The 69,616-nt window shown below is 59.4% G+C and overlaps 1 protein-coding gene across 1 annotated transcript; it reads right to left on the reverse strand.

The window, feature by feature from the left end:
• Positions 1-30,544: 30,544 nt before the first annotated feature.
• On the reverse strand, positions 30,545-34,732 carry HMX1 (H6 family homeobox 1). Its single transcript, XM_012744793.2, has 2 exons — positions 34,339-34,732; positions 30,545-31,603 (listed from the first exon to the last, which is right to left on the reverse strand). Exons 1-2 carry the CDS (start codon positions 34,730-34,732, stop codon positions 30,951-30,953), a joined length of 1,047 nt encoding a protein of 348 aa, XP_012600247.2. The 3' UTR covers positions 30,545-30,950.
• Positions 34,733-69,616: the final 34,884 nt, after the last annotated feature.

The following is a 69,616-nucleotide window of genomic DNA, read 5'->3' on the forward strand; positions in this document are numbered from 1 at the left end:
CCCTAGTTCTCGTCTCGGCGTCTGCATCTGGGCCCAAACCAAGACCCCAGTGTCTGACACTCGGACACTCAAGGACACCCTGGGAGGCCCTGGACAGTCCGACTCCAAACCCTTGGGAGACATTTTTGTTTGCTTGTTTTTGTCTCATCTGTGCTTTGACACTCTGAAAACACTTGGGGGTCTTCCTCGACTTCTAGAATTGCAAAGAAACTACCAGAAAGTCTGGGGTGGAGGTGGTGGAGATTTAGCTGGACACGGCTGGGTCCAGGACATCTCAGGTGGCATCAAAACAACAATGGAGCAGCAGCGGCAGCAACCGATCCAGGCGTGGGTGCCTGTGGCTTGACGTGCCTGCAAAACGCAAGTCCAGCGTGTGCCCGGCTCCGGGCGTGGGCTCTTCCCCTCTGCTGGGACTAGTGGGTTGGGGGAAGGCCCAGGACAGGGCCCTGCTCCGAGAGGCTCCGGGACCCAACATGGGGGCACACGGGTGGAGTTGTGAGTGCTGGGCGGGGGAGTGGGGAGTCCAAACTCAGGCAGACCCGGTTCCAGGCCCGCTCAGCCCCCCAAGCCTCAGTTGCTAGGAGGCAGCGACGCCAGCCATGACGGCATCTGGCAGCTAGCGTGTGCTCAGTGGTCAGCGGTGGCCATCCGGGGGTGGGCAGAGAAGTGGACCAAGACCAGGAGCCAAATGAGGAGGTCTTTGGAGATGAACCAGGAAGTCCCAGCTCAGGAAAAGTGGCCAAGGCACTCCAGAGTGAACGGGAAGGCGCCAAGCCCCGGTGGGACCTGGGGTCAAGTCTGTCTGAACGTAGCCTCAGTCTCCACCGTGGGGTGGTGGGTTCACGCAGAGAGTGGCTGGAACCGATCCAGGAAAGCCACTCTGCACACACCTGCTCGGTGACTGCCCTCCTGCTCGGCAGGGCTGTTGGGCCAAAGGCTGCCGACTCCCAATGCCATCCCTTCACTCATTCGGCTACAATAAAGCGCCTACTACGCGCCTACTACGCGCAGGCTCCGTGCCCACGAGGGCCCAGCCAGCGCCCTGCCTTGTCCTCTCAGCTGACACTTCCCCAGGGGCATCTGCCATGAAGGATTAAGAAGTTGCCTTGGGAAGCCCTGGCTTTGTTTGGGAACTTTCCCCCGGCTGAGAAGGAGAGGCCAAAGGAGGGAAGAATGACCAATTATACGCTGTGCTGTCTCCAGATGAAAGGCCCTTTTTGTGGTCCTCTCCATGTCCTGTTTGGGCTGTCAACAGCAATTTGACGAGGAATGTTGCTCGGCCTGACCTGTTTTTTCAAGATGGTAACCTATATTGTGTATCATCTCAGCCCAGGAGATAGGGCCGGCACCCTCCTCCGCACAGCCCCCGGTTGAACTTCACCTTTAAAACCAGGAAAATTGATTGGCAAGAAATTCAGGGAAATCTTCCACTAATGATATTTTGAGTTCAGGAACGGGGGTGGGGGAATTAAAGTGGCTTTAATCTGATCCTCGACATGGATTGCAGTGGTGAATGGTCAATTGTTACTAAATTCTAATTGGTTCTGGGTCACTCCCTTTGCAATAGTGGCTGCCTTCTGTTCATTTTTTCAATTAAATCTTAACAATTCACATCTGACAAAACTCAAAAATCTTGTCAAAAATGGTTCAGATTTGTATAGTAAGAATGTGCAAGAAGCAAGACGGAGCTTGGGCTGGGGGCTTTGCACAGAGGAGCAGTTTAAGAGCTAATTACGAGAACGCCGGCTTTATTGTCTCCAGACTCGCCCCTTTGCGCTGCTGCGCGCAGAGCGGACCTTCCGCGTTTTGGAGGAAATCGTAAGAGACCACAAAAGCCTTTGCCTAAGTGGTGATTGTTCTCTGGATCTAGAAATTCAAACCCTTTTCACGTCTCATCTCTCACTGTGAGGAAGTTTTATTTTATTCCCCAAGGGGCAATGGGAGGCGGCGCGATGCAGGGCAAGCAGGGGCTGTGCCGCCAGCGGACCGGGGCTTGAAGCTGGCAGGAAATCATCTAGCCTCAGTCTTGGCGTTTGTGAAATGGGGACAATGTCCTCTAGATTTATGGTCACAAAATGCATGCTGCCTGACACCTCAAAGTGCCCCAACAAGATTTGTCATTTAAATCATAGAATTTTCATGGCTTTGTCCCAGAATTTTTAAAGCTTCCTTCGTTTTATATATGAAGAAACTGTAGACCAGAGAGGGTCATGACTTTCCCAAAGTCACACAGCCAGTGAGCTCTGGAGCCAGAAAGAGGAGTTGTGGCCCAGTTCCCCTCCACCAGGGCTACGTCTCTTTGCCTGCAGGGGTGCCAAGGGCATCCCCACGCCCTCCCAGCAGCCCTCAGCAGTGGCTGGTGTGTGGCCACCCCAGCACCCAGCCCCTCCAAGGGATAACCCGGGACGTGTGCCTGGTAGATGGGTTGTCCCCAGGGAGAAACCGGCTGGCCTCACACCCTTCCTTGCTTATGGGCGCTGCACTCCCAACATCAATTGTTTGCATTTGGCTCCTGTCTCCATCTCTGCTTCTGGGGCAGGAGCAGGTCAGGTAGGTCCTTGTGACCCCCGAGGAGTAAGGGGAGAGGACACCCGGGCCAGGTCAGGGCCTCACCGGCAGATCCGTGGGGGCTCTGCAGCGGGGGTCTCGCTGGCTGCTGTGTGGAGGCCTGGAGGGAGGGGCAGGCATGGAGGATGAGGCAGCAGGCAGGCAGGCAGGGCAGGGGGGTGACTGTGCACCCCAGAAAAGTGTTGGGGCTGGAACTGGCAGGACCTGGGAATTGGAGTGTGGGCGCAGGGGGTGCATGCGCCAGTCCACTCCACGGGATTTATCCAGGCGCCCCCGCTGCTCGGCCAGTTTCAGGCCAGGTTTTCATCTGGCCTCCTCCAGAGATTCCTCTCTGACTGCTGCCGCCTGCCCCCGAGAGCATCACGATTCTGTTCTCGCAGGGTGACAGCTCCCCCTGCACCCAGGGCCTGCCTGACCTCAGCACAGCCCGCCGCTGCTCCAGTGGGGTGCAGGGACTGGTCGCCCAGCTCCGGAGAGCATCACAGTGCCATGAGCCCAAGCTCAGAGGCTCGGGGCCCAAGCGGGGCCTCCCTGGCCTGGGTGCCTTCACACCCCGCACGGGGCCCGGGGCTCCTCTCCCAGGGACTCGGGATATGTGTGCCAGGTTCTCAGGACAGCACCTGGCCAACGAGGCCACCTTGGCCCAGACCCGGGATCCCACTGCTGGGTCCTGAGCGGAGGCTCCGGCAGAGGCAGCCTCGGGAGGAGGTGGAAGGCAGCTGCTGCTCCAAGTCCCGCGCGCGGACATCCACATGCAAAAGCCCAAGTCTGGACCCGGGCCTTGCACCATCCGCAAAAGATTTCCTCAAAATGGGTCATAGGCAACGGTAAACCCCCCAGAAAGTCACAGGAGGGAAATCTAAGTATTGGATTTGGCAATGACTTTTGATACAGCAAAAGCATAATCCATGAAAGAAAAAATTGGTAAATTGAAGTTCGTTAGTTCATGAAAATTAAAAACTGCTCTGCAGTAGACACTGTGAAGAGAGTGAGTACAAAGAACACTTAGAACTCAAACAACCCAACCGAAAGAAAATGGGCCAAAGATCTTACCAGACACCAGAGCAGGTACAGAGAAAGCAAACAGGCCCATGAAATCGTCATATGCTGTCACGGAATTGCAAATTAAAACAAGGAGACACCTGTCACAATGGCCAAAATGCACAGCACGGAGTGCCAGCGAGGAGCAGGAGCCCTCGCTCACCTCCGGGGGGAATGCCGCTGCCTGGGAATGCAGTTTGGCAGTTTGTTTCTTGAAAAACTAAGCGCAATCTTACTGTACAATCCATTGATTGCACTCCTTGGTATTTACTTAAATGAGTTAAAAACTTACATCCACACAAAAACCTACAAATGGTATTTATAGCAGCTTCATTCACAGTCAGCAAAAACTGGACACAACCAAGTGTCCTTCTGCAGGCGAGTGGGTAAGCAAACTGCGCCACCCGTACAGCGGAGTATCATTCAGCGCTGAAAAGACACAAGCTGTCTCACCATGCAAAGACGCGAAGGAAACCTAAGTGCATGTTGCCGCGTGGAAGACGCCAGTCTGAGAAGGCTACAGAATGTGATTCCAACTACATGACACTCTGGAAAAAAGCAAAACCATGGGGACAGTGAAAAGACTGGTGGTTGCCAGGGGACGGGGGCAGGGAGGGATGAGGTCGAGCACAGAGGACCTTGAGGTCAGTGCCACTGCTCTGTGAGGCTGCAGTGGTGGATGCGTGTCACTGTACATTGTCAAAGCCCGCGGAGTGTGCAACCCCAGGAGGAAAGCCCACGCAGCCACGGCCGCCGGTCAGCCACGGTCAGCCGGCCGGCAGCGTGAGGGAGGCTGGGGGCGGCGAGTGGGAAGGCTCCGTACTTCTGCTCAACTTTTCTGTAGACCCAAAACTGCTCTAGAAGTAAAGCCCATTAATTAAATTGAAAGAAAACAAAAGCTCGGCAGCCAGAGCTGCTGCGTGGGGGGTGGGACCCGGCCGGGGCGCACCGCAGGATGGCAGGCCCTGCCAGGTATGCCTGGGCACCTGCCCTGCGCCGCCGAGGGAGGCTCATGGAGGGTCCAGCCTGCTGGGGGGGGGGGGAAGGGGGAGGGAACACCAAGCCTGTGGCCCATAGCAGGACACGGGCTCAGTGACAGAGAAGTGAGGTCCCAGGGGCAGAGCAGGAAGACTTCTTGGAGGAGGGAGCCTACAGCTGAAACTTGAGGGTAGTGAAGAGATTCCCTTCCCTCAGGCCAGTCCCAGGGCCTCACGTTACTGTCCCCTAAGGTGTAGCACACCTGTGCCTGCCCCCTACCCCCGCCTGGCTCAGGACATGCCCTCCCATCCTGCACGTGGCGCCTGCTTAGAGCCCTTCGCTGCTCCCCCTTGCCCTCAGGAGAAAGCCCAGCACCTGGCCCAGCCTCCTGGCCCCGTCTTCCCTCTAGACCCCAACAGGCGAGCGAGGGCTGGATGACAGGGGCCATTCCAGGTGGGTTGGGACTGGGCTGTCAGGTTCCACTAACGGGGCTGAGCAGCCCCAGGAGGCAGGTCCTGCATGGACCTTTCAGGAACACGGGCCCCTCCCATCCCCCATGGGCATGCAGGGTGGGCAGTGATGCCATCTACAGAGGAGGGGACCAAGGTGCAGGGAGGGGTGTCCTCGACGCGGGTCCTGCCTGACCTAGTGCTTCCTGGAGAGAGGGAGCTTAAACCCGCAGAGCTCAGCCCATGTGTGAGGAGAGGGGTCTTGGCAGTGGGAGAGGCCCCCCAGGACCTGACTGAGGGTCCTCAGGACACTTGTAACCACAGCACTTGCCCACCTGGGTTGTGGCAACGTGGGCCCAGGACCAGCTGTTCTCATTCCTGGGGAGAGGGCAGTGGGGGGCTGTCGCACAGCTGCTGGGCTGGGCTGCGCCCAGGAGAGGAGGCATCCCGGAGCACTTGGCCTTGACCCCGGGAGGCGAAGGCCACCTCTGCTGTGGCCACAGCCCTCAGCTAATCCATTATTGACCACCTCTGCTGGCCACCAGGCAATTAGCGCCTGGGCCTCCATCCTGACGCCTAATTACACTAATTGATAGGGTCGGCCACCATCCCCAACCCCTGCCCTCCTGCAGAATGGCTTCACGCCTGGAAGCCCAGCCCCAGCCTCCCTCTCCAGGGCTCTCTGGATCATCTCTTCCTGGAGGCCACAGTCTGGGGACACTTGGCCAGCCCTCAGCTTTGGCCAGGATTTTGCTCTAGTACCCCCTTCCCTCAGTCCCTGACACCAGTCCTCCACTTGCATATCTGTAAGATGGGTGGGCAGTGCTTGGCTAAGAACAAGGATCAGGTTCATCGGGTACTATGGGGGTGTCAGGTGTGGGGCAAATGACTGCTCCTTGGTGAACCTGGGCAGCTGGGATGTTTGAACTAGTGACAGTTGTGAAGCATAGAGCTCCAGGCTGGGCCCAAGTGAGGGGCTCAGTAGACCTCAGTGCCACCACAATGATGATGATGATGGTGGTGACAATAATGGGTAATAATGTTGGTGATGGTGGTGATGGTGGTGATGGTGATGATGGTGATAGTGGTGATGGTGATAAGGGTAATGGTGGGTGAGAATGTTGGTGATGGTGGTGGTGATGATGGTGGTGATGGCGGTGATGGTGATGGTGATGGTGGCGATGGTGGTGGTGATGGTGATGGTGGTGGTGATGGTGATGGTGGTGATGGTGGTGATAGTGGTGGTGATGGTAATGGTGGTGATGGTGGTGATGGTGATCATGGTGATAGTGGTGATGGTGATAAGGGTAATGGTGGGTGAGAATGTTGGTGATGGTGGTGGTGATGGTGATGGTGGTGATGATGGTGATGGGTGGTGATGGTAATGGTGATAATGGTGATGGTGATGGTGATGGTGATGATGGCGGTGATGGTGGTGATGGTGATGGTGATGGTGGTGGTGATGGTAATGGTGGTGATGGTGATGGTGGTGATGGTGGTGGTGATGGTGATGGTGGTGATGGTGATGGTGGTGATGGAGGTGATGGTGGTGATGGCAATGGTGGTGATGGTGATGGTGGTGATGGTGATGGTGGTGATGGTGATGGTGGTGATGGTGGTGGTGATGGTAATGGTGGTGATGGTGATGGTGGTGATGGTGGTGGTGATGGTAATGGTGGTGATGGTGATGGTGGTGATGGCAGTGATGGTGGTGATGGTAATGTTGGTGATGGTGATGGTGGTGGTGATGGTAATGGTGGTGATGGTGATGGTGGTGATGGCGGTGATGGTGGTGATGGTAATGGTGGTGATGGTGATGGTGGTGGTAATGGTGATGGTGGTGATGGTGGTGGTAATGGTGATGGTGGTGATGGTGGTGGTGATGGTGATGGTGGTAATGGTGGTGATAGTGATGGTAGTGATGGTGGTGATGGTAATGGTGGTGATGGTGATGGTGGTGATGGTAATGGTGGTAATGGTGATGGTGGTAATGGTGGTGATGGTGATGGTGGTGATGGTGGTGATGGTAATAGTGGTGATGGTGGTGGTGATGGTGATGGCGGTGATGGTGGTGGTGGTGATGGTGGTGGTAATGGTGGTGGTGATGGTGCTGATGGCGGTGATGGTGGTGATGGTGATGGTGGTGATGGTGGTGGTGATAGTGATGGTGGTGGTGATGGTGATGGTGGTGATGGCAGTGATGATGATTATGGCAGTGATGGTGCTAATGGTGATAAGGGTAATGGTGGATGATAATGCTGGTGATGGAGGTTATGGTGATGGTGATGGGTGGTGGTGGTGGTGATGATAATGCTGGTGATGGAGGTTATGGTGATGGTGGTGATGGTGGTGATGGTGATGGGTGGTGGTGGTGGTGATGATAATGCTGGTGATGGAGGTTATGGTGATGGTGGTGATGGTGGTGATGGTGATGGGTGGTGGTGGTGGTGATGATAATGCTGGTGATGGAGGTTATGGTGATGGTGGTGATGGTGGTGATGGTGATGAGTGGTGGTGGTGGTGATGATAATGCTGGTGATGGTGGTGATGGTGATGGGTGGTGGTGGTGGTGATGGTGATGGGTGGTGGTGGTGGTGATGATAATGCTGGTGATGGAGGTTATGGTGATGGTGGTGGTGGTGGTGATGGTGATGGTGGCGGTGGTGGTGATGGTGATGGTGATCATGGTGATGAGGATGGCGTTGGGGAAAATGGGCTCTTTAGTGAGGGAATGAGAGACTGGCATGAGCAGCCAAGATGTGGTGAGGCCCGCAGCATCACTGCCTGCTGGGAGCCTGGGAGCCTACGTTCTGATGCCCCACTTCTGAAAGGGCACTCTCCCTCCCATGAAGACCCATGGTTTGTAAGAGCCAACCATGCCTCTTGGCACAACTCCCAGCCACCTGTCTCTCCGCCGAATGGTAAAGGCGGGCCCCACAATGTGCTGGTTAAGAGCAGAGCTGTGGAGCCGGCAGATGAGTTCCAATCCTGCCTGCATCAGCTACTGGCCTTGTTCCTGAGGCTCTTATGTGACCGTCTACCACTCCATTTTCACAACTATAACCTAGGAACATGGTAATCCTGGCTTCTCGGGTTGGAATGAGGTTTAAATGGAGCAATATATACACGGCTCTGGCATGTGATAGACACCATTGTCACTTATTATCTGACGTTTAGGGTTCCCCCAATAATTTCATCAATGTTTAAAGCTTGTGGTTCAAAGAACTACATCAAGAAAGTAAAAAGACATCACAAATAATGGGAGAACACATTTGCAACACACATATCTGATACAGGACCTGCATCCAAAATATATAAAGACCTCTGACAACTCAGTAGTAAAAAGACAAATAACTCAATTTAAAAACAGTCAAAGGGGCCAGTTGTGGTGCCTCATGCCTGTAATCCTAGCACTTCGAGAGGCTGAGGCAGGAGGATTGCTTGAGTCCAGGAGTTCAAGACCAGCCTGGGCAAGATAATGAGCCCTCATCTCTACAAAAATTAGAAAATTTACCTGGGCATGCCTGTAGTCCCAGCTACTCAAGAGGCTGAGGCAGGAGGATTGCTTGAGCCCAGGAGTTTGAGGTTACAGTGAGCTATGATGATGCCTCTGCACTCTAGCTGGGGCAACAGAGCAAGACTCTGTCGAAAAGGGAAGGGAAGGGGAGGGGAGGGAAGGGGAGGGAAAAAATAGTCAAAGGATTCAAGTAGACCTCAAACATATATTTCTCCAAAAAGTATATACAAATGGCAGATAAACAGAGGGAAAGATATTCAGTATCATTAATCATCAGGGAAATGCAAATCAAAACCACAGTTAGATACCACTTTACACCCACTAGGATGGCTGGAAGCAAAACATCAGGTCATAACAATATTGCTGAAGATGTGGAGGAACTGAAACCCTCAGACCCTGCTGGAAGTCACATAGTGCAGCCATCGTGGGTGCAGTCTGGCAGTTCCTCAGAAACAGAGTTATTACGGGACTCAGCAATTCCACTTCTAGGTGCATACCCAAGAGCATTGAAAACATACACCCACATAGAAAATTGTACATTAATGTACATGAATGTACATAGCAGCATTATTCATAATAGCCAAAAAATGAAAATAACCCAAATGTCCATCAATTGATAAATAGACAATGAGTTGTATCTATACAGTGGAATATTATTTTGCCATGAAAAAGGAGTAAAGCATTGATACACACCTGGAAAAGATGATGCCAAGTGACAGAAGTCAGACACGGAAGACCTCCTACTGTCTGATTCCATTTACATAAATGTCCACAGAGATGAGTAGACGCGTGGGCGTGGGTCGGGGGAGGGCAGACAGGGAGGGACTGTGAAAGGGTACCGGGGTTTCTTTTGGGCGTAATGAAAATGTTTTAAAATTGAGTAGTGTCGATGGTTACACAATTCTGAAAATGAACTGTAAGCCATTGAATCGTACATTTTGAAGGTGAATTTTACGACATATGCATTATATCTCAATACAGCTGTCATTGAAAAAGGAACCCCCCAGGGCTGCCAGCTCTGCAGCGCCCTCCCGCTGCCCCCGGCCTGGCTGACACTTGCTGCAGCCTTTCCACCACGGTTGTGGCGGTTGTGGCGCCAGGGACAGAGAGAGGGGCACAGAAGCGGAGGTGGAGGGAGAGGAGTTTCTGCCAAGACCCAGACTCTGCAGTTTGCAGTTGTCCCTCCTCTGAATCCGGAAGCAACGACCTCTCTGCAGCAGCAAAGGCAGCTTGGCGCCTCTTAGCCAAGAGTCCAGAAGGTTCCGGTGTACGCTATCTTCACTATTCTCCCAGCCCCCACCTCACCCTTCCGGCTACCTGCCGGAGCACCCACCTATGGAAAACTGCCTCTCCCAGAGTTCTCTGCCCACCCCATCCTGCTCAGGAGCTTCCCTCACTGCCCCCACAGCCCTGTGCCTCCCCTGGGCAGAGCCTCCCTCAGAGCCCCTCCCCCATTGCTGACGGAGTGGGCCATTCTACATCCTGTCTACTGTCTGCAGTGTGAGGTCCGTGAGGGCACACAGAGCATTATATGCTCTCTGAGTCTGCAGAGCCCAGCTCAGCCCCTGGCGCTTAGTCTATGCTCAGTTTGGGGGTGGATGAATGGCTGAGTCCGCCTGTACTGTTGTGTAGGTTGTGCACTGTTCAAAAGTGCCTGGCCAAGGTGGTGGGTCAAGGCCAAAACTCAGGTCACTCGCTGCTCACTGCTCCTCAAGCTGAGCAGCCCAAGACTGCATCTGCCCAGACAGCAAGCCTTTTCCAGCGTCCACAAAGATGGCACATAGTCTAGCTGCCTCCCTGGGGGGAGGGAGAGGCAAGGGGAGAAAGAGAAAGAAGAAGGGGAAAGTGAACTATTTTAAATACTCAAAATCAGTGTTCACGTGCATTTTGAAACATGCCCCTGGATTAAACTGCCTGTTTGAAAGGGAACGGGGTGCGTCAGTCACAGCAGGTGAAGTTGCACAGAACTGACAAAGGAGTCTCAGGTGGGTCATGGCACTAATGTTTATTGCTTGCTCACGCCGCGTGTCCCACGTGGGAATGCTGCTCCACCCGGCCACTCGGGGACATGCCACTGGCACCTGCGGCCTCCCCGGCTGCCTCCCCGGCTCTCCAGACTGTGCCAGGAGAGCGGCACAGTCCAGAGGTCTCCATGGTCCTGCTCGTTCCTTGGCCACCAGCACCTGCCCCTCTCCGTGCCGCACAGGAGGAGGCGCCACCATCGCATGCCTGTGGGGGAAACACCAGGCACTGGGGCGCTGGGCGTGTCTGCACAGGAGTCAGCTGGTCCTGGCGGCTCCCCTGCGCGGCCACCGTGGCACAACGCCCAGCCTGGCTCGCAGAGCAGTCTTCAGACTGCAGGGCCTGGGAGTCCCCTGGAGCAAGGGCTCCCACCCCTGGAGATTGGGAGGGTAGGACTGGCCGGGGAGCCCAGGTTTCACGTGCTCCTATGGGGTTCCAAGCCGCAGGTCCTGGGGGTCACCTGCCGTCCACACCTGCAGTGCCTGTGTCCTCAGCAGGCTCCTCCTTCTTCTGCCTCTCGCGCTCCCCTGCTCCTGCCCCACCCCAATACCGCACAGCCCACCACGCCTAAACCATGCGCAGAGCCCCCCAGGCCTGTGAACTCCCCTATCACGTGCCCAGAATCCCTGCCCTAGACTCCAGGCCCATCCTGCAGGCTCTGTTCAGTTGTCTCCTCCCACAGGCAGCCCTCCCTGATGCTCCGATCGAAAATAACCAACCCCTCCTCTGAGTTCCAGCACATTGTTGTTTTAGTTCTTCTCTTTAGCCCAAGCTTAAATCAGTGGTGACTCTCAGGCAGCCCCCCAACACCAAGGGCAGGGTGCTAGCAGACTGCAGGGCCTGGGAGTCCCCTGGAGCAAGGGCTCCCACCCCTGGAGATTGGGGCAGTAGGACCAGCCGGGGAGCCCAGGTTTCACGTGCTCCTCTGGGGTTCCAAGCTGGAGGTCCTGGGGGTCACCTGCCGTCCACACCTGCAGTGACTGTGTCCTCAGCAGGCCCCTCCTTCTGCCTCTCATGCTCTCCCCTGTGTGCAAAAGTGACACCACGGGCCACAAGGATGAGTATGACTCCGTTCATATCTGGAAGTACCAAGTTCATATCTGGAAGTACCAAGTTCATATCTGAGAGTACCAAGTTCATATCTGAAAGCCCAGGGCCAGGCTGTGCTGTCAAAGTGGGGATTCCTGCCCAACTGGCAGCACCACACCAAAGGCTCTGAGAAGTTCTGCAGTTAAAAAAAGGAAGAAAAAAGCTACTGACCCGTAGTCCCGGTTACTGAGGAGCCTGAGACGGGAGGATCCATTGAGCCCAGGAGTTTGAGTCCAGCCTGGGCAACATAGTGAGACTCCACCTCTAAAAATAAAATACAATAAAAATTTAAAAGCCATCGAACTTCATTTGATCCGATGTCTCCCAAGAACATCTGAGTGCAGAATCTCCGCCTTGAGAGTCACCTGCTCACACCACGAGGAGCAAGACATTTTGGGGACGAGCTTTGAGACACGCTGTTGGGGCGAAGCCACATCTTCAGACAGCCGCTTCTGCGCAGGACGCCGCCAAGCCCTGCTCCTCCTCGGCAGGGGCAGGGGCTGCGCCCTCACACTCCCGCCCTAAGAGCCAGCACAGGACTGAAAGAGCATGGGCCACACCCCGCCCCTGCTGTCACACAGCGCTGCTGCTGGGGCTGGGGCTCCCGGGCCAGACCTGTGGAAAGCGGCTCCGAGGAGCTGACAGCGTCCAGACCCGCGCCAGAGCCGGCACTGTGGTCTCTGCAGCATGCGGGACCGGCCCTCCCTCACTACCTCCTGCGTATATACACTCAGTGCTCTGTAATCGCTTTCTGGACTCAAGAATTAAGAACTAGGATTCAAAAGCAGGAGACATGGGTGTGGGGGTGGGAAGGGCCTCAGGGGAGGGTGGGCCCCTGTGCTCCAGGATTTACGGTAATGGAGCAGGCTCTGGCTCCCCAGAGCGCCAGGTCGGTTGACTTCTGAGCAAACGGATTTAGGATCACAGACCCAACAGTGCATTCTGCCAGTGGACAGCAGTGAAGTCTGTTTGGAGCCACCTGGGTATGGGAATCTGCTTTTTTTTTACCTGTAAATGTTGTGGTATCTGAATTCCGATCAAGTATTTCCAACTAAAATTCAGCATCCGAATTGAGACGTGCTGTAAGTTCAAAACACACACCGTATGTCAAAGACTCAGTATAAAAATATAAAATGTTTCAATATTTGTATATGGATTACATACTGAAATAGTAATAATCTTCAACACATTGGGTGAAATTATTATTTAATTATTTGCACATGTTTCTTTTTACTTTTTTAACGTAGCTACTAGAAAATTTAAATCACGTATGTGGCTCACATTATATTTCCTATTAGGCAATGTAACCTTAAAGCCTATGATATTTTGGTAAAATGGAAAAAAAGAGTTTGTAAAAAATTCATGATTGTTTTTGACTTATCTGGGTGGAGGACTTGCAATGCCTTAGTTCAATGCCCTTGTTTTACAAACAGCCCCAGAGAAAGCAAGTAAGTTGCATGGGGCCACACAGCCTGTTGTGAATGGAGCTGGGGACCTGGCCCTTGCTCCAGGCAGGCTTGGAGGTGCCAAATGCTCTATGACGAACCTAGAGGGTTCTTCACTCCCCCCACAATTTCAGATCTGCCCAGGTCTGCCCTGTGGGGAAACAGATTTGCAGGCAGCAAAAACCAAGCAAGATGCCACCAAGCCTGACATCTGAGCCAGGTCAGGAGCTCACCCAGGCCATGAATGAGGCAGTGAGGAGACACCGCCAGGGCTTTTCCCAGCTGGTGAGGACCAAAGCCTGCTGCCCAAGCAAGGGCCTGGGGCCCCAACCCTCGCCATCTGGGCACATGGCCCAAAGCCACGCCTTCCTGGTGAGCAGCAGGAAACGTCAGCTACAAAGATAAAAATGTTCCCTCTGTTACAAGGTGGGCCTGGATCCGCAGAGGGTCACCTGCCCCTTGCATCACAGCACGAGAAATTCCTTTTCCCTGAGCAGAGTGCAGCCGACGGCTTGGGGGGTGGAGGCACACCAAGCAGGGTCCCTCTCCCTCTGCCCTCAGAGCCTCAGTTTTCCCGTCTGTGAAGTGGGGCTGTGAACCCCATGTGAAGCACTTCCCACTCCTCAGGAAGGGCGTGACAGTGGAGCTTGATGGGCCCATCGTGTCCCCGGAATGTGCATGTTGCAGTCCTAGCCCCAGGCCCAGCACGACACCCAACCTGGAAGTAGCGTCTTTGCAGAGGGAAGCAAGCTGATGCGAAGTCACACTGCAGCCGACTGGTGTCCTCGTGGAAAGGGGAACTGTGGGCACGGACCCACTTGAGGGGGATGACATGAAGCCGCAAGGAGAAGCCGGAACGAGACTAGATGCGGCCCAGCGTGCTGGCCACCACCGACCGAGGACGAGGCAGGAAGCAACCTCCGTTGGAGCTTTGCAGAGAGCGCTGTCCTGCCGCCACCCCAGCCTCACACTTGTGGCCTCCAGAACTGAAATGCAACAGATTCCGTTGTTTTCAGCCCCCCAGTTCGTGGCAATTTGTGACGGCAGCCACAGGCCGCAGGGCGGCACCCGTGCGCCCAGAGCCCTGACCCGGTGGGCTTCAGCCGTCACCGCGCCCACTCCCGGTCCAGGCCCGGGCTTCCCCCAAATCCCCCACCCCTCTCCCGCCAGGCCCTGCCCTTGTGGTGGGGTGGGAGGAAGTGGGGCCCGTAAAATGGGGCTCTGAACTTGTGTGTGCTCTGGGGTTTGTCACTTAGCCCCACCCTCAGTGCAGAGTCCTCGTTGAGGGTCCTCTGCCCTTACTTCCTGCCCTGGGGCCCAATGGCAGGGACACAGGTGACACAGGCAGTGGCCCGTGGGTGTGTCCCAGCTGCTGGGGACCCTGATCTCTCTGGGCTCCTCCTCCCACAGCCCACAGCCTCCCTGCCACTCGTGTGCCAGCGACAACACCCAGCGAGTCCCCCACGTGGCAGGCACACAGTGGGAGCGTGCTGAATGACTACCTCAGTGAGTGAGTGTAGACAGGTGCTGGCTGGATGAGGGGTGGGAGGACGGCCCAGTGAGCACGGCCACTCAGAGCACCTGCCCCTGCTGCTGGGAGGCAGGTGGCACTTCAGAACTTCAGAGGAGCCCCCAGGGAGCTGGCTGCTGCCCACCCACTTCTGCCCACAGTGCCCGCACGGCAGTCCTGGGGCCCCCTTGGGGGTGGTCGGCTCTGCCCTTTACACCTCCCCATGTGGTGTTGAGCCACGGTGGTGCTTGCCCAGGCCTGGCCCGGCCGGACTCCAGCTGCTGGGGTCCCACTGCACCCCTTCCACCTCCCACCTTGCTCGCACCAGCCCCTCGATCCAGAATAGTCTCTCAGCCACCTGCTCCCCAAATCTGGCAACTCCATTCGCCCTTTCAGACTCAGCGTTGCCCCCCCCCCGCCCCTGCAGAGCCAGCGCCGCACTCACCCAGCCGTAGTGCGGGGTCTCCTCTCCCTGGTCTCTCTGCGTCTCCGGCTGCAGCCAGGCGGGTGTGCTGCCACCCGTCTGCTCTCCAGGACAGCGCCCTCCTCCAGGCACAGCTGCCTCCTCCTCTGCAGGTCTGGGCTCCCCCAGGGTGGGGACCCTGGGGTCCATGTCTGGGGCCCGGCCTAGTGCAGGGAAGTGGAATCACATGCTCATCTGCAAAGGCGAGACCCAGGCTTGGGGCAGCCGAGGCAGCTGCCAGGGCGCGTGGCTGCTGCAGGGAGCGCCGTGCGCCCTCGGCTGTGGGACCCCAACAGCGCCGGAAGGACTCGGGATCTGCAGAGGGTTTGGGTCTTCACGGTGGGCTTCTCTCTGCAGCTGCACTCGGGGACAGCCCTGAGTCACCCCCCAGCAGGTGCAGAGCCCAGCAGGGCCACCTTCAGACAGAATTCTGTCACCTTCGGGTCCCTGTGGACCGGTTGGTTCCGATTCCTGGGAATCCATACCTGGGCTACAGCCCCTGGGCCGGTCTGTGGGAGGCAGGGGCAGGCCGCCCGCTTTCCACACGGCAGAGCCAGGGACCCCCAGCCCAGCCCTCGATGGGTGCAGAGGCTGCTCGCTGCTCCCGCAGGTAGAGCCCGACAGACGGCAGCCGTCAGCACACCGCTCCAAGAGCCACCGCTGTACTCGACCTTCGGGGCACCTTGGGAGCATGTGACGCAGTCCAGGGACCCTCCCTTGAATACAGGCGCAGACACCCCCGTCTGGCACAAGACCCCCTGAAGCCCATTCATCATCACAGGCCCCGTGGGCCTCAGGCCAGGACCCCCGGAGGGCGAGAGGAGGCCTGGGACTTGCGGTCGAGGCCGCTGGTCTGCCGCGAGTCCTTGGGTGAGGCTCTGGGCTTCTCTGGGCCTCCACCGTAGAACAAGGAGGCTGAACGCCGCCCCTAAGGGGAAGGAGTTTGAACCTGCGCTTCGCAGTGAGGTGGCCGCACTGACATTCCGGGCTGACAAGCCTCCACGCCGCAGGGCTGGCCCGGGCACATGGGGACACAAGCCCCGCCACTGGTTCCCCGAGGCCAGGCAGTGGGGTGTTCCTGAGCTGGGGGCACAGCCGCAGGCCCCCAAGCCCCGGCCCTGTCTCCCGGAGGCAGCGACAGCGGCCTGCTCCTCTGAACTGGTTGGAGAGGGCCGGGATCTTCAAGGAAGCTGGTCCTCAGGCAAGGAGCCCCTCCCCAGACACCGAGAGGCGGCGACCGGTTACCTGCCTCCCTCCACGGGCCCTCCCGGCCACTCCCTCCCCAAGCCCTGCTGCCCAGCCGCTGTGAGGGCTGCAGGCAGGAAGGTGAGTCCTGAGCCTGCCTTCACTGCGCGGTCACTCACAGTATTTTGGGTAACAGGCTTTGGGTTGAGCCAACTGAGGGGCAGTTCGTGATGAAAATAACAGACGGGCTCGCCCTGCAAGGCACACGTCCCCTGAACATGGCTTCAGGGGAACCGCCTGGAACCACCTGAGCCGCCAGGGCCGTGTCTGCGAGTTTGCACACAGCAGCTACGACAGCAGCTACGACACTGACTCGCTCTCTGAGCACCCACCGTGCAGTTGACAGGAGGACGCTGCAGCTCAGGGAGCCAAGAGTATCCCCAAAGTCACGCAGCCGGAGAGTGGGGTGCCGGGCGTCCCTGCAGGCCTGCCTGGAGCCGCTCCCCGGGCTCCCTGCCCTGCCCCACCCTGCCTCACAGGAGGCGACGCTTGCTGGACCGAGGCATGGGGACCGGCTGGGCTCAGTGGAGTCACTGGCTGACCCTCGGGGAGGCAGCAGCAGGGGTGTGGTGCCAACTGAAGGTCTTTTAAAAGTCCTAGTTTTGGTACTGATCTGTGGCCATGGCTCACAGCCTTCGCGTATGTGACTTCTCCCCTCTGGTACCTCCAAGTCACCTCCTAAGACCTATCTCCCCCTCTGCTGAGTAACAAAACTCTTCAAAGAGAGGAGTAGCTGAAGAGACGAAAGCAGAAGTCAACAAAAGGGGCCTTTGGGCCATCTCTCAAAGCAGAGAGGCCCAACTTTGCCTCTTGCCCTTCCCCTTATTCCTGAATAAGACATGAATGTGAAGGCTGGTGCTTCAGCAGCCATTTTGTGACCTGGAGGAGGAAACCCATCCACTGAGGATGGCAGAAAAGCAAGGAGAAGGGGTCCCTGGGCCCTTGGCCACAGCAGCGCTGGGCTGGCACCTGCAGACTTGTCTTACAAATGCTGTGGTCAACGCTTGGTCAGCACCCAAACACAGATCCTGACTGGCCCAAGTTAGAAAGGCCTCCTGTATTCGTTAGGATGTTGACTCTGTTCTAAATAGAAACAAGCCACAGCAGCTTACACAGGACAGGACATAATGATGTAAGCCGGCAAACAGTCCGGGGTACGGGGTAGGGCGGCTCTCCCAGTCGGCAGGGACCCGCGCCTTCCGGCTGAGGCTCGGCTTTGCTCTGAGTGACTGTCCCATGTGACAGTGACGGCTCACTCCAGGCAGCCAGGAGGGACGGGAAAGGTGTGAGGGTCCCCAACTTCCTGATAAGAGAAGGATCCGACCTCGCTGCCCTTCTCATGCCCCAGCTGAAATCCCAAAGGGTTCAATTAGCAAAAGGCAGAAGGGAGAGGGGACCCACCTCCTCACTCCCTGAGATCAGACAAAAACATACCAGTGTTTTTAAGCCTTTTTATAAAGCTTTTTGATGTTTCATTTACATCTTCATTAGCCTGAGAGGAAGTGTGTGCTGTGACCCTGCCTCCTGCTCCCCTCACCCACTCGGTGTGGGAGAAACAGCGCCCACCCGCCTGCCCTCGCCCACCGCCTCCCCGCCCGCCCGCCCACCGCCTCCCCTGCACCGGCCTGGCCGTGGGGCACTGGGGACCTGGACGTGAAGGACACGCGTCCCTGCCCCCTACTAGCCCAGTCTGGCAGGGAGGGCAGATCCCATGGCAGCCCTGGAGAAGTGCTGCAGGGCTGTGGCCTTGCCCTGAGTGTGACAGCTGCTCCCAGGTGGGGCTGCACGGGGGCACCTCGAGTGGGAGGAAGAGCCAGGCCCACGCCTCGGCTCAAGCCAATGCACACGGTCACCATGGCGCCAGTGAAAGCATCGCTGCCGGATGTTCTTGGGTGTTTTTGTCTCAAGGGAAGATGTTAAAACTCGTTTGCAGGCCTGACCCCTGACCTGTGAAGGTCAATGTTACCTGTCAGCTTGACCAGGCTGTGGTGCTCAGTTGTTTGTTCAAACCCCAGCACAGATGTCGCTATGAAAGTATGTTTTAGATTAGTGTCAGTGGACTTTGAGAAGAGCAGGTGTGGTGGGCCTCACCCAATCAGGCGAAGGCCTTAAGAGCAAAGGCTGAGGTCCCCGAAGCAGGAGGGTTCTCCTCCAGACTGCAACACACACCCTGCCTGGTGTCCAGCCAGCTCCCTGGAGAGTCTGCACTCAACGTGGCATCAGCTCTTGCCTGAATTCCCAGCCTGGGCACCTGCCCTCCAGATTTCAAGCTTGCCACGCCCCTGAGCCAACTGCTTACCATCGCTTGTGCACTCCTTCCACCTGCCCACTCTACCTCTCCATCCTACCCATGCTCTGTCTGCGGAGACCCCTCGGTAATACCTAACAACAATATGAAGAAAAATGTTTAAAAACATGGAGTAGAAGGTACCAATAGCAATTCCAACACGACCCAGCAACTGTCAAACTGTTTTTGTAGCCATAATTGATACAAAAAGGATTTTACATTTTATATCCTGAAATAAATCTACAAATAGAGAAGTGTGACGGTCGATGTCAATAAACAGGGCTAATCTTCAAAGGAGAAGCACCGAGTTTCTTTCCGTAGTAGAGTCATCACACAGTGGCCACCGGCAACCTCCCTCGCCAAGAACCAGAGCGCCCTGCATGAGCGGCTTGTCCGGCAGGAGCTCCCCACCGGCTCCTTCAACTTGCCAGGCGCTTGCTTCAAACCTGAAGGGCCCACATTGCTCGCCTGGCGTTGTGCGAGGAGGCTGAGGCTGCAGGGAGGGCCGAGCGCTTTCTCCCTCAAAACCCAGTGACTGAGCACCCGCCACAGGCAGCCCCAAGCTGCTTGCCGGGCTCACGAGCCTGACCCCCACTCCCAGGGAGCCCTCGGTCTGACAAAGGAGTCAGACAGAAGAAAGCAGTGACCACACAGAATGTCAAGTGATGCAATGACAGGTGACAGGAGGACAGGCGAGGGGTCAACCAGTGGAGCCAGGGGTGGGGCGCAGGTGCCAGGGGAACCTCCAGGTAGCGGAGTCCTGGTGGAGACAAGGAAGGTTCGCTTGCCCTGGTAGCTGAGATCAGGGCTCCTTCAGTGAGGGGATCCCAGGGAGGCTAGCGCAGGATCCGCCGCCAGGGACTCCTCCACCCGGAATGTGGCCAGGACGCTTCCAGATTCAGTCTGTGCTTGGCAAGCACCTCTGCCTCCCGCAGGTGTGAACTGGGAGTGAAATGTGACACAGCAGTAGCAAGAGGAAGGCTCAAAAGTCTTTGGGAATGTCACCCACAGCATCCAGCCCCTCCCCAAACACTGCCCTGTGGGGGTCGGGAGAATGTGGGGGTGGGGCGCAAAGGGAAGCTGAAGCTCTAGAATAGCCTCTGGAAGTGGGACGGGGGACTGGAAACAGGAGGGGCTTGTAGAAGCGCCCGGGCTGGCCCCCCAACCTCCCCACTGAGGTGGTGGGGTCCCTGGGGTTCACTCCAGAAGGGAGTTTCAGGACAGATGAATGATAGGAACATATAAACCAACAAGGAAACTAGCACTAGAGAAAAACATTCACTCCCAGCTGTGAGGGGTGTTTATGGGATGGAGGCTGCTGAACACAGTCCAGGACAGGACAGCATTTAGAGGAGGGGGGAGGGAAGCGTCCTCAGGGCTCTTCAGTGGCATGTGAGCAAGGGAACATTGCATTTTCCATGGGGGCAGTAGGCAATTGATAGATACTTAAAAAAAAACCAGAAGAAAATGAAATTATTAAATAGCAGCATAACATACTGCTTAGAAACATGCAGGCAGGTAGGAGCAGACAGCTGTAGGGCTCACAATCCTGTCCCCTGGTGGGGGCGTGGGGGGAATCTTTTCTGGCAGTTTTTATACTCTTTGTAGCAGTGGAGGACTTTTAAACTGTGTGCAGTAATTTACATCTGGGCATCTATGTAAACATTTTTCCTTCTAAAAAAGAGGGGAATTCGGATGGTGGGGACATAGGTGTGAACGTTCAACAAAATTGAATCTAGTTGCATTCAAGATTTGCGCTTTTCTCTGGACATAAATTCACCTCCCATTTCTAAGGAGGGGTGAAAGCCTTCGCACTGTATACCTGGTTACACCTGCGAGTTTCGTGCCATGATAATGTATTGCCTATTTTAAAAATAAATAATGGGAAAAAAATTTGAAAATTCTGGCTATCTCCACGTAGTCCGATTTGGGAGTGCCTTTTTTCATTGCTTATTATTTTCTGAATTTTCTGCAACGAACACCGTTTCTTTGTGAAATTAAAGGCAGTCCAGACCAGAGGCGTGGGTGGCAGATCGCGTTGGGTGCGGTCACCCACCTCCTCGGAGCCTCCCAGTGGCATTCCCGTTCTTTCTGCCTAGGGCCCTCCTCCGCGGGACGTGGGGTCCAGGGCTGCCCCCCTTCCTCCTTCCCCTGAGGTTTCCGGCTCGAAAAGCCTCAGAGGTCCCACCCCGGGTCTCCGCACCTGGTGGGGCGCGGGTTTCAGCCTGGCTCCTCCCGGAAGTGAGTGCTGTCCCTGGGCCCGGCCTCCCGGACCGAGCCCTTCCTCGAGGACGCAGGGGCGCCCAGCTTCCAGACAGGTTGGGATTCTGCTAACGTGGGAGGTTCAAGGATCTGACTTCAGACGGGTCTGGTTAGATCTGGTCTAGACTGTGAATTTTAGTCGCAGCGGGGTGGGGGGGCCCCATGAGGTCCCCTGAAGATACCAAACAGCTGCACCCCCTCCCCCGACGCTGCCCAGGGGAGCGCGCTCTAGCCTAGAGGCGTCTACACGGGCAGGGCTGCGCTCTCGGCCCCAGTTGCAGGAGCCACCTCTCGATTGGCCCACGGGTCCTGAAAGTGCGCGGCTTCCGGGGCGCCGCAGAGGGGCCGGCGTGGCCGGGAGAGGAGGAGGCAGAGGAGGGGTGAGGACCGAGGGGCTGCTTTTAACGAAAAAAAAGTTGAATCATCAGCTAAACCATTAGGGCTAATGCGATGTACTGTAAGATGCGGGATCAATGCCGGGCCTGGGGCGGGCGGGGCCGGGGCAGCAGGCCGGCCCCATCGCCAGCAAGGCCTCCGCCCACTGGGGGGAAATGGATTTTCGCGATTTAAGAAACCAACCCAAACCCCAGCGAGCGAAGCCCGGATGTGCTGACGCTGCGGTTACGCGGCGCTGGAGCCCCAGAGCCGCTCGGGGAAGGGGAGCGGGGACCGCGGGAGGGGAGAAGTAGAGGGAACGCGGAGACAGAGAAGGGGCGAGACAGACAAGACAGACACGCCGAGGGCGGGAGGGGGCCAGAGAGCGGCACTTAGGGAAGGAAGAGAAAGAAAACGCTCGCGGGGCGTCGGCAGCGCTTCCGAGCTGAGCAGTGCGCGCTCCCTGGCCCAGGACCCGGCCGCCTCCAGCCCTGTGAGCCGGGGGGGCGACCTACGACCTACACCCGCGGGTGGAGAGCCCCCACGCGCACCCTGGGCCGCGCGAGGGAGGGCGGCGGGAAGCTCGGCCTGAGCGCAGGACCTCGGGCGCCAGGAAGAGGTCGACACTGTGTGTGCGTCGCTCGTCCCGTAAGGACACTGAGCCACGTCAACGAAAAGCGAAGGTCCTGGAGTCGATCCTCCGTGCTGGGCCCTGCGGGAGAATCAGATTCTCAGAGGAGAGTCGCGGGGCGTCCTGAGAGACACGGGTGGGCCATCCCATCGGGGAGGCACCTATCCGAGTGCGCCGAGCTTCTTCACAGACCCGGTTCCCACTGGGGCCTCCCATTCCCTCCTTCCACTCTGGGGCCGGGGCAGACAATAGCCCCTCGGGTCCCTGGGGCAACGCTCCTGGCAGGCGTGTCCTCCTGAGCCTGCCGAACCCGGTTCTGGAGCAGAGAGAGGAAGGAGGTGGCCGTGCCTTCCACTTCGGAGTAGCCCATCTCCGCTTTCCTGGGACCACATTGGATCCATCTGTACAATGGGCCCAGGCCCCTTTTGGCAGGCTGGGGTTTGCCGGGAAGGTGGGATCGCTCAGAGGCTGGCACCCCTCTACCCCACACCTCTTGACAGGGCCACCGGTAGGATGTAAGGAACCTAGGGCAAATATTTTGAGGGGTTCTTATCTGTATAAACAGTTTCAGTCACCCCAAATCAGCATGTCAGCATCATTCTGTTGACAGTCTCTCCAAACCTGCAGCTGGACAGGCTGCCTCCCAGAACCAGGTCTGAGCGGGCCTGAGGCTCCCATCCCTGTCCCCGATTGCGCAGGGGTGGGTCCCACCCACCGTGGGGGCCCTAGAAAATTCCTAAGAAGGTGCTCCACTGTATGGGCCCTCTGAGATGCAGCCTGGGTGTATAGAGGTACAGAGTTCCTGGGAAACTCAAGTATGCAAAGGGAGCCCAGCTGGGAGCGGGAGAGGAGGCTTGAGGAAGGGAGGAGGGGTGCGGAGGAGCCAGACCTTCTGAGCTGACAACCGCCCCTTAGCGACAGGGATGGGCCAGGGGCTGAGCTCCCCCCACTCCCTTGCCCTGCCTTTGGAAGGAGATCCGGACTCAGCCCCCGCCTTCCCCATACGCTCATGGTCTGCGGGATACCAAGTCGGACCGGGACCTGGATCCTCATCCATGAAATGTGGACGTCACCGCACCCCTTCGCTGCTGTGGGGACGCAGTGTGCGGGCTAGGCGCTTGGGCAGCTGGCTCCCAGCCAAAGCCAGCCTCCACGAGAGGCATACGTGCCGTTCGCCATTCTCCAGCAGGAGGAGCGGCTCCGGCCCCAGGCTCTGGGCCAGGGCCTGTGCACACCTCTGGTTATCGATTCCCGCGTGGTAGGGAGTGAGGGGGCGCAACTGAGCGTGGTGGGAGTGAAGGGCACAGGAGTGTTCCCCTGGAACAAAGCAAAGGGCAGAGGATTTACGTGGGTAGGATGGGAGCTTGGACCCTAGCAGGGCCAGCTGCAGTGGTGCTAGCAGGCGGCGGTAAGGGTGCAGTGGCATTCGTGGGGGGCCGTTGCGCTTGTGTATGCTGGCCTGCCCAGACCCAGTGCCTTGGCACCCGCAGATGTGCGCACCGGGGCTGTCGCGGTGCCCAGTGAGAGCCTGACTGCGCGCCTGAACGGGGGTGGGGCAGCGACGTGACCCTCCCTGTACCCTGACAAAGACGGCTGGCCCCATAGGCAGCAGGGGCCCAGACACAGGCCAGGGGACGGGGCCTGTGCGTTGAGCGTCTAGGCGGTGCTGGGGTCGCAGTGGGTGCTGCGCGGGGCGCCGAAGGCTGTGTACACGGCAGCCAGCCCCAGCCCAGCTCTTGCCGTTACATCGCGCCACCCTCACCACGGCAACTTCACGCACTCCGCAGATGAGCTCGGGGCGCTCGGAGAGGTGAAGTGCCTTTTCCAAAGCCACACAGAAAGCCAGTGAAGACAGTACACGGTGCAGGAATCTAACCCTTCTGGGGTTGGGGGCGAGGGGAGGTGGGAAGGCAGGGCTCCGTCCCGAAGGAATGAGGTATTACAGTCCGCTTCCCCAGCAGAGGGCCAAGACGCCAGGCGGCCCGCCACTCTCCACCTGCCTGCCACGAGCTGCACTCCTCTCTAGTTTTAGGGTTAACACCGCCTCCTTCCAGAAGCCTTTGGGACCAGGCGGGGCAGGTGCCTCCCTTCTCTCCAGCCCCAGGCCCTGCCCGCGGCCCGAGCTCCGCGCACTGCTCTGGGCAGCGACGCGGAGACCCAAGAGACCCGCCCTGCAGAGCACGAGAGGGAGGAGGACCGGCGGGCGAGAGGGGAGCGGGAAGGGCGAGGTGAGAACCGAGGGGCGGGGCCTAAGGCCGAGCCAGACTTGGCGACGCCAGAGAGACGCCAGGTGAGCCGGGCGGGGGACTGGGAGGGGGCCCGGGCGCCCGCGGGAAGAGGGGGCGGGGCCGGAAGGACTGCGGGGCGGGGGCGGGGCCCCCCGGAGGGCCGAGAGCTCGGAAGGCCCCGAGCTGCCTGGGCGCTGCGCGGGGAAGAGGAGGGGCCGCCGCGCGTCCGCGGGGTCCCGGGCACAGCGGAGCTGGCGCCACTGCCGGAGCTTCGCTCCATCTAGCGCGGGCAGCCCCGCGGGCCGGGCGCCGTTCCCCCACCTACCTGCTGGGAAACGCTGGCCAGGAGCAGACACTCGCCGGGCTCGAGGGCCCCAGCGGGGCAGACGGGGCCCCGACGAGAAGCCGCGGCGCCGACTCCCCACTGCCCGACCGGGCGGTTCGGGGCCGAGGCGGGTCGGGCCGGTCGGGATCAGAGCGCCGCTGCGCTCCGGAGTCTGCGCTTCCAGCGGCCTAAGCCGAGGAGCGTTTCCGCCTAGACATAATAGGGCTCCGGCCTCTCGGACGCCGAGCGACCCCGAAGGGGAGGAACCCTGCCCCGAGAGGGGGAAGTGGAACTAAAGGGACCGCCGCCAGCCGGGCAGACGGGAGCGCGGGCGCGATCTCCGAGCGCCGCGAGGAGAGAAGAGAGCAGAGAAGAATCGAGAGCAAAAGCGAAGAAGCAGACCGACTACAGAGACATCGAGGAGGGAGCCTCGGAGCTGGCGGCGGGGCCCCGGGCTCGGTCGAGGCGTGCGGGTCAGCAGACTCCGCCAGGCGCGCGTCCAGGGCGGGGCGAGACCCGGGGAAGACTCGCAGTTCTGGGCCGGGACGGCTGGGGCGCCGGCCCTCCAGAGGCTTCTGCGCGCACCTTGCCGCTCCCTCGCTGCTTCTGGGGCCTCCCGCCTGGACCGTAACACCCGGGGATCCGGGCGCTCGTCCTGTGGCCGGGCGGGGCGCAGCTTTCGGGTGGGTCTGTCTCCCCGACACGGCTCCAAGCACGCGACACCCTCCCTCTCTGCCCTCCAGGAGTCTCCCCAGCCCACCCAGCCCGGCTCCTGCCAGCCTCGGCGCTGTGGACCCACGAAACCAAAGACGCAAACCCGGGCCCGGGAAGGCGCCGCTGGGCCCCATCCCCCACGGCCAAGCCGAAGCGGGGTCGCAGATCGAGGCCGCGTCGGTGGCTCGGCCCGGAGAGCCGGGAGGCGGCGCCAGCGATCCTCAGCCCTGGTCCTCCCCACCCGGCCCGGACTTAGCCTCAGAGGCCTCCCCGGCGGAGGTGGCGCCCAGAGGGGGCACCGAGACCCGAGGCGGAGGGATGGAAGCCGGGAAAGCTGCGTGGAAAAAGTGGAAGGTTTGAGGCTGAAATAGTTCTGTAGAGACGAAATTAATGGGTTCAAATGCAAACATTCCGGCTGAGACAAATTAAAAAGCAGGGCGTAAGCTGGACCAAGGTGAGGCCCTGATTAGGTGAAAGTAAACCTGCAACAAAAGCAGCCGGCGGGCAGAGAAGCAGCCGCTAACGCACATCCCCTCCGGTTTCTCGGTAGTCTTTTTAAAACATTTTTTATTACGGAAGTTGTCAAATAAAATACAAAGTTAAGGAAGCCTTGACATGACCCCCCATTTGCCCCCCCATTCAACGAGTATTAACTGCTGATCAATCTAGTTCCATGTATTTTCTCTTTTACTTTTACTAATTTATTTTTGTTGCTGTATTTTAAATCAAAGGAAGACATTGCATCATTTTCACCGTAAATACATAAATGCATTTTAACTAAGAACTTTTAAAAAATAACAATAGAGCAATAAATCACGACTCACAATAAACCCACAGCCTGGCCTAATATTCCAAAGCAGTTGGTCTCTGACGTTGGAAACACGGACAAATCGAAGTCCTGACTTTGCTGCAATGTCCAGATAATAACACACACTTGCATGATAAAAACAAACTGAGGCGCAGCAGAGGCCGAGGGCTAGGGCAGCGGTCGGTCGGTGAGGGGGTGAAGCGGTAGACCACCTCTCTCACTGTCCCCGCTTTCCTCTGTGCCCCTGTGTGCCATCTGAGCACTCTGAGGACAGGTCAGCCCTCTCCAGCACGGCTGTGAGAAGGAGCCCACTGCTCCTGTTCCCACAGGCAGCCAGCTGTCCGGTGAGCTGCCTTGGAGATCTGGTGGATCCAGGGGTCCTGAGATACTCCTGGCCAACGAATAGCCTGTCTAGAAGGTGGGACCCCACTTCCCAGCGGACCCCGACAGGCGGGCAGCTTTGTCAATGCCCACTCTGGCCACCTGAGGGGCAGGGAGGCAAAAGGGACTAATCCGCATGATCAGACAGGCAGGAAGGGCACCGAGGGAGTGTGGGACTTGCCCGGAGCAGCAACACCAGTGCAGGGGAGATTCCAGCCCAGGGAGGGCTGGCATCCCTAGTGACTAGTCAGGCAGGGGCGTTGGGGCGCCTTGGTGGCTTCCCTGCCCCTCTCAGGACCTCAGTTTCCCAGTCTAACAAGGTGCCAGGTGGAGATCAGTAAAGCCACAAAAGATACTTGGGAGAAAGACACCCACAGAGAGAAAGAGAGAAGGAAGCCAGCCAGCTCCTTCTTGGTGCTTGAAAGGGGCCAGCACCCAGCTTCTCCATCCTCAGCTGGCTGGGCTGCCTTCAGGATGGGCTCAGAGCCCAGGCTCTGGGAAACCTCCCCCCTGAGCAGCTAGGTGGGGGGGGTCCTAAGGAGGAGGCCCTGGGTGCTCAGCGAGTGCAAAGGCCAGGCCAGTGGAGGACAGGGTGACCGCTGGAGGATGGGGAGTCAGCAGCTGGAGGGCAGTCCTGGTGGCGTCAGCCCTGCACTGTGGCTTTAGATGGGGTGGGAGGGAGGGAGCCCTGGGTACTGTCTGCTCTGCTGGCCCAGGCCTGGAGTGGCCATGGGTCAGGTGGGGTGAGGTGAGGTGGGGTGGAGTAACCACATTGGGAAACGGGGCTGGCTGGTCTGAGTCTCCAGGATTCCTGCAGCTCTGGGCCCTGGAATGAGCTGGGCTGGAAATGTTTGCCAGATCACCAACTGTATATTTGTCATTTTCACAAGGACGGGGGCCCTTGAAGCCCAGACTGCACGCGTCCTCCTAGCCTGCACACTGCCTTAGTGGCCCTATCTGGTACCCTAGCTGTGGTTCCCACCTTCAGAAGTCCCACGTGCTCAGCTCTGGAAGGGGAACTGATCTCCCACCATCCTCACAAGCCAGCACCAGTGAGGATTCCGCTGTTAGTACCCAGAGGACTAGAGGCCCAGTGGAGGTGGTCCCTGGGAGCTGGGGAGAGGTGTCTGCATCCGCTGGCCCAGGGGTACCCTGTTGGCCTCAAATCAAAGAAGGCTGAGTGCTTACAGTTTACAGACTCCTGTCCTTACTATGGGCAGGTGATGGGGAAACAGGCCTGGAGAAGAGGAAAGGTCTTGCCCAATGTCACTGCAGTAGCAGGACTGGGTCCAGGCAAAGGGCATGTGACGGGTCTCCAAAGCCTATGTGCCCCAGCTGGGCTCAGAGGCTCTGCACGTGGAGGCCCTGAGCAGCTCAGGGTGGCTGGAATTAGGGCTCACTTAAGAAGAGGATGAGGCTGGTGGGTGGAACCGCGAGGGGCGGGGGCGCGTGTGGTGGAGACAGATCGAAGCCATTCATCTTCTGCCAGCATCGGAGCCAACGCGCCGAGGTGCGCCCGCGATCGATGGCGCCGAGCTCAAGGCTCAGAAGGGCCGGGGCACCCCAGCGTGGCCCCGCGCGCCCTCTAGGGCATCGTGTGTTGCACGCTGCGCGCCAGTTCGCTCTCATTTGTGCTGTCTTTGGTGCGACCCCCAAGACAAACCTCGGAGATAATTATAGGGTGGGGTTAGGCTCCCGGAGCGGATCCAGTATTACATCTGCACAGTTACAATGTTACCGTCCTAGCTTGAGGGGCAGCGCTCTGGCCTTTCCCCCAACTCTGGGAACATCCTCTCTTCCCACCTCCTAGCTCGTCCATCCGACCTGGGCTGAGCCCTCAGCCTGGAGGCCGGGAAGCCGCTCTCCAGCCCATCTTTTAACCAATTCCGTTTAAAGACACGCCTCTCCGAATCCACCCCGCACTGGAGCCACGCAGGCTGTGCTGGCTCTGACGCCCCGGTGGCCAGGCCTCGGCTGGGTGACTTGGTTCTCCGCTTTCCCGGGCAGGCAGGCGGAATGGAGGTTCTAGATCCGGCGCCCGCAGGGCCTTCACCCTTTCCGCGTCCCTCCCGGGCATCGGGCATCAAGTGGCTCCTGGGAGTCGGTAAGGCCACCTGTGCCGGGCTCTGGCGCGGAATGATCTGCTGCTAAAGGAACCGCCCGCGGACCTTGGCCCGACCGAGCTCAGAGGCACCCTGCAGTCACCACGCGACCTCGAGACACAGGCAAAAGTTGAATAAAACGGTTGTATCGCATTGGTAAGCCTTTCAGCTTAGGTTTTAGTTACCCCGTTCTAAAAGGGCCAAGGAGGATGTTCTCCTCGGTTGGAGAGGAGTGTCCAGGCGACCTTGGCAGTCCCAAACTGCATCGCGGAGGCGAAGCACCCAGGCGGGCGGCAGGAAGTGCCGCAGGGCCCCGCTGGGGCGAGCGCGGTGCCTGGACCGCGGGAGCCAGAGATGCGATCGGCTGCAGCACAGGACCCGCGCTGGGCTTGGCGGCCTCCGCGGGGCCTCTGGTTGTTCCCAGGTCCTTGTGAGGACTGGCAGTGATGTGTCTCCTGACTGGGTGAGGCCAGCACAAAGTTGACAGAGGCCCAGAGAGTGAGGGTTCCAGGAAGAGCCTGAGTGGGGGGCACCGAGGCCTGGGGAGAGGAGTGGAAGGGAGGATGGGGGGCTCCGCTTTGCCTGAGGGACACTTCCCCTTGTGGCCGCTGACGAGCAAGGCCTTTGGAAGTGAGTTTCATTGCTTCCTACTGAAGCCTGTCTAAATCCGTCCCAGACAAAGCTGAGTGAAAACTAGTTTCGGGGTTTGGCAGTGGGAAGAGCTGGGGCAGTCCCCAGGCAAGGAGGTCACCTCGACCCAGCCCTGGAGACGTGGGAGGTAGGCAGTGGGGGCAGCTGGGTTGGAGGTGGTGCTGCTGCCCCCTCCACGGGAGTCTTTCGAAATGCCCACCCCATGATGCCACAGAGCAGGACCCGGCAGGGCAAGGGCAGCTGAAGGACCTGGGCAGACCTTCCCGACAGTGCCTTGGCCTCAGAGAGCCACTGGGAACCAGCCACCGGCCAAGTGCGGGAAATGACTCTGGGTCAGGACTGGATGTTGGGGCATGAAGACAGATGGGCGACCCCCTACCCCAGCCACGTTGCTCTGCTCCTTCTCCAAGGTTGTCTGGTGCTACCTCAGGTGCCCCAGGCCCAGCGTGCGTGCGGGCTGGTCACTGCACCTCAGCCAGGGAGTGTCCATTCCCAAGTAAAGCAGGGGAGACCCTGGGCTTTCTAGAGGACTCAATTCTGCCACCGGAGCACCCTTTCAGACCCTGATGAGGTCTTGCCCCTAGGCTCAAAGCACACCAAATAGCATCCCTCCCCTGACAGGGCAGATCCACCCCCCATCGTCACCCCAAAGCAGTGGGCCGACCCCCAGTGATCCAGGCCTCTGGAACAAGCACAGGCCCTGAGCTGGGTATGTTGCTCAAGGGCGGTCCCCCAGCTTGCTGGGGACTGCGGACTAGGGCTGGGACAGGAACACAGCACTCCCCACCTAACCTTGAGTGCAGCGTTTTGTTTTGGCCCAAAGAAAAATTCCATATGGTTGGCCAGGGCTCTCAACCTCAGGCACAGGAGAAAGGGCAGTGAACACAGCCACCACACAGCTGGCAGCGCCTGCCGACACAGCCCGGTGCTCAGCGGTCGGTGGGTTCTGCCCACACCCGCCTCCCCGCGTGGGTTTCAGTAAAGGCCCTGGAACTTCAGGACACTCTCACCTCTTCCTCCCTCCCCTCCCCCTTTGCACCCAAGACCTTCTTCGAGGTCCAGCTGGGCCTCCTGTGTGGCGGAAGAGGGGCTTTGGGACCAGGGTCAACCTCCAACCTCTGGCGCTGTCTGCCCTGCCCACCCGCACCAGACCCAGCGCTGGGCTCCCAGTCTCTGCCCGTTGGAAGGGCGGGCACCCCAGGAGGGCGGGCACCCACCACAGCCTGCGCCAGAAGAGCAGTCCCTGCAGCAGTGATCACAAAGCAGTGAAAGGTCCAGAAAATGTCCCTTTTTATTCCATATGCAAATAAGTAGATTCATTTAAAAAAAAAAAACAATAGAGGCCACAGCCCAAGAGAGAAGGAGAGAAGCCGAGGTCTGACCCTCTCTTCAGAACGAACAGTCGGATCCCACAGGTCCCGGGTTCTCTCTCCACCAGGGCCCGCTGGAAGGGGACAGTCATAGCCCTCCTGGAGGCCTACTGTGGGGTCCCAGGAAAGGGACATTTTATGTTGGGGGTTAGCATGTGGAGGGCAGTCCCCTCATGGGCCCTGGACAGCCCGTTTGTAGTTTTCCTGTGCGCTGCTGGGCTTGGCCCGAGGGCCGCGGCGGAACTCGCTCCCCGGCTGAGGCCTGCGTGCCTGGCGCTGGGGCTGCCGCGGCAGATGGTCTTTTTCCGTGGGGATCCGGCCTTGTAACTGATGGGGGTCACGGTCACAGGCGCCCGTTACATTCTAGAGGAGCTCCGACGAGGGCTGGTGCCCGTGGCGCAGCCCTACCCTACCGCGGCCCCGCGCCCCGGCGACAACGCGTCCACAGAGGTCCACAGTGGCCGCAGAGAGCGGGCCAGCGGGTGCGACTCACACCAGGCCCGGCATCTGCGCCCGCAGAAAGGGCACGGAGGCTGCGGCCGGGAAGGCGGCCAGCGGGTAGGCAAGGGCCCCGGAGAAGCCGAGCAGTGGCGGGGGCGGCGCGGGCGCGGCGGGCGCCAGCGGGAAGGGCAACGCGGCCGGGGGCCCGGCGGCGGCCGCGGCCGGGGGGCTTTCGTGGTAGAGCACCGGCACGCGGACGAGGCGCTGCGCTCCCGGCGGGGACAGGCTGGCCGCCTCCAGCTCAGCCGCCAGCTGCCGCTTCCACTTGTTGCGGCGGTTCTGGAACCAGATCTTGACCTGCGTCTCGGTGAGCTGCAGGGAGGCGGCGAGGCCGGCGCGCTCGGCGCTGCTCAGGTAGCGCTTCAGGTCGAAGGTAGACTCGAGTTGGAAGACTTGGCTGCGGGAGAAGACTGTGCGCGTCTTCTTCTTTCGACCGCCACCAACGCCAACACCACCGCGCGCCTCCCCCGCCGCCACAGGGGCCTCGGCCAGCTCCGCTGCTTCCTCCGCGCTGGCCGCCGGGCCCCGCGCCGCCAGCTCGGCCGCCTCCCGCTGCACCGCTCCCGGCCCGGGGCCCCGCGGCCAGGCGCCCTCCGCACGGCCCATCTCCTCGGCCGTCTCCGGTGAGTCCCGGTCGCTGGCTGCAGGGGAGAAAGGGGCACCATGGTTGGTTCTAGGGTTCTGATCCCCAGACGCGATCACCGAGTCTGGCTGTTCCCCACCTTGAGGTCGCCCACAGACACAGCAGGGCAACGTTAAACGCACAGGGCTCCGCATCCAGCACCACTGGGGACCAAGAAAGGCCGAGCCATGAGGACAGGACACAGACTCTGAGACGGGAGAGCCGCTCCAAAGCCACACACGCAGCAGGCTCACACAGAAATGCACACCCACACTCAGAGGACAACGAAGAAAAGGGGAAGAAACACCAAAACAGACCCAAAAAGCAGGCTGACCCCCGACCACTCCCCACCCCCAGCTTCAGCACCCGCCTCCTGGAAAAACAAACAAAAGACCCTGCAGAAATGCCAGGACAAGAGGAAAGACGACCTTCCGAGAAAAGTGCACACTGGAAAACAAGCACAGGACGCTCCCTCCCACCCAGCACCCAGCCTCACTTCCAGTGTCCTCACGGAGGAATAAAGACTTGTGGTGACATCTCCCTCTTCACGCACAGGAGCAAAGGAAATGCCTGCCCGCTTGCATGGAAACATTCCCATGGAAGGACGAACACATGCAAATGATCCCCAAAAGATGCCAGTCAGGTGACACTGGTACACCCACACCCCACGCTCCTGTATCCCTGACCCAGATGCCCACGGAGGCATGTCCACTCGAGCCACAGGCATGCCTACAGAGAACATGGATGAATGCTGCTCCAAAGAACACGCAGGAACCTGCCCCAAACATCTTCTGGACTGGCTGTTCGGCTTCTAGGTTTGCCATTACAGAAGGTCACAGGGGGTCTCTGAGTTTGTGTTCCAAGTACCAAGCTCCACCTCATCTTCCAGAGGTAATAAGAGGCCCACAGGGCTGGCAAGGGGGATGACCGGGGGTTAAAGAGGCCTGCCAGGCCCCAGGAGTGCTTGTCCAGAGAAAAGGGAGCAGCCACCTCAGACTGCAGGGCTCAGGAGGCCAACTGGACTAGCGTGCCTTTCTGCCTTGACCTGGATCCTCTTGTGCAAAGGGCAGGCCCTGGCTGGCTAACAGGTCAGGGGTCACGGAGGAGTTTGGCCCGGCCCTTGGAAGGCTGCAGACTCAGGCAGGGATGTGCCTGCGGTGTATCTGCAGCATTGCACGCCCATGCAAGGTGTGCAAACACTGGTGAGGCTTGTGTGTGTGGCTCCGGCTAGGCTCCGGGCGGGGTGTCCATGGAACATGCAGATCCTGCCCATGCCCCTGCCCACCCCCATGGCATGTGCCCTCATGGCACCCACAGAGGAGTCAGGTAGCAGGCTGTTTTGCATGTTACCAGATTTGGGGAGTCCCTGCTTCCCCACAATATCCCAATGCACCCCCTCCAACTCCTAGAGACCCATACACTGCCACAGGAGCAAAGCTGTCAACCCTAACCCGCATGGCACGAAATAAAAAGGCGTTGCCTCCGCAGGGGCTGCTGACTGGGCTGCAGGAGGGGATGGAGCCCAGGGACAAGGGTAGAGCAATTTCACCCTTCAAAACCCGTTTCAGAATCACGCCCAGAAGAGCACCAAATTAAATCACTTGATGTCAGGGAAACCACAGAGGCCCTGTTCAAGTTTACAAGAAGGGGATGAAGGGCCTGGACTTTCTGGGTGTGTGCTCTGAGATGTGGGTCCTTTTGGAGGGGCTCAGTCCCACGCCAGGGAGGGGGTTATGGACCGTTGACTGCCCCAGCACACACTGACATGCACACAGAGCCTGGATGAGGAAGACAGACCTGAGGTGGCCTCACAGTCTGCAGGCTGTTGGGGGGGGGGGCTGGCAGAACGAGGGGGGCTGAAGTGGCTCCTGGTCTTCCTCCCAGGGCTCTCCCTTCAAAGGAAAGGTCTGAAAGGCGGCATTGAACCTGGGGAGGGAGGCAGCCCTCAGGAAGCAGATGCCCAGGCTAGAGGGGTGAGAAGCCCCCACCCCCAGTCCCCCAGGCCTCAGCAGGGAACAAAGGAGGGGAGGAGGAGGGGCAGAGAAAGAAGGGATGGGGCTGGACGGGGCTTCAGAAGAGACCCCTTCCTGCATGGCACAGCCCTTGCCAAGGAGGACCAAGGGGGAGCCCCAGGCCCCTGCCCCAGACTGTCTGTCTGGGGTGGCACAGAGGGAATGGGGCCGGGGGCACAGCTGCCCTGGAAGAAGGCTGCCCTCCCCCGCCAGCCCACCCCCACAACAGCAGCACCCTCTGCTCAATGCCCCCCTTGATTTTCGGAGTCTGGCTCACGTGTCCTCCTTCCCCTATTTTCCTCCTTTCTCTCCGTTACTCCGGGTTTCTCTCTCCTGCACCCCATTCTCTCACCCCTCCCCACACTGCTCTTTCTCCCTCCATCCTTCCATCTGCTTTTCTCCCGCCCTGTCTCCAGGTCTCCCATGTCTTTCTCTGTCCTATTTCACTCTCCTTTCGTTTCTCTCTTCTTCGGCTGCCTGTTATCCCCTTCCCAGCGCCCTCTCCGCGGACTTCCCGCCTCCCCGGGACCGCAGAGCTCGGCGCTTGTGAGCCCTTCTTTATCGTGGAGGCCCTGTCCCGGAACGCAGGGCTCCGCGGAGGCCCTACACACCCCAGACTCTACTCCCCCAGGGAGAGGATGGCCCAGAATGGGCGGCGACGAGCTTGAAGTCACCAAGCGAATGCGCGGGGAGGAAGTCGGGCCCAGCCGCCGGCCCACCCCTCCCCGCTCCCCTCACTCACTGTCAGGACTGAGGCCACCTCCGTAGCCGCCGTGCGCCCGTGGATACCAGCGCGTCGCGCCTCCGCAGCTCAGAGCGTAGGGCGGCCCGGGACCGGGGGGCGGCCGGGGACCGAGGCACAGCGCGCCCGGCCCGAGCAGCGTCCGGGCCCGCTCCTCCCCGCCGGGTCCGGTGCCCGCGCGCAACTGTCTCCGCCGCTGCAGCCGTCGCCGCCGCGCCTGCTCAGCATCCTCGTCCTCTGGGTCGTCGTCGTCCTCCTCCTCGTCCTCACGGCCACCGTCACCCTGGGCCGCGCGCCCTGCGCCCTTGGCCTCGGCCGCCAGCAGGTTCTCAATGAGGAAGGAGGAGGCGCGGGCCGGCGTGGCGCGCCCTGGCTCAGTCAGCTCGTCTGGCATCGTGGCCACGGGCCCGTCGGGCTCTGCCAGGCTCCTCCGGGTCCCGGGAGCCCGGTCCCGGTACCCGATAGGGATGGGAGGAGGCGGCTCCCTGGCGAATGCGCGGGCGGGCCCTGGAACCGCTGCCCCGAGAGCTGGCGTCGGGCCCCGCGGGGCAGGCGGCGGCCTCCACGCCGGGCTGGGCTGGGCCGGGAGCGGGTGCGCGCCGACAGCCGGCCCGGCAGCCGCCTCGCTCTCCTCTCACGTCGCCGTTCTGGTCGCCGCCCGGGCCGGCCTCACTGGGGGCGGGGAGTGGGAGGGGCCATCAGGGGCGGAGTGGCGCGGGCTGGGGAAGACTGGCGGCCCGCTGAGCCCCAACGACGCCGCAACTAGCCCCAAGCGCGACCGCTGCCGGGAGACACTGCCCGGACCTGAGCGCGCAGGCGGCGGCGCGGCTGAGGGCGGGCGGCCCGAGGCCCAGGCGGGGGTCGCACCCGGTCCGGCCCCGCGTGATCTGTTCCCCCGGCCCGCGCCACCCGCCTCGGGGGGGCGGGGCCTAGCCCGGACGGGCACTCATTGGCTGTGGAGCTCCGATGAGGAACAGGCTAGCCAATCAGTGTCCGGCAGGAATCGTAATTACCCCGCCGCAAGGAGAGTGTTGGACCAAGCGTAACTATGTGCTTGTGTGTGCGCGCGCGCGGTATGTGCGTGTGTGCATGTGTGTGCGCGTGTGTATCTATATGCGTGTGTGTAGGGCGGCGTGGAGACCCCGAGACTTTCAGAAAACTGCAAGAAGCTGGGCCACAACCTTTTTTTGAAAGACCCCATGTGCAATTTAAAAATGGGAACATTGCCAAAACAGGGCTGCAAGAATGCGGCATATTTTAATATTTACACTTAATGTAATATGCTTTCAATGCCAACTATACTTCGATAGAACTCTACGGTTCTCGGGCTCAGTCCCAGGGTGTAAGGAAGTGCAACCACGCAGAGGCCAGCTGAAGCCCGCCCGATGTCACGCTGAGAGTGAGTCCCCGGACTCTGGCACTTCCACCACCCTCCCAGTTCCCTAGGAGGCTCGGGTCTTAGAAGGGGGTGGCAGCTTCCGGCCCAGCCACTCCCCCGGCCCAGAAGTCTTGGGGGCAGGCCCCACCCGTCTTTGCGCCTCTGTTTCTTCTCTGTAACAGATAGGGGGAGTTCCCTCCCGCTCCTGCAGCAGGGAGTGCGGGGACAGAGTGCATCCCAGGCCCCACGGCGGCCTTCCTTGCTGTGGCCGCTCAGGGCTCACCTTCTGATCAACTACCACCCGGAACAGGTGGAGCCGGCTTCACTGGACGCGGGTTATTTCGGGGGAGTGCCTGCCCTGGGGCCCCTGTCCAACTGAGTGCTGCCCGAGTTCCCAGAGATAGACTGCACCTGGGGCTTCCTCCTCACTTTCACCTTCCGAACTACAGTGGGGAAGAATCACCCCTGTTTTCCAGCGGGAAAACTGACAGGAGAAGGAGAGGAGATCCCTCAGATGGTAGGTGGCTCCGTAGGCCCGGAATTGCGACTCCGGGGCTTGCCTCGCATGATGCGCTAGAGTCTGGGGGAGCAGCGGAGCCATGGGGTGGTGAGGCCAGGAGGGGCCCTACCAGCCTGTGCCCGCGGAGACAACATGGTGCGTCGCTGGGTGCACCTTCTGGAGGCTGCCCGGAAGGACCTCTGGTGCCCAGTGGCTGCGAGCCCTCGAGTGGGAGAAGGAGTTTTCTGCAGACTCCGGGACCAGATGTTCAACCCCTGTCCTTTGACTTCCACATCCTTCCCCAGGACGGCCAGAAGTAATCCACGGCAGGTACTCACCCTGTTGTCTGGCCTGGAGGCAGCCACGTAGATGGGGGCTCATGCCCCCACCGTGTAAATGAGAACACTGAACTACAGTGAGGGGGCTGGGGTCTTTCAGAAGAGCTGAGGTCTCCCAAACCCTGCTTCAGGGTCGGACAGACTAAGGACGAGAGGGACCCCAACCAGAAGGGCTGGACCAAGGAAGTGAGAGCTCCAATTCGTTTGGAGAAGCTATAGCTCTGGGCAGACACTGTCTCACTGAGGGCGCTTTTGATAGGGAAACTGAGGCCAGACAGGGGCCTGGATAAAAAGATGATGGCTGTGGGGAGAGGGCCTTTCAGCTAAGTATCCGATGTACGCGGGTTGCCCTGGGCCCAGCAGGGCGCAGCGCCTCAGCACGTTTCCTTCCGGTCCAACCAAGAAGCCTTCCAGGTTGGTGCTGTCACTTCCAGTTCTCTCCCTCAGGCCTGGCGGGGCTTCCTCCGAGCCCGGATTCTAATTCCCTCCGCTCTGGGGCTGTGTGTCCCTAGATGAGGCGCCTCGAATCTCTGATCCTGAAAACCGGGCTCATCAGCAGCCCTGCGGGTGCCGGGCTGTCGGGAGTGGAGGCTGGGCACGTCCAGGAGGGCGGCCGCGCGGGGCGGCGCTCGCGGCGTCTCCCCACTTCCTCTGGGGGGCGCGCGTGAGAGCGGCGCTGGGGCGGGCAGCCGGCCAGGCCGGGGATGAGACAGAGGGGAGTGAGCCCCTCCCGGGCACCCGCCTTCTGGGCGTTGCGGAGGGCGCGTCCCCAGCCCGAGCGCCAGGCAGCGGCAGGCGCGCCCGGACTCCGAACCGCGGACGCTGGGTCCCCGCTACGTTCCCGATGCAGCGGCGAAGCCCCGCTGGTAGCGCGGGCGTTGGCGAGTGGGCAGATGCTTGCGGTCGAGTCGCAGGGGCGATGAGGGACGCGCAGCCTGGCCGGACTGGTGCTCGCCCAGGCCACTGCCTCTGTACTCCGTGCTGGTATCCGGGCTGGGAGCGAAACTGCGTCCAGGTGAGTGGAGAGGCCAGAGGCCGAGTCTGGAGACAGAAATGTCCACAGAGTGCAGAAGTGCTGCTTTCGGGGGCTTTGCTTACTTAGACGTGGCCGCGGGTGGAAGCGGCCCGCTGTGTTGTTCGCGACCCAGTCTCAGTCCTTGGGCAGGCTGGGGACCCTCAGGATGCGCTCTCGGAGACTGAGCCCCATGAAGATGCTGCCTTCAGCGGGGCTTCCGGGGCTCCCAGGGCCTGAGGTTTACAGTCACCCAGGGCACTAGTCAGAATTCTGGGACTGTAGGGTTCCTCACCCCCCAGAAAAGTAGAGCCTTTCAAAGTCAGCGGGTTGTCACCTTCCCATGTCTCCATCTCTGCAAGTACACCTCCAAACAGCCCCAAGCCACATCTGTACAGACAGACAGCCATCTTTCCCAGTAACAGACAGTCACCTCTCTGCCCACTTTTGCCCTTCCTTCCTCCATCACCTGGGCCACCACTGCGGGCAAACACCTCCCCACCCTGTGCCTGGAACTACCTTAGAATTTCCAACAAATGCCCTGCAGGAAGCCTGGTGCTCTCCTCAACCCACACCTGGGTCCCCAGTGCCTAGTTCAGGCGCTAGTAGCCACAGACACCCCACAGGTAGTGAGTCAGTGGGAATGATCCAAAGAGCATAGATAGGGTAGGGGACAGGCCACAGCCAGCCACCACCTGTTTTGTTTTGTTCCAATCAACTTTTTTATTTTGGAATGATTTTAGAGAATGTCTACTTTTAAATTTAAATTTTATCTTATTTTTGCTTCCTTCATCCCTTATCCTAAACACATTTATCCTTACCTCACCCCATGCCACTCCAGGTACCTACCTGCTCTTGGGTATTACTTTACAAAAACAGTATGACATTTTACACCACCTCCACTTCTCGCTTTTGAAAGTATAGGTTTGAAATCTAGCCATGCTGATAAATGTAGCAAGTCTTACTTTTTTAACCACTATGTACTAACCCAATGCTCACTCATGCCATTGTTCCATCCTACGGCTGCATGACACATTTCCCCAAAACTCAGTGCTGCGGAACAACCATTTACTGGAATGCTCACAGATTCTGTGGATCTGGGCTGGCTTGTCTCCAATTCCTGAAGTCTGAGTCTCAGCTGGAAGACTTGATTTGGGGCAGGACTCATCTAAGCGGACATTCACATTCGCTCACTTATCTGGGAGCTGGTGCTGGCTGTCTGCAAGGGACCCCATCATGAGGCCTCTCCATGTGACCCGGGCCTCCTCACAGCTCGAGTTCCCTGGACAAGTGGAGGGAGTGGGAGGGGAGAGAGAGAGAAGGAGGGAGAGACAGGGAGGGAAGTGGGGGGATGAGGGAGGGAGTAGTGAGGGAGGAGCACTGCGCAGAACCCAGGCTGGGGATCGCACAGCATCGCTGGCCATGCTCTATTGATTGGAGCAGTCGCAGCTCCCACCCAAGTTCAAGGGGAGACCACGGACCCCACCTCTCAGTGGGAAGAATGTTGAAGTCGCACCAGCAGAGTGTGCAGTGAGAAGTACTGTCGCAGTCACTCAGGGAAATGCACATGCCGCAAGGATCGTGTACGCCTTTCTGAGAGTTTTCCAGTTGTTTCCAACTCTCTGCTTTTACAAATAATACTGGAATGAACAGACCCGTCGTCTTTCTTTATGGGAGTTTTTCTGGGGGTGAATGCCCAAGAGTGGAAATCTGGGCTGATGGGTCTCACCTCCACTAAGCACTTCAGAATCATTGTCTGTGGCAGCCATGTCCATTTCTATGTCCTCACATCTTACCGGCACTTGGTTTTATCTGACTGCAGTGTGATGCTGTGATGTGTACAAAGGGAAACCTGGCTGTTGGAGGTGACAGCTCTCTGCTTGCTGAGACCAGAGCCAGGGCTGAGCCTGTGGGAAACCAGCTGGTCAGGTCGGGTCGGTGTATGTGAGGCAGTGCTGGGAAGGAGAGAACTTGGTGGGCTGGAGTCTGGCTAGGAGGCACCATGCATGCCAAGCTAAAGAATAGGACTCTTAATTTGCAAAGCAGGGGGGAGCCACTGATGGTTGTTGAGCTGAGAGAGGGACAGATTAAAGCTGGGCCCTAGGAGCAGGGCAGTAGCAGATGAGGTCATCCAAAAGGAGCTTCCTGCCCTGGTTGAATGATGAGCAATGGAGTCTAACCGAGGCAGCCCTTCATCAGGGCAGACTGGATGGCAGTCGGTGGAGAGGGAGTGTGCAGAGGGCTCCTTCTTTTATCCTGTTAACCCCTCCTGGCTCAGGCCTGGGGAGGGGTACATTCTCAGGACATTCTTGTTGGCTGGTCAAATAGTCTGTTGCCAGTCAAAACCAGCATGACCTGTCATTGCAGCTGCAGGATGTGAAACAGCACCAGGGCACCTCCTTCCAGCTCCACCACCTGCCCACTGTGGTTCCGAGCAAGTCACTGCCCTTCAGGGACCTCCGTGTCCTCAGCCATAAGGTGGGAACGGCAGTATCACCCCCCTCATATGTCTGTGTGGGGCTGAGGGGCGATAACATGTAGACAAGTCTTTAGCATATATTGTAAGTGTTTGCTTTGAAAAGGACCAAATGTTTGAAAATTATTTTGCCTGCCTTTTGGGAGTCCAGCCACTTCCTTCCTTGTGAAAGTCTCCCTCTACAACCAGAAAGGGGATGATAATTTTCATAATTTGTTAAGTGGATGCTTCCCAGAGTCCCACTCCCAGCAGGGCCAAAGGCTGGGGGGAGAAGGGGACACGAGGGAGGGGGAGGAGAGAAAGGGAGGAGGAGGAGGGAGAGAAGAAAGCAAAAAATGAGAGGGGAGGATTAAGCAGGAGGAGAAGGAGGAGGAGGAGAGGAGAGGGAAGGGGGAGGAGGGGAGAGCACAGAGGAGAAGGGAGTGGGGGGAAGGGAGAAACCGGGGTGGGAGGACAACTGGGCAGGAGTGGGAGAGGGACAGAAAAGGAGGTAGGAGGAAGGTGGGGAAAGAGGGCCTTGGGAGGAGGAGGGAGAGGAAGGGGAGGATGTGTCCTTGGCACTCCTGCCCTGTGGCGCTGGGCAGTGAGACGCTTCCATCCAAAGAGCAGGCAGGACGGAGAAGCGAACCTGGGAGCTGCAGGGTCCCTGCGCCAGCTCTCCAAGGCCCCTGGGAGGAACTGGGGCTGTGTGTGCAGAGTGGCTGAGCCCTCTGCCGCCCTGGTGAGCCGAGAAGCCACTTCCTGGTGGGAGCGCCCTGCCAGGGCCTGAGGGAGGCAAGGGGGCAGTGCCAGCAATGGCCCTGGGAGCAGAGGACGGAGGAAGGATGCTGTGCTGAGGGGCTGCTCCACCCAGCCTGAGGGCCTGGCAGCACCTGCCGTGCTTTGAGGGGTGCCAGATCGGTCCCCCAACCTCTGCTGGCCCCCACTCCATGCTTGCTGCGTAGGTTTCTGTCCCACTTCAGGCGGACGCAGTTGCCCAGCAGACCTCAAACCTTGCCCCTTCGGTTCATGTAACTGCAACGTTTCCCTCCCAGCGTTTGATTTTGAAAACTTCCAAACATTTGCAAAAGTTAAAAGAGTTGGCCAGAGACCACCACGTGCCCCTCTAGATCCTGGGGGGGGGGGCTGCTCTCCTGGCTTTGTCACTCCACCCACCCACCCCTCCCTCAGGCCAGCCTTCTCCCTTGGGCTTGTTTCTTCCAATCTCGAAGCCTGCGGCAGTTCTCGGCACATACGCAGGTAGAGTTAACTCTGAGAAGGGCTCTTCTCTCAGCCCATACTGCTAAGAACCTGTGCTGTCCGAGTGGCCCCCGGTGGGTTTTCCCTGGAGACAGGACATCCCGGTGGGCAGAATGCCTGAGTCTGGGTCCCAGCTCCGCCGACCAGCGGCAAGATGCAGCACTGTCCACTGTCCGGAAGCCGCTTCCTCCTCTGGACATAACCAGGCTCCTGCTGGTGGCCCCAGTGGCTGGTGAGAGACGGCACACACAGCTCAGACAGACCTCAGCGCTCAGGACAGTGCTCCATGGGAATGCCCCAATGGTGATTTTTAGAAGTGCAATGGCAAAATCAGCACTTGGCTTCCTCCTGCAACGATCCAATCCAATCCGATGTTAGGGGCCTGCATTCTCAGTCCCAGCTCAGTGAAGATATGCAAGGTGTGGTCACTTCAAGGCCTGGGCAGTGGGAATCTGGTTTTAATGAGAGCACCTCGAGGTGGGAGCAGGTTTTGGTTTCCACAATGGAGCACAGATTTGTGCTCGGAGTTATCCAAATCACGGGGGACCTGCAGACAGCTCGGCTGCCCGTGACCTTGATTGGAAGTGACTTGGGGTTGGAGGAACCAGGCTGAACAAAGGGCTGGGGCCACCACGGTGCAGGGAGCCTTTTCCTGAGGAGCCGGAGGGAAGTTTCTGGAAACCACAGCTAGCTGGTGCAGCCCCCCCCCCCCACCGCCAGTCTGGACGGCTTGGCCCTCTTGGTCTTAGAATGGATGCCTGTGGCCTAACAGGACTTGCGGGGGGCTCCTGCTCAGGCTGCTGGGAGGAAAGTTTGGCTTGGTGCCCCTGGTGACAACTGGAGGAGAACTCAGGCTTGGCTATCCTTTTTGTGGGCAGGGGCTGGTGGGGGATGGGGGAGGCCAGGCAGGGAACAAGCCCCCCTCCCCCCCTACTCCTCCCCCTCCCCCATCGAAGGCAGCTAGGTCGGAAGCTTCCAGGGATTTAGCAGCGACTTGGACTTTGCAGTGGGTCTTCCCCAGCGTCACACGCCCCTCCCCCGCCATGGCAGGATGTACACGCAGGGATTATCTTCACAGCTACCTTGTGCAGCTGGGAGGGAGAATGGGGTGCGCTCGATATGGGGCTGCCCCAAGGACTAGGGGAGGCAACCAGCAAGCGGGGGGCTGTGAGTACAGGGCAGATACACAGGCGTGCACGGGAGCAGGGGCCCGACCTCCCCACAGTCACGTACACTGTCTGTGCATGTCTTTTAGGGGCGAAACTATGTCCCCCCAAGACTCACACAGGGAAGTCCTAACCCCCAGGACCACAGAATGTGACTGTAATTGGTTAAGACGAGGTCATCCTGCCCCCACCCCCAGCGCAACTGCTGTCCCATCACAGGATTTGGACGCAGACACGGCACAATGCCGAGGGAGCCTGGGGTTGTGCTGCCACAGGCCAGGAGCCACCAGAGCTGGAGAGAACCTGGGACACCCCCTTCCCTAGCGTCTCCAGAGAGAGCCCGGCCCTGCGGACACCTTGATTTTGGCCTCCAGGACTGATCTTAAGCTCCCGTGGTTCTAAGGCTTGGCTGTGGGCGCCAGGGCAGCATGGCCATCTGTGGACATAGACACGAGGGCCTCCGGGAGCAGGACTGGCTGCTGGAACAGGTGGGAGGACCTTTCACCATCTGCACTGTTCGAGCCTTTGTCCCAGGTGCAAGTGTTACCTAATTTTTAAAAACTGGAATGAAAAAATTTTAAAGTCACCAAAGCAACACACGGGAAATGGTCAGTGCATCTGGCTCTTAAGAGCAGCCGACAGCGGCTGGGGTGGGCTGAGGCTGCCCGCTGTCAGGGGAGAGGGGAGGGCGGGGAAGGGGTGTGGGTGGCCCGGGCCCAGGTCATCCTCCCAGGCTCAGCTGTACAGGTGAGCCAGGGTGGGCGGGGCAGCCGTGTCCAGGGGCCAGCAGGTGAGGAGCCCCAAGGACACAAAGCTGCCGCCTGACCATCAGTGTACTGAGGGGGTCCCTGGCATCCTGGGGCTGCCCCCTGACCTGCTGGAGGAGGCAGGGAGGGTGGGCTCTGCGCTCAGGCCCACCTGGGTGGGATCTAGCTTGGCCTCCTCTGCTGTGCAACCCTGAGCAGACACTTGGCCACTCTGAGCCTTGATGTCCTCATCTGGTAGAAGAATGAACTGGCACCCAAACCAGCAAAAAGACAGTGGTGGCAACACCTGACTCTGTGCACCCTCAGAGGGCACCCACCAGCTGAGGTGGGGCACGTCCCTGGCGCAGCGCCTGAGACCTGGCGTGTCTGACCCTGGCCCAGGCCTCAGCATCCCTACTCCAACCGGATCAGCACGAAGAATGTGACACCTCCAGCATGATATGGAGATAATGCAGGTCATCTGGGAACCCGTCCTGCTCTGGGAGGGACCCTCCTGCGACTCCCTAGGAAGAGCTAGGCCTGCACACGCCCACCCCACACGCCCACCGATGCACACGCAGCCCCTCCCTCCGCACCCCACCCCCTCACACAAACATGCGCCACCCACACCCGCGCCCACACAACCCCACGGCACACATGCACCTACACACGCCCACACCCCACATACACACATATGCACACCCCCCACACGCTTGCACAGATACACACCTCTACACGAAGACCCCAACCCCACCTTAGCACACACACGCATGAACACACGTGCCCTTCACAGGTACGCACACCTCTCCATACACCGCACACTTATCCAGCCCTACACTCGTCCATACACGCCCACAGCCTGCCCCCCGCAGGCGCACACACCACCCCCACGTCCCTGCGTCCTTTCGTGCCCACAGACGGACATCACGTCCACCCCCACGCACAAGTCTCTGCCCACGGGGTCCCATGCACTCTTGTCATAGACCCTCACGGGCACTCCACCCACTCCATCCTGCCCCCCTCAAACTCCCACGTTGCCAACCTCGTGTGTTTTGCATGTTGCTATCCCCGTGCTCACCGGACCTTCCGAGACCCGGGCGTGCACAGCTACGTGAGCAGTGGATGGGGTTTCAGGGGTCACCGTTCTATGCAAATCCTATCACATTACATGCATTATTCCGCCACTTCTCCCCCATGGGCTCAGGGGGCCCCTCTTGGTCTCTGGGTTCAGCCCCTCCCCTGCTGACTGGCTGCGGTTTCCGGGGGGGCGGGGGTGGCACGTGTTTCCAGCATCTCCCTACTCACGCATTTCCTCAGCCTCCAGGGTTTGGTGACACCAAATAACGCTTCCTTTCCGTCCCCCTAAAAGGAAACTTGCCATTGTTTCCTTAGGAGCCAGTACTTCTGTTCCTATCGAGCGGTTCCGGGGTGTGTGGCGGTGGGCCTGACGGTGCGTGTGCGCGTGCGTGCACACGCGGCTGCTGGTGCTCTCACATCTTTCCAGGTCGCCTTTCCACAGCCCGCCTCGCTCGGCCGCCCCCCAGCGTTGTCCAAGGATGCCTTTCCCCCACTCCTCCCCGTAGACAATATCTCCTTTTAATTGTTTTGCCAGTTAGCAGCGTGAGTAGGGTTTGCTCTCCGGGTGTGAGATGGTCTTTGCTCTGAGTCGGGGGTGCTGGTGGGCAGCGATGCGTTCGCGTTTGCCTCGCACCCACCCTGCACGGCCGCAGCGCGGGTAGATGGACGCTGGGGACAGGACGGGAATGGAGCCCTTCTCCTCCCCCTCCCCTTCTGTGCATCTCTGAACCATCTGCTGCACCCTGCTGGCTGATGAGCCGGTCATCAGAGGACAAGGATGACGTCTGTGCCCCCAGCCCAGGGCCAGCGCCGAGTGGGTGCTGGCGTGTGAATGTGCGGTGGCAGCAGCCATCCTGTGCCACCCGCCCAGAAGACCATTACCTCCTCGCTGCTTATAGCGGTCACCCCATCTATCGTCACCTACAGAGGAACATTTGCTTCCCCAGGGGTACCCCAATGTGGAGGCGGGGCCTGGGAAAACTCTAGAAACGCAATCATCTGAGTCCTGCTGTGCCTTCCTGCTGTGCGATTTCTCATCAGGGCCCTGCAGAGAACGTCTGCTCTGGCATTTGCAGGATGAGTTTGAAAACTGAAGTGCAAGAAAGGTTTTGAAGGAGACAGGCGAGAACTAAACTGTCTCTCCTCTCCTTGTCCCACCCAGCTCTGCTTCTGTAGGCAAGAGAGAGGGGGCCGTCCCACCAACGGTCCTGGGGGAACCCCCTGACAGAGAGTCCTGCTGCTGGGCGCCTCCGCAGCCATGGCCTGGCTCTGGGGTGTCTGCAAAACACCAGGCCTAATCCAGGGACACCTGGCTTTAGTCCACCTGTGATAATAAAGTTCCACAGACTTGGTGGCTTAAAACAACAGAAATTTATTCTCTCACAGTTGTGGAGGCCAGAAGTCCTAAATCAGTATTACTGAGTGGAAAGCAGGAGTTGGCAGGGCCAGACTCCCCAGAGCCTCTGGGGAGGCTCCTGCCTGCCTCTTCCAGTGGCTGGTGGCTGCAGGTGTCCTTGGCTGGTGGCCGTGTCACTCCAATCTCTGCCTCTTCTTCACATGGCCTCGTCTGTGTCTGCGGCAAACCTCCCTCCATGTACACATGATTGCACCTAGGGCCCACCTGGATACTCCAGGCTAACCTCAAAATCCAATCACATTACAAAGACCCTTTCCTGTAAAAGGTAACATTTACAGGTCCCAGGTATTAGCACCTGCTATCTTTGGGAAACATTACTATGGTTTGCATGTTTGTGTCCCTCCAGAATTCCTGCTGAAACCTAATCCCCTGTGCAAGAGTGTTAAGAGGCAAGGCCTTTAGGAGGTGATCAGCACCTTTACTGAGGGCTGGAGGAGGGGCGGGTCCATCCCTTTCTGCTCTTCTGCCACGTGAGGACGCAGCAGGAAGGCACCGAGTTAGCAGACAGCAAGCTCTTTCCAGACACCAAATCTGCCGCCACCAGTTCGTGGACATCCCAGACTCCAGATCCATAAGAAATAAATTTCTGTTATTTACAAGTTATCTAGTCTATTTTGTTATAGAAGCCCAAAAGGACGAAGACAGATACCATTCAGCCCTAAGTGGTGTGGGCCCAGGGTCCCTCCATGCCATTGGGCGCATCAGCCAGTTACTCTTTTGGCCTGGGAGAAGCTACCCTAGCGCTGCAGAAAGTGGGATTTCGAGCCACAGAACTGCAGTGTTAGCTCACCTGGGAGTCAGCCTGGGAGATTAGTTCAAAGGGAGGGTCCCAAACAATGGCTCAGTATAGAAACCTCCTAACAGGGGTCATCTTGCTGCTGTGTACACACCTCTCCTTGCATTGCCATGCAAGGTCACTCAGTGCATCCTTTTCTGATCCTGCTGTGTGCTTTGCTTGAACTTGTAACGATGTGCAGAAACAGGTGCTGAGAAGCCGGTAAGAGACTCCAGTTGCACAAGAGGTCGTCTTGCTTAAGGAAGTGTTTGAGAGCTGGCTGGGGGCAAGGTTGGCTCCAGGCTGCTGCCCACCCTTCAGGCTGAACCAGCCTAGAGCCAGGCTGACCACTGTGAGGACAAGAAGGAGAGTGGGACCACCATGACAGGGACCTAGAGAGCACCTCGGGGAGAGCTGTGTGCTGAGTGATGCAGCCCCTTCCTCTGACAAGACCCATCCTCAGCGTCTTGCAGAAGCCACATAAGGCGGCACGGTTGGATTTCTCATTCAGCAGAGGGAGCTCAGGGGATGGGAAGGGGGTGCACCAAGTCTCCTCAAACCCCGAACTTCAGTCTAGTCTCCCTGCAGCCCAGGGGCCTGGTCTGAGCCCTGTGAGGTATTGGTGGGTGGCGGGGGCAACCACATCTCCCACACCTTGGCTTCTGTTGCCCTTCCTCTGCATGCCCACTCCTGGGGCGAGCCAACCTGGGGCTGGCCAGAGCACCCCTTGGGGATGACTTATGCACTGGCAGGGACAGGCAGGGAGGGGGACACTTGGTGCGGGAGATGGCCAGATGGCTAAGCACCCACCAAATCTGACACACTCATCACCACAGCCACAGAAGACCTCAAACCTGTGCCACCACAGAGGGCTGGGCCAGGGCAGCTTTTCTGAGTGCTCCACACCTGAGAAGGAGCAGGTGGGAGGGGAGCCTCACTGCCTGCACCCAGTCCTGCCTGCCCCTATGCTGTTGCCTCTAGGTATAGCCCCTTTATAGACAGCCCTGCCACGCCACGCCCAGAGACCTGCGCCGCCCACCCGTGCTGCCCAATCCCCTTGGGGGGCAAATCTTCCTCGCAGCCAGGTCTCTAACTGGCTTCAGTGCGTCCTGTGCCTACGACTCTTAGTCACTGATGAAGTTTCACTGTGCATCACTGGCCTATTCTCAGTACCCAGAAGGGGTAACTCGGCCGGGTTGGGGTGGGAGTGGCAATCAGTTGTCCTGTGTTGTGATGAAGGCAAATAGCGGACAAAATTTGCAAGTTGGGGTCCAGTTCTCCTCCTGCAGTGCCCCCAGTGCATGCACAGATGGGGATGGGGACAGAGGTGAGCTTTGGAGTAACTCTGGAATAAATTTGCCCACAAACATTTAGCGTCCAAACCACCTTAATGTTACATTCTTGGGACCAGGGGAGAACGTGCTAAAACAAAACAGCTTCTTGGACCTGAATTGTCCAGGCCAACTGTCCATCAGTGAGCCAGACTTTGCTGGAATTCCTTTGCTTCTTTGGCACAGCAGAAGAATTCACTTAAGACCAATTTATCCTAAAGGCTTAACCCACTGTGCTCCTAGAGAAACGTCCTGTCCCAAGGGCGCCACCTTCAGGAAGTTTTTGGAACTGACTTCAAATAAGTTGGTACCCCCTCCAGACCGAGATGTGGAAACATGCACTTTCCCACCTAAAACTCCCCTGCACCCCCATGTATCTTAAAGTCTCTGATATGGTTTTAGGCCTACCATGATCAGGACTGAAGTGATGTTTAAAAATGCCTCTTCCCCATTCCCCAAAATGTTTATTAGAGACTTTCTTTCTCCAGGGGAATTCTACACGTACAGCTTGTCTCCCTGGAACGTGGAACCTAAATGGACAACACCAGCTCAGGGAGCAGGGTAGGGGGTGGAGGGGCGGGCAGCACTGCCGTCTGTGCACCCCTGCAGCTCACACAGCCTGCCTGGCTGATCTGCTGTCACTCTCACCAGGGCGGGGCCTGTGTTAGCCTCACTCTGTGGACCATGAACTCAGGCCTGGAGAAATGCAGTCACTTCATTTATAAACCCAGTCATTTGCTCAACAGCTACTTATGTAATCAGTCAGCAGGCAAGGCCCTGTTCTAGACTGGGAGACAGCCCAGAAGGAGCCCGGCACTGTCCTTGCTCACACGGGAAGACATGGGGCAGGTCCACTCCTCGCAGTCCTGTCACACACTGGTGGTGCAGGAGTGCAGGGAGCTGGAGGGCACAGGGCCTCAGGTCTGCCTCTGGCTCATGCTCTGTTTTTCTACACGGCAGGGAAGGAGGGGCTCCTCCCCAAGGAGCTAAAGCAGCCATTTAGAGTCCATCAAGGTCTGCATCCAGGTCCAGCAGCCACGAGTATCCAGCATCGGGGCTGGACTTACCCTCCCTTTGCCGATTCTTGGCCTGCAATTAGTGCAAGGTGCCAGCAGGGGTAGTGTCCAGCCTGGCTGTCTCATGGGGGCATCTAAGGTGGAAATTAGCCCATGTTTGCATCTAATCTTTCTCTTAAAACAAGAAACCAATGTCAAGGTTAGAGGGCAAACCTAATTAGCTAGGAGCCATTTGCTGGGTCCCGGGAGCACCAGCTTCCTAAACTGCACTCTTCCCCATCAGGCGCGGGGGAGCATGGCTTAATGGGACGTCAGTGGGGGCGGCAGGGGCGGCCAAGGCTCAGAATAAGCAAAGAGGAGTGCAGGGGGCGCTGAGATTTTAGTCCAGAGGGTCCCTCTACAGGAGGGGAAAACCGGTCTGTGAGGCGCAGGGGGTGACTGCCGGTGCCCTTTGCTCCCCAGCGAGTTCATATAGGGCAGCTGAAGCCTTGACTGATTAAACTTGAATGTGATTCCAAGGTGGGGAATGTGAGCAGACCCAGACCCCCAACCGCAGCATCGTTCCTGGAGGGAAGTTCCTCCTGTCTCCACTCTGCGCAGAGGCGCGACTGCCACGGGAGGTGGCTTCTTCAGCGACCTCTTTCTGCTTCCCAGTCACTTAGCGCCGGCTGGCCCTGCCCATCAGCACCCCTGCGCCTGGAGGTCCCCGAGCAGCCCCTGCGCACGCGGAGCCCTGATGCTAGAGACAGAGATGCCCTAAGTCTACCCACAGCCAACTCTGCTCTCCAATGCCCGCGGGGCTCTGACGCCAGGCTGCGTTCGTTTGGAAGGCCCATAGCCTCTGTGGGCCTCAGTTTTCTCAACGGAAAAATAACCGTACAAGGACCGCCCTTGTGAGGAGCCAAGACGAAGGCCGGCGCCAGTTCCCTCCCCCAACCCCCCCCCAACACACACACTGGGCCTGCGCTCCTCCTCCCCAGCCCACCCAGCCCACCCGCCTCACCGCGCCGCCCTGGGGCGACCAACACGAGAGAGGCCCCTTCCGCATCCCAAAGACAGAGCAAGAGGATGGGGCCGACCGACCCCCACGAAAGTGCCCGGGACCCAGTGCCAATGCGGGCGATTGCTTGGCGACCCTGGCTCCTTCCCGTGCCTTCTCTTGGCCAGGCTGATGCGAAATGATTGAAGCCAAAAGCCTTCCCCAGAAAGCAGACCCCACCTGAGAGAAGGATGGGAGGCAGTCAGCTCCATCTACCGGCGCGGGCCCTCCCGTCCCGTCCCGTGCAGACCCCGGGCACCGCCACCCCGTCACAATGCGGAGGGAGAGCAGCCTAGAAAGGAACGATTCGCTCAGATTCGGCACAGTCGAGGCCGAGCTGGGGGCCCTGGCAGCTGTAAACCCGGCCTCCGGCTCGCGGTGGGATGGGCACCTGCGGGGGAAGGGTAGGGGTCCTGAGGGCCATGAGTGCAGCGGCGCCTGTGCTGGCCCTTTCCTCGCTGGGGCTTCGTTTAACAACCACAGGAGGGACCCCTGCGCAGAGCAGGGCTAAACACGGTGGGAAAGAGGAAAAAATAAACCAGAAACTCAAGCCCTGGTCGCTCTGGGCTCCCACTCTCCCACCGGCGGGTAACTGTTGCCTGGACCGTGCACAGCTGTGCCATGGAGCTAACTGCGTTTTGTTAAATTCCTACAAATTCTCCCGCTCCTTGCCCCTTGCCCTTGCCCCTTGCCTCTCTGGAATCTCAAAGACCTCTCACTTCCCAGACGGACATTTGCTCACGTGCTCTGGGGTTTCTAGAGCCCCAGCGACAGGACCCTGACGGGACTCTAACCTGGGTCTGTGCACAAAGCTGGTCCAGGGAGTGGGACTTGGGCAGCAGCCCCTGCCCACCAGGGCCCAGAGCCTCCAGCTTCCTGGTGACCCCTGTTGGGTGCCCCCACCCTGGGCCGCCCGTGTGGAGCTCAGCTTTGCTTGAAATCCTCTGCTGGGTCTAGTACAGTGGGGGGGGGCTCTCACACTCATTCACTCCTTTCCCAGAGGTCCTGGGAGGTCGTGGCGCTCACTCGGGGCCATGAGCTGGAGCTGGCAGAGGCAGGATCTACCCCTGGGGCGGGGCAGGCTCTAAAGCCATCCCAACAGCCCCAGGGCCAGCTGTGCTGTTCATCCCCCTTAAACTTAATCGCCATTCCTTGGGGGAAGGATGGAGGCTGAGGCTGAGAGGACTGGCCGCCCCAAGCCCACTGTGCACCAAAGTGGGAGGGGTCAGAGTAGATGAGTCAGACCCCAGCCAGGCGCCAGCCCTGCCTGGGCACTGCCTGGGTGCTCACTCTACTCCCTGCCTGTGTGCCAGCCAGAGAGGCAGCACCACAACCTCCCCTCACCTTCCCCCACTTTACAGAGGAGGAAATGCAGGGAACAGCTTCACAGAAGAGGCCCGGATGGGGCCAGGGGCGCAGAGGCAGGAGGATTATCTGCACTCTGCATGACTTAGATTCTCTCAATTTAGCTGGGGAGGCCTGCTTGGACTCAGACCTTGGGCACAAATTCTGCATGGAATCACCTGCAGCGGGTGAGCTTGAGCAAATCCCATAGATGCTCTCCCAGGTACCCCTGCAAAGCTCTGCCACCCCCAACCCCCCACGAGAAGCCTGCATTTTCACACACTGAGGTAGCACTCCCCTGGAGAGTGGAGTGGGGGGACCTGGTCTTCCCCCCTTAGCACCATTGTCCCTCCAGGTTGTTCTCTGGGCTGCACCTGCAGCAGAGATGGGTCCTATACTTCCCCCCACTTCCCCCACCTCCTCATGACCGCCAGACAGGGCCTGAACAGCATGTTCTTCTCAAGCTTGCTCAGCCTCGAATTCCACCACTCTTTGGGCAAATCCTGGTCCCAGCTGGGGTTCAGTTTCCCCACTATTAAGCTGTCCCTTGGATGGGGAGGTATGTTCACCCCACTGGAGGTGCCCCCTCCACTGCCACTGTGTGCAGGCTGTTTTGCTGAGCAACCTGAGCCTCAGTTTCCTCATCTGGAGAATGGGTACAATAATGGTCCCTACCTCTCAAGGCTGCTGTCCTCCCTGCCAACCTCAGGGAGGGTGTGGTTAACCACAGGCAGTGCATGGCCAGGCCCAAGCACAGTGTCTGCCTCGCTGGCAGCTCTAAATCCCTCCAGCCAGTGGGGAGTGGAAGGATGTCCAGCCTCAGGAGGGCCTGGGCTTGGCCAGAAGGCCCTTCAGTGACTGAATTCCCCTTCCTGGCCTCAACTCACCGCCTGACACCAGCTGCCCACAGGGTCTGCTCCTTCCCCACTGCCGGGCTGCTCCTGGGCCTAACCACAAGCCCTACTCCTGCACTGCTCCTCCAACCTCCAATCTAGCTGCTGCCTTCAAGCAGGCGCAGAAGTGCTCGCATGGCCACTCCCCACCCGAGCACCAGTGAGGACAGCTCTCTCTCTTCACTCAGACCCAACTTAAATGTTTGCTTTTCCCAGGCCTCTCCCTGGACTCAGCGCCCCAGTGTGCACACGTTCATGTGCTTGGCAGCCACCCAGTAGTTCCTTCACTGCCGGCCTGGGAGGAGCACCTGCCGCACAGAGAAGACCCTCAGTTGCCATTTCCCGCCCGAGGGCTGAATCGAGTCCGGGCTGCACATTTTAACCTCACAAGCCGTGCCGGGCCAGTCTTGACCCGGCTGTGCCCAAAACCCCAAGGGGAAAGATGGGGTTGGGGGTGCTGGCCCTATCCTAGCCCCCTGTCGGTAGGGAGAAGATGTCGGGAACCCTGGGGACGCTGCGTGGAGGGACGGCGAGAGGGGACCCGCCCCTGGTGCGCAGCCTGGCCCGCCTCCTCCGGGCAGCCTGCATCGCCGCCGGTCTTAGCCCTACTGGGCCGCGCGACCTGAGCCCGAGTTGCGTCCGATTAAAGCCGCTCCGCGCTGGCCGCGTGGGCGAGCGAACCAGGGAGTCCGCGGCTGAGAAGCTGCGAAGGCGTCTCGGGTCCTCCTGCGGCTGCGGGCGCCTCCGCGAGGAACCCAGAGAGCCCAGGCGCATCGTGGCCCCCCCAGTTATTGCCCAGGCGGCCCTGTCAGGCCCCTTTTATGGAGGAAGACTGAGGCGTGGTGGGTGCGTGGGCCCCACGGTTACCCGGGAACAGCGGCGCCTACGGCAGGCGCCATCCAGAGCCAACTGGTAAGAACGACACTCCCCGCAGCTCTTGCAGGGTGGCGTCGCGTCCTCACGGCTTGACTGCGTAAACTCGCCCTCCCAAGGCGCGGCGGCAGCAGTGGAGGAGGGCGGGCGGCGAGAAACAAGCGGCCCGCGGGGCACTCGGCGTCGGAAGCAAGTCTGAGCGGGACCCCCGCTGGTCCCCCGCGCCACTGGAAGGTCCAAGGGGCGGGCAAGGAGGGTGGTTGGTTTCCTCCGCGTGGGACCTTCGGGTCTTCCGCCCGCCCCCGTAGCTCCAGCCCCTCCCCCACCCCCACCCCCCTGCCGCAGGGTCTGCGCCTGTTGGGCAGGGTAAAGCGCTTCCTTTCCTGGTTGTCTGCGTTTCTTTTATTGGTTTCTCTAGGCTTTGATTTGCTCTCTCCGGGAGAGGACGCCTATGGCCGCACTCCCGCCCGCGACGCAGCCACCGCTAGCCGACTCGCCGCACTCCCGCCGAGCGCCCTCCTCCTGCGAGCGCCCTCCTCCTGCGCGGGGCCGCGTCCCTGCTCCCGAAAAGCCTCCTTCCAATCCTTTCCACAGAGCCTTAGGGAGTGGAGCCCCAGCAACCTGCAGGCGGGACGCACCCCCAGGCACTTGTGCACGGCCAGCAGGACGGCGTGTGCTTCAGGCACGTGCGCGGTGGAAAGTTCCTGAGGACACAGCGCCGGTGCTGAGGCCGCGTGCCCGGGACAGGAATTAGGGCCTGTTGGCCCCAAGACCCTACCCCGCCCCGCCCCACCGTCCAGTCCAAAGCGGGAAGGGTAGGCGCCCCGACGGGCGTGGAGACTCCGGGGGCCCGGGGTGCGCGCAGCTAGTTTGAAAGGGTTAGAAAGAGGCCACGCGGGAAAACCACGCGAGCCCGCGCGGGCTCTCTGGGGTGGCCCCCCGCTCCCCTCCGCCGCCCCCTTGCCTGGTCCGCCCCTGCTGCTCTTGCGGGCGGAGGCGACTGGTCTCGAGGTTCCCGTGGGCCCGGCGGGCCCCACTACCATCCCGCCCTCGGGCCGGCTCCCGAGGACGAGGTGCCCCAGTGACACGCCCGCCGCCCAGCGCCCAGGCCCGCAGCCCAGCCCCAGCGGTCGCGGGGTCGGGAAACTCAGTCTCCGACGCCTGTGGGTTTCTGAGCCTTCCTGGGATAGAAACGCGTCCCTTGTCCCAAGGATGCGCGCTCCTCTGGCGCCTCGGGCCGTTCCTGGAGTGCGGTCCTGCGGTCTCGGCTCCCTCCCGCCGCCCGGCCCGCCCTCCTCGCCGCTGCCCCTGCCAGGGAGTCTCGTTTCCCAGACGGAGAAGCTGAGACGTGGCGGGCGGAGGGCAGGGGGGCCGTGGGGCTGGGTCACAGGGCCCCTCTCTCTCCTGTCCCCCCTGGACCGCAGGCAGTAACGCCGTTCTAAAAATGGGCCCCTTCTGACCCAGGCGGCCTGGGCCAGACCCCGGTGTGGCAAAGACGCCCGAGGGCCGGGTTGTGGGGAGCCCGGCTCGCACAGCCGTCCTGGCATCGGGCTTGGGAGCAAGTAGATGGGCTGTGCCACCCGCGGACGCCGCGACCCCGCGCAGCCTGTGCTCTCCATTGGTCAGGGCGCCAGGCCAGGGCTGGCGGGCATCGTCCCTGTCGTGCGGCCAGTGCATTTTCAGCAAGAACCAAGTCCCGCTAACTCCTCTCTGCCGGCTCTTGCCCTGGGCGGCGGCTGTTCCTCAGCGCTCGAGAGGGCCTGCTTCTCCCGCGGTTTGCGATTCCCTAACCGAGGCCACCGCAGTGGTGCCGGGACAGGGAGAGCTGGGCGCACCTGGGCTGCGATTTTCATGCGCCCAGACTCTGGCCGCGGCCTGTGCCCCTGCCCGGGCCCCAGTGTCGTCATCTTACCTCCAGCTCAGGCCCTGCGCTCCTGCCGCTGGGCGTTGCGTTTCTCTGCCTCTGGCCTCTTCCTGGGCCGGCGGGCCGGCTGCACACCCGGAGCCTCCCAGAGGCGCTTCGCTGGGGCGGATTATCTTCCCTCCATCCCCCAGGCCCGGCGGGGTCCCAAAGCCCGGAGGCGCTGGAACTCCACGCTCCCTCCCCCCACACCGCTGCTTTTGCTTGTTTAACCTTCTCCCCGGGAGGTGACCCTGCGCCCTGCCAAGCGCAGCCATCAAGGTCAAGCAGGGGTGGGGGGGCACCTCAGGGGTCATCCAGCGGTAGGGGTCCCCCAAGCGGCAAAGACCCTCCTCCCATCCCCCAGCCCGGAGCCTTAGGCAGGCATCCCAGGCCTGGTTTCCAGAGGCCCTGTGCAACCTTCAGCAGTTATCTTAGCCTTTCTGGGCTTTGACTTCTGGGGACTGAGCCCTGCCTCCCCTGGGCCTGTTTCAGGACTTTCTTCCCTCCCTGCACTCGGTGCTCAGTCCTGGGCCCCTGAGCAAGACAGGGCCACCTGCCCACAGGTGGTGGGTCACAGAGAGTCCCCTGCAAATCAGCACCACCCCAGTCCTGCAGTCCCCCAGGTGGCCTGTGGGCTCCTCTCTCTGACTGCACTGGGAACTCTAGGGGCATTGACCCGGCTGATTGTGCAGTGTCACCCTTGTCACTCTGAGAAGGGCTGGAAGGGGCAGGAGGGGTGGGAGGGGGACCTAGATGGAGCCTGGAGCTGGGTCTGCCAAGGGCCCAGCCTTGGTGCCCCATCCTTGGTGTGTTTCTCAGGCACTAGGACTTTTGCCTTTTGAATAGTGGCAGTGGGGGCTTGTTAATGTGACCTCCTGATATGGGGCCTAGAAAGGGCTGGGACATAGGACAAGTGGCTCCCAGGGGCTATGTATACCTCATGTGGATTTGCCCTTTCTAGACCCTGAATGTGTCCTCGAGGTAGTGATGATGTCCCCCCATCTGGAAGACAAGGGAAAGGAGTCCCAGAGCTAGTTAAGGTGCCCAAGTCACACAGCTCATGGCCAGGACAATGGTCCATACCAGGCAGAGATAGGGGACTGTGGTGGACTCTGAAATGTGGGGCTCAGCGGCCAGTCAGATGCACGGTGGCCCAGAGACCCAGGCCAGCCTCCTCTACCAAGCTCAGGGGACAAGCCTGCCCCAGGCTGAAGAAACCTCCTGAGGCCCCACTCTACCCCGAGCCCTCGCTGGCTCCTGCCCCAGGAGACACTGCTCTGTTCTGGAGGTCATATTGCCGGGAGGGACCCAAGCTCTGTGGGGGAGACTTGGGCAAGGCGCTGGCCCGCTGTGCCTCCCTCACCCACCTGTACAGGGGTTGGTGGGCAGGGCTGGGGGTTCCCCTCTCACCTAGGTCGGGGCCAGCAGGTGGAGCCACAAGGGGAATCAGCCCCAGAGGTTGTTCCCAAGCCCCAGCCCCAGGAAGGGTTGCCAGGTGGGCCTTGCAGGGCCCCACCCCCCGCCCATGCAGGACAAGCACGTAGATGCCGAAAAGGCCTCTGGGCTCTCGGGATTCCAGGAGGCACGTGAGGGGGTGAGGGCCTTCCCAGCTCAGCAGCCAGTCACCCCATTGCCCCCAAACAAGGTGAGTCCCCACTGGCCACCAAACCTGGCCCAGGACCCAACCTCCTGGGGTCACAGGAGGTAGGTGGGGCAGGAGGCCCTGGTCATGGGCTGGGAGCCTGGGCCCTGGCCCCAACTGGGGCACTTAGCCCTGTGCCCCATCAGCTGTGCCACTGGCGTGTTCTGGGGATGGGGGTCCTGGGGACCTTTGGGGTGTGGTGGTGCCCAGGATAAGCCGTCTTTGCCCACTGCACACCAGGAGGCTGAGCCGGCGGGGAGTGCCAGGAAGAGGCGCTGTTGAGAGACGTTTCTGCTTCTCTGTGACTGCATTCTTTCAACACCCTGGTGCAGTAATAGGCCTTCACTGAAGAGGAAATGGAGGCCCAGAGAGGTTAGAGAACTCATTAAGGCCGCACAGCAGCAGGAAGACATGGATGTGAATCCAGGACAGGGACTGTGCTCTTCCACCCAGCCCCCGCACACACAGGTGCGTGCACCTGCGCACACTCACCCACCCGCCCCAGAAGGTGCGAACGCAAATCCCTTTCCTGCAAGCACTGCTCGATTTCTCTTCAAGAGCTCCTGCTTTATGCAAGAGTCCGCTCAGCCCTGAAGTTCAGCTGCCCTAAATGGAAATAAGTCCAGGAAAAACAAGCCACCACAGCCCCAGGTTCAGCTCACTGGAAACGCGCCTCACAAGCTTTGGGTTAGCCAAGGAGCGACGGGGCCAGTGCGGACACAACACGGTTCTCCCAGGCGTCTCCGCCTTGGAAGATGTCTCTAGAACCGCTGGGTCCTTCGCGAGCTCACTTCCCATGCTGGATAGAAGCAGATGTTGTTACCAGGGAAACCTGGAGGAGTTTTTTCCCTAGGGAGAAAGTTTTTTCCAAATGAACACTTTTTGGGATAGTTCACCCAGAAGTATAGGGTAGGTTTTGGAATCTCAAGAGGTGATTTCTTTCCTTTCCTTCCTTTCCTTCTTTTCCTTCCTTCCTTCTTTCCTTCTTTCTTCCTTGTCAAGTGCAGCAGTGACAAGGAGCGGGGACAGTGGTCATTTCTAGGCAGCTCTATTGTCTCTGCAAAAACCCAGGCGTACTTCTTCCCTCCCTCCCTCCCTCCCTCCCTTTCCTCCTTTCTGCCTTCCTTCTACCTTCCTTCCCTTTCTTCCTTCTTCCTCCTCTCTTCCTTCTGAAAGAATCTTTATCATGTGTTTGCCACTTGCCACCCATCGGGCTAGTTTCTGGAACAGGGCAGTGAGTGGGCAGCCGGGGCCCTTCCCAGGGGGGACCCATGGCCACTGTGTCACTTGCTCACTGCAGCTGGCCTAGGAGGCTGTCTCACTATTTGCGTTTTGGAAAGGCAGACGCTGAGTCCCAGAGAGGAGAAGGGGTTTGCTGAGGAGGCCGAGCAAATGGGCCCCTCCCATCAGGGCCTCCCCCAAGCTCCTCTCCCACCCACAGGGCCCTGCAGGCCCACAGCCAGCGAGCTGGAGCTGGTGCACACCCCCCTGCCTTGCGCAGGCCATCCTCTTCCTGCCACGCCGTGCCTTCCTCTCCACCCTCGGTAGCCCACTCGTGGTTAATCTCTCTCGTAAACATCATAGAGAGCTTGCACATTCCGTGTGGAGACTCTCTGGCCTCCTTGGGCAAAATCAGCCTCCCCTGCTCTGTCCCAACCTGGTCTTTGGCACAAGTCCCCGATTATGGGTCCCTGGCTCCCGCTCACCTGGTGCCAGCCGACCTGGTTCTATGCTGGCGCAGCCCCAGAGCTCAGAGCTGGGCACGCACAGCTGTTCCAGCTGTGGACTGACACAGTGGGTTAAAGCATGTCATCCTGACAGGGCCGGATGGGTAAGGAATGACGGGAAGAGGAGACGTCTCTGGTGCATAATGGAAGAGCAGGGTGAGCAGAGTCGGGGGATATTTAGGGGTCTCAGGAGAAGATACTGCTGGGAGGGAGTCAGGGCCCACCTGGGCGGGAAGGAAGGAACCAGGGCAGGAGGGGCCAAAGAAAGAGTTTAACCAGAAGAGCAAAATTCCTCCCCATCCACATCATCCCCAGCCTGTGGTTCTAATTAGGCTCTGGCACTTTGCAGCACCCCTTAGGAGCTACAAGCACTTTGGTTTACATCTGCTGATCGAACATGGGAGAAAACCCAGAAAAAATAACATGCGTGTCGTCGTTGGAGCACGTTTTTGGCTCTAGATTTGAGATTAGCATAATACTTGTCTAAAGCTAGCAACAGTAAATTTTTCCTGTCTGGAAACGTGTTAATGATATTTAGGAGAAAGTATCTTTGGATGGAGATAAAGTTTGCTCACAGGGCTTTTATTGTCATGTGTGTTCTTGGAGGAGCCAGAGGGAGACATCTGGGTAATGTTTGTCATCATTTCTTTGAAATATTTTAAAAATATGTGCCACCCCATCCCCAGAGCCGTTGAATTATGAGGATCATGTGGAGCCAATGCCCGAGTCTGTTGGCATCTGTCTCTGGGCTCGGCTCCCTGATTTCCGACAGGTGGGAAATTGCTCAGCCCATTTTACAGTCATGAAGACTGAACCTCTGTGGAGACTGGTGGACCCAGGACTGTGAAGTCCTCGGGGGGCTCAGTAGCAGGAGCCGGCCCCTGCTCCCTCTTCAGTTTACTTTCTGAAACAGGCTTGACCATGTCCCGCCCCCACTGGAAGGGGCCCAGCTCTCGGGCAGGTGTCCAGGGCTGGCTGAGCTTACAAACACCAGATCTGCAGGCTGAGGTTTTGTCTTCGGTGAAGTCAGCCGCAGTGAGAGGTGTTGGCATTCCCACGTCTTCTGAAATCCAGGGTTGACAGAGAAGCGGTTGCCTCTTGCTGAAAGCATTTTCTCCTGGAAAACGCAGCCTGTCCCCTCCCCTCCAGAGAAGGGGGAGGGAGGCCAGGCCTCGGCCTCACCCCCTTGCCCCAGAAGGAGCCCTGGGCCTGGGAACTGGGCGCCCGGACCTCATCCCCTCTGTCTTCGTCTCTCCTCGGGGCAGCTCTCCCGTGGGCTCCTCAGCTTGCACAGCTGTCAAATGGAGCCTCAGAGTGGCCAAGGGCCGTGACCGGCTTTGTTTCGCTGCGGACCTCAGCAGGGGTCCGGGCAGCGAGCCCTGGGGTCCTCACGGTGCCAGACCCGGGTCCCTCCTGGCGAGTGGAGACCAGAGCGAGTGTGGAGAAGCCCCCACTCGCAGGCATAGGGCCCTTGAGCAGAAAACATGAGCAGAAAACATCGAGTGCACTCCAAGCTGAATATTTGGTGCTGGCCTAACCCATCGTTCTTGACTCCGACGTCCAAGTGGCCCGCGACAGCCTGGATCCCCGAGATGTTCTGTGGAATATCATTCCTTCACGGTGTCTCAGACAAAAGGCTGCTGGGGTCACTGCGGCCTGGGAGGTGACATACACTGGCTCCGCCCAGCCCTGAGATCTGCGACACCAGGAGCACCTTAACCACTGGAGGCTCGGCTGCAGAGGCGTCTGCCCACGCTTCCCACGCACGCTAGCCTCGCGGCACGCAGAGACACCTTTTCCGAGTCACCTCTACCCTAGGCAGGGTCCACTCAGGAGACAGAAACCGCCCATCGCTGCAGAGAGCTCAGTGGGAAGAAGCACGAACTTGGTGCTGAAGGACTGAAGAGCGAAGGGGACCCCAGGACGTCTTGGGGGCAGCAACCCTGGGATGCAGCTGCAGCCCCCAGGCCTGGGAAGGCACAGGGAAGAGGAGGCGTTATTTAAACTCAGCAGCTCAGAGGAGGGACCGTCGAGCGGGCCCAGACCTCTGAGGGGCCACGGCTGGCATTTCTGGGGGCCAGGTTGGCCCAGTGTGTGGAAACTGCAAACTGTGCTGGGGCTGCGGGGAGAGGAGCGTTGCCATGACGACACCCCTGGGGCAGAGCCCACCAGGTTTAGGGTAGCTGTTCCTGCAGCGCTAAGTTATCGCTACGGCCCTACAGATTTGCCTCCTGGTGCTGAAGGCCGGGAGGCTGCCTGTGCGGAGGCTCGAGGAGCTCTGTGCACTGCGCGGGACGTGTCGGGGGTTGCACTGTCTCCCCAAAATTCATATGTTGAAATCTTCACCCCAGCACCTCAGAACCTAACCTTATTTGGAAATAGGGGAGCTGCAGATGTAAGTGGTTAAGATGAGGTCAGACTGGAGCAGGTGGGCCCCAATCCGACATGACTGGTGTCCTTACACAAAGGGAAAAATCTGACACAAACACACACACACGCAGAAAATGCCATGTGGAGATAAAGGTGAGGCCAGGGTGATGCTTCTTGCAGGCCCAGGAGCACCCAGGATGGCCGGCAAATCACGAACAGCTGGACGCGGGGCCGGGAACACACTCTCCTCCTAGCCATGGGGGGGAACCAGCCCCGCCCACGCTGGGCGCCCAAACCTCCAGCCTCCAGAGCTCCCCGCAATCAGGTTCCCTTGTTTGAGCCACCAGTTCACGGTGTCTGATGTGATGGCAGCCCCAGGTGACTGGCAGGAAAATTAAAGTGGCCAAGGACACATAAAGCCCCAGATTCCTGGTTTGCCTGGCAGGGGTTCCAACTACTGGAGAAACGGTTGTCAGAGCGCGAGGGACTTTCTGTGCTGGCAGACGCGCGAGCAGCTGCTCTGAGAAGCGCTGTCGTTGCTGAGTGCCCGGGTTAGAAGAACAGTGGACACGCCTTTAAATGCACTGCTGGTTGCTAGCAAGATACACACACACTCGCCCTGGCACCCAGCAAGGCCACGTCTAGGAACCTGCTCCAAAGACACGCCGGCCAAATGACAAAGCAGCGAGTGTGCGAAGCTGCTGCTGCAGGCCTGTTTGTGGGTGTCCAGCGTTGGGACTGCTTGATGTTTCCTCATGAGCAGTTTAGGTTCTTACAAAAACCTAAGAAAATCCCAGAAGGGACGCGGTATTATCACATCTGACCACGTGGTTCACACTTGTGATTTGTCCCATCACTGGGGACACTGACTTTGCTTGATTAGGTGGAACCTGCAGGTATCTCCACTGCAAAGTCCTTTTTGTAAGTAGCAGGTGTTTTGTGGGAAGTACACTAAGGCCGTGTAAATATCCCATTCTCCATCACACCCGTAGCTGGCCACTCACTGTTGGTGAAAGCGTGTCCCGTGGAGTCCTGTTGCGTTCAGTGGGTCATAACCCATCACGGCCAGCGTTTCCTTTCACGCTCAAGTTGTCCACTGTCTGGCCAGAGTGAGCCACTTCCTGGTGGCCTCTGCGTCCATTTGACATGCCCTGTCATTCCTCGAGCACTTCCTTACTCTCCAACACGACAGGATGGCTCCAGCTCACCTTACTCCTTCCCCAGCCCAGGGCTGGGACCAGACGTTTCCTCGAGGACCCGGGTTCTCTTTAGGGACAATGGTAGTTAGAAGCCAAGACCTGGATCTAAGTGTGCTCACGGCCATCGGGGTGCTGCTGCTCCTGGGGCCTCAGGAGGAGAGCTTGGCATAGACATTCGTGTTTACTTACATACATGCAGGTGTGCAGGCACACGTGTTCACCTGCACCTACCTCTCTAAGCACTTCAATGTATAACATGTATCTGTGTATGTTGCAAGCCACACCTTTATACCTCAGACCCTAATTCACATCCAGCACTCAGGGCGGTTCTTGTTCTCTCCCTTTCTCTTTGCAACTTCCTTCCAGCAAGACCGCTTTCGTCATCCTCAGCATGCTTACTCTTCCATCACTGCCCCGGGTGAAGCCAGTCTCCCTCAGCCCTGCTGCAGCTGCCCCGCCCCGTCCTCAGCTCTGACTCCCACGCTGGGCTGCGTCTGCCGCCCCGTGGTCAGACACCACCTCACCCTGCTGGGGCCGCAGGGCCGTGCTGGGCCACGGCTACCACACACCCACCCCACCCACCCCACCCCACCCTGCCAGGCTGCCCCGCTGCCCATGGGCACCCTCCTTCCCTCCTGGACTGTGACCTCCACACTGGGCCACTGCGCCAGCCCCGCCTCCAGGCTGAATCTCTCAGGATGGGACGGGAGAGGGGCCAGGAACAGGAACGTCTATGCAGCTCCTCATAAGCAAACAGTGCCACCCTGCCAGTCTAGGTCGGGGCCAGCCCAGCTTCAAGGGGTGGAAAGATGGACCCCACCTCTTGGTGAGAGAAGCGGCCAAACCCTGTAGCCATGTTTTCCAACATAGCACAACCAGGTAGCCAGCACCGCTAGAGAAAGGGAAATAAAACACTTACGGGAATAGCAGCTGGGGGGGCGCCGCCAGCCCCCACTCGGGGCCTCCTAGGGGAGGCTCCCCAGGGCGAGGAACGACCCCACAGGCATCTGAATTGCAGGGACGGATGGTGCAAATTTAAAATCGAGGTGAATTTGCATAATACAGCATTAACCATTGCAAAGTGCACAATGGAAGGGCATTGAGTGCATTTGCAGTGCTGTACAACCACCACCTCCATCTAGTTCCCAAACATTTTCATTTCTCCTAAAGAAAACCCCGTACCCACTAAGCAGCCACTCCCCAGCCCCTGTCAGCCACCAGTCTACTTTCTGTCTCCGTAAACTCGCCTGTTCTGGACGTTTCCTATGAGTGCAGTCGTGCACACGTGGTCTGTAGTGCCTGGCTTCTCTCACCAAGCATAAAGTTTCAAGCTTCGCTCACATGCGGCACGTGTTGGTGCTCCGTCCCTGTGTATGGCGGCTGACATTCACCGTGTGGACACGCCACGGTTTCTTTGTCCGTTGCTCTGGGAAGGGCACTCGGCCTGCTTCCACCTTTGGGCTCCTGTGGACAGTGCGACTGCAAACATTTGTGCACAGGTGCGTGTTTGAACGCAGGGTTTCCATTCGCTGGGGTGTACAGCTCGGAACAGAGTTGCTGGGTCACGTGGTGACTCTGTTTTGCCTTTTGAGGAACAGGCACATGCAGTTGAAGGGTTCGAAATAAAGCAGCTGGGAAAGTGACCCCACAGTCACAGCACTTCCGTGACGAGCTCCGTGCCGCGCCGGCGCTTTCGGAGGGGCCTTCCACGCCTGCCTCTCTCCGCCCCGCTTGAAACCCTGTGCTTTCCTGCAAGTTGTCTCACAGCCCTGGGACCGCACAGGGTAGGACAGCGGTGACATTATCAGTTAGCCAAAGCAGCGGAGGGGGACTCAGAACAGAAACAAGGCGGCAGCTCGGCGCTGGGCAGGCTGGGCAGGCCTGGCGCAGCGGGCACTTCCTGTGTGACCACCGCCACGCTCCCGCGTGGCCTCTTCGCTGGAGCGGGTGCTGTCACAGGCCAGGCTGCTTCTGTCTCACCCGCCCCCATGGCCGGGGACTGTGCACGAGAAGACCGTGGGTGACAGCGCTGTGTCGGAGTTTACTTTGAAAACAAGGGTGCAGCCCGTTCTTTGCCGGCCCGTGGACAGATCTAGTTTTGCCATCTCTGCTCCCTGGGATCTGCTTTACGGAGGCGCGAATTGCTCAGGATCACTCACACTCAGAGGGCGCGGGGCCACAGCTCAGGACTGTCCTTTGCCACTTTGCCGGTGCCCTGACAGTGAGCAACGGCCGAGGGTGTCACCCAGCCACCGGGTGCAGAGACTCTGGCTCCGCCCACCCAGGCTCTACTGGAACGGGTGAGTGTGTCCCCAAAATATGTCCATGCCTTAACCCCTGCCACCTGTGAATGTGATGTTATTTGGAAAAGGGTCTTTCCAGGTGTAATTAAGGGAAGGATCTTGAGATGAGATGAGACCACCCTGCATTACCCAGGGGGCCTGAAATCCAGCAAGTGTCCTCAGATACACAGAGGAGAGACTTGGGGAGAGGGGGAGGCCACTGGAGAAAGGGGCAGGGACTGGAGCGACGCCCAGAACACTGGCGGCCACCAGCAGCAGGCAGAGGCCGGCGGGACCCTCCCCCAGAGCCTCAGAGAGCACAGCCCTGCCCGCACCCAGCTACAGAACCGCAAGAACCAGGTTCTGTCGTTTTAAGTCCCCTGGTTTGTTCGTTGTGGCAGCCCAGGAAGTTTACGTCCTTAAACTTCTCCTCCCAGTTTCCTGGTCTGGGACCCTCTTACATGGGATGGGTAAGGGCAGAGGCCAGTCTCGGATCGGGCAGCAGAACCTGGTGGCGAGACGGGACAGTGGAGTCAGGAGAGCTGGGTGAGTCCCGTGTTCCGGAGCCTCGGTTCTGTCTCCTGTGACATGGACACATCCTTCCTGTCCCTGAGGTCATAGAAGCTGTCCTGGGTGAAACGTGTGTCACTGGGGGATCTGCATCCCACCCCTTCCACTTGACCCCCATCCTGCTCCCTGCTCCCCCACCCACTCACAAACTTCTGGGTGCCCTGCTGGGTGTGTGGGGGGAGATATCATAACTACATAAAACCTGAGCATTTTTCCCAGAACAACTCAAAGGCCAGAAAAGGGAGACGAACCTAGATGCTCCCTGGACGAACCTAGATGTTTTCAATTCTCAGTTAACTCTGGTATGGAGATGGCTGTTGCCACTGGCTCATGCTGCCTGGCTTGCATCCGACAACTGCTCAGAGAGGGAAGGCAACCTGCCCAAGGCCACACAGCTAGTGGGTTAGCCAGGCAGGATTCAGACTTGGCCATCCGACCAGGAGCCTGAGCTTGTGACTGCCGTGCCGTGAACTGGATACGCCGGGGAGAGTTCAGAGATGGCACTCCCTAAAGCTGCCCCAGGCACAGGCGCCAAGACCCGCCTGTGACACAGTGCTCATCCCTCACCTCGAGGGCAGTGGTCAGTTCTTCCTTCGAAAAGTGTACTGGACGCCTCAAAGTTAGAGCTGCTACTTGCTTTTCTGTGCACGGTGTGTCTGGGAGAGCCCACCTTGCCAGGACCTGTGGGTCTGGCGCATCCTTGTGGAACAGGTGTAGAGGGACCCACCATCGGGCCACCGTCCCCAGCCCTGGGGGCTGCGGAGGCTGAGGGAGTGAGCTCGGGGCAGCCCCATGATCAGGCCCGGGCAGAGCTGAAACCCCACAGCGCACTGGTCTCCCTGGTCCTGCCCTCTTTGGCCTCCACCAGCTGTTCCCTCCCTGGGGCTCCTGGAGGGCTGGGCCACCCTTGCAGGAGGGGAGCCCTCAGGTAGGGCAGGGGCAAGGGACACCCCCGCCCTCTGCCTGCTACCGCAGGGCCCTGCAGCTCCAGACGGGCGGGCCCATCTCGCACCACCTGCCGTCTGCTGCGGGCCCCAGGTGGGTGAGGGCCAGGCGGGCACGCCCTGAAGCACCGGGGGTCTGGGGTGTGTCTCTGGCGGGCTGCGTTTGTTCTTTGATGCCGAGAGGAGTCTGGGGTGAGGGCCAGGGCTGCCTGTCTCGAGATGGACACCTGAGGCCCGATCCTAATCACTCCCACACCCCGTGTTCCCGCAGAGGCTCGAGAGCCCAGGCCGCGCTGGCTGGAAAGGAACCAGCCAGAACTGGGAAGATCTAGGCTCAGCAGCAGTGTCTGCCCTTCCCTCGGGACAGCTGCCCGCTGGCGCCCCCGGGGCCCGCTGGGCTCCCGGCCACAGCGGCTGCACGTCCCTCCCTGGGGTGCGGCTGCAAGTTGTTTATGTTCATCAGAGTGTTGCCCGTGGTGGCCCAGCCTGGCACTGATGGCTCCTGGCCCCACCCCGCCCACAACACTCACCTGTCGTGGGTCTCCTGCAGGATTTTCCTCTGTGAGTCTCCCTCACCTTGGTCCTGCACATCCTCCTGACCTCTGCTCCATGGTCACCGCCTCCAGGAAGCCTTCCTGCACCTTCTCACAGCCCAGAGCACCTGCTCCTGATGTAGTTTCACATGCGCTTGTGTGATTATTTGATCAATGTCGGACCACCCCCTAGACTCTAAATCCCGAGGGGGGACAGTGCCCCCTGGCCCCCTAGCTTTCCCAGCACTGTGCCTGGCACTGTGCCGGCCCCACATGGCCACCTGTCCTCCTCAGCCAGGGAAATTTGCTAAAATCAACTCCTTAGCACCCCCGTGGCTTTGGGGCAAAGTTCAAGCCCCCTTGTGCCTTGGGCACAGATCCTCAGGGACCAGAGCAGGTGTCCCTCTTGGTCCTGCTCTGCCTCCTCCACGGTGGGGCGTGAGCGGGTCCCCAGCTCCTGAGCGTGTTTCGTGCGTTGCTGTGGGGCCCGTCTCAGCTCCAGATGACACCCTCACACGGCACTTTCTGCGCTTGCCCAGCTCCGGCGGAGGCAGCTGCTGCCACTGGGCCCTGCAGGCCCCCACGGTGTGGGAGGTGACCAGGGCCAGGCTGTGGGACATTGCCGCCCAGGGCCCCAGACAGACAGGATGGGCTCGGGGGGGGGGGGGGTGGTGAGCTGATCCGACCTGGTCCCAGGAGGTGTCCTTGGCACCTCGAGGGGAATGTCCTTCCACACTGAAAGCAAGCTGGAGAGGGAGAGGGAAGAAGAGGTGCTGGGGCCAGACACAGGGGAGGGGAAGGAGGGGAGGGGGAGGGGGAGCACCCGAAGGCCGGGGCACTGGAATCGGATTCCCTGTCCGGAGGGCCCCATCTCTGTCCCCATCCTCCACAGGAAGGCCAGGGGACTCCCCTTCGCACACTCAGGCCTCTCCCTCCCATAGCGCTCTCACACCCCATGGCTGAGCCTCAGTTTCCCCATCTGTAAAACTGGGCTCTGCTCTTCCAGTGTTGGGCGGGCAGTTGAAAGAAAGTGTGTGTTCTGTGCCTCTGGCACAGGGCAGGCATTCTATCATGGTGGTTCTCTCCTGTTTACAAAGAACATCTCCTGGGCGATTATTTAACTTCTCAGTGGAGTAGCTCGGACTGCTGCAAAGGCAGGACATGCATCCCCCCGTCTTCCTGGTGCAAGGCAGGTCCAGGATGACCTTGGCCAACCTGGCCCTCCGCTCTCCCTCACTTGCAGTTTGCAGAGTACCTGGAATGTGGGGGAACACGGCATCCTGAGGCAGGGAGGGGCTGTCGGGAACAGCCGGCTCTGCTCCTGTCCCTCCTGGATGTCCTGCAAGCTTTAGCCCAGCGATCCGAGTTCTCCCGGGGTGTCCAAACCCAGAGCGGAGGTGCCTTTCTGGGCCTGTCAGCTGTGCCTTAAAACAGCACAAGTTTATCCTACAATTCGAAATGCCCGAAGTCCTAAAACTGAGGTGCTGGCAGGGCAATTCTGGAGGCTCTGCGGGGGACGGGGGGGGGGGCTCTGTTTCCTTGGCTTTTCCCGCTTCTAGAGGCGCCGCTGTTCCTTGGCTTGTGGCCCCTCCCCGCAGAGCCAGCGGCGGCATCTCTGTCCTCACATCGTCTCTGACTCAGCCTCTGCCCCTTTCTGATGGAGACCCTGGTGGTTACCCAGGGCCTGTCTGGATAATCCAGGACAATCCCCTTGTCCTAAATCCTTAACTTAGTCACACCTTCAAGGTCCCTTTTGCCACGAGAGGTAGCACACAATTCTAGGGGTTAGGACATGCACATCTTAAGGGTGGATTTTATTCAGCCGACCACGGTTGGATGGAGAGTGATGGATGGTGACACTTGGGTTCTCTTTTCTCCTGTGCGGGAGTGTGGCTGTGCCCAGGGCCGGTGTCCACCCCCCCCCCCCGCCAGGAGAAGAGGCATCTTCCAGCATGGGTATCCCCAGATTTAACTTTCCAACTGGTCGGAGCTGACAGTTTAGGTGACCAGTAACCAGGTCTCAGGAGGCTGCTGGACTGTCCCCAGGGCCGCGATGGTGGGGCTGTACCCAGGGGGAGGCTGAGAGCGGGGCAGGCGGGAGCGCAGGGCTGGGCTGGGTGCTCCTGAGAGGCTGAGCAGAGCTGCAGACGCAGCATCTTCAAGTGATTACGGGCGAGGCATGGTGCCCAGCTGGCCCCAGCCCGCGGCTGCGGGAGGGCAGCGCGAAGCCCCCGCTCTCTCTCGGGCCGAGGGGAGCTGAACCATCTGGGCTGAATGCAAGGAACTGGCTGGCCCTGTTAACCTGTGCGAGGACCCCAGGACTCAAGGCAGCGGCCTCTAGTTTGTAGCTAGTCCTACAGGGGTGCGGCCACCGAGCTGTCTTCTCACCGGGGCTCCACCTGGCCAGGCTCTTGCTGTTAACTTCTTTTCACACCGGAGGAGGAGAAAACAGAGAGGTTAGGTGAGCTGCCTGGGGCCACCCAGCTGGGAAGTAACACGGCTGGGATTAGGTCCCACGCCTGCTTTTCCTCACACCTGTGTTCCTTCTCCCTCCTTCCTAAGTAGAGAACCCAGTTCAGGCCGCCTCCCCCACGACACTGAGGCCTCTGCTTGGGGCAGGGCTCTCAGGTGCTCCCGCTGCTCCTCCTGGTCTGCAGGGGGCAGGAGACTCTGAGCTCAGGGCCAGGCCCCGGAGGGGACAGTGCGCTGTCCTGCAGAGGTGCTGTGAGTGAGTGTAGACACTCTGCCAACGAAAACCACCAATCCATCACAAAGCGAGCTGTTTGGGGTGAGCAGGGGAGCTGGGCAGCACGTGGGGCTGGCACCAGGAAGCCGCTGGGGATGGAGCAGGGAGCGAGGCTGGGCGGGCAGGGGAGGTGCGGGGAGAAGGGCACAGGGGGAGGTTGCCGGTGAGTGGTGGAGCCCTGGGCGCAGGCTCTGCTGCAGACCCCAGTGGAAAGGGCGCCCTGCGGCACCAAGCTGCTCCAGCCTGCACGTGCCCAGGACTCCCACACTCGGAAGACACCCACGGACGCGTCTCCTTGCACAGGTGATAAAGCTCCAACATGCCCTTTAAACTATAATTCGCCGAGACGGTTTGGGGCGTTCACTGCGGTTTGGGGCTGGTGAGGAATCGCAGACTCCTGGCTCGGCTGACATCAAAGGTGCTGTGTTGTCAACGTTAAATTTATTTCTTAAGGAGCCCAGAAAGAAGTCAGATAAAACGGCAGGAGTGTGAGATAGAGGCAAGAAGGTGGCAGGGAAGCCGGGGAGGCGTCCCGGCAGCGGCGGGGAGCGAGCTGCCATGAGGACCAGCGCTCGGCGGCCCGGACAGGGTGTTCTGAGCAGAAGCAACAAACTGCTCTTGCAGTTTTGAATGGCCCAACTGATAACGAACACATTGGGAAAAAAAGTGGCATTATTAGTAATGAGTTATGAAGCTAAAAACAAATTTTTGAAACCAACAATAGCCGAAACCAAATTTAGCTC

This window comes from Microcebus murinus, chromosome 16 (assembly GCF_040939455.1).
Source record: "Microcebus murinus isolate Inina chromosome 16, M.murinus_Inina_mat1.0, whole genome shotgun sequence".
NCBI classification, from domain to species: Eukaryota; Metazoa; Chordata; class Mammalia; order Primates; family Cheirogaleidae; genus Microcebus; species Microcebus murinus.

What these genes read in the sequence shown, in the direction of transcription:
- HMX1 (XM_012744793.2), bottom strand. Translation starts at nt 34,732, where the DNA reads ATGCCAGACGAGCTGACTGAGCCAGGGCGCGCCACGCCGGCCCGCGCC. An exon ending in AGGTGGCCTCAGTCCTGACA is followed by an intron (nt 31,604 to 34,338) that starts GTGAGTGAGGGG and finishes TCTCCCCTGCAG; the next exon opens with CCAGCGACCGGGACTCACCG.